This window comes from Triticum urartu, chromosome 7, assembly GCF_003073215.2.
Source record: "Triticum urartu cultivar G1812 chromosome 7, Tu2.1, whole genome shotgun sequence".
Classification (NCBI taxonomy): Eukaryota; Viridiplantae; Streptophyta; class Magnoliopsida; order Poales; family Poaceae; genus Triticum; species Triticum urartu.
Genome location: NC_053028.1, coordinates 30,047,807 through 30,119,895, shown reverse-complemented (window position 1 = coordinate 30,119,895; position 72,089 = coordinate 30,047,807). Strand labels below are relative to the sequence as shown.

At 43.9% G+C, this 72,089-nt stretch overlaps 1 protein-coding gene, 1 long non-coding RNA gene and 1 pseudogene across 31 annotated transcripts in view; 1 reads left to right on the top strand and 2 right to left on the bottom strand.

Annotated features, from left to right (window-relative positions):
• The window catches only part of LOC125518002, a 6,364-nt gene extending 5,551 nt beyond the window's left edge, over positions 1-813 (bottom strand). For 23 of the 30 annotated variants that reach the window (XR_007287900.1, XR_007287901.1, XR_007287919.1 and 20 more), the window contains exons 1-2: positions 321-812; positions 1-64 (exon numbers count right to left, since the gene is read on the bottom strand). The exon at positions 1-64 is cut by the window's left edge and continues 324 nt beyond it. This is a non-coding gene — a long non-coding RNA (uncharacterized LOC125518002). Of the gene's footprint in view, positions 65-320 lie in introns of all 30 variants that reach the window. The other 7 variants (XR_007287916.1, XR_007287906.1, XR_007287908.1 and 4 more) reach the window with 2 other exon arrangements.
• Positions 814-13,661: 12,848 nt separating this feature from the next.
• Positions 13,662-18,929, top strand: LOC125524343 (wall-associated receptor kinase 2-like). The gene is made up of 3 exons (XM_048689408.1): positions 13,662-14,102; positions 16,881-17,024; positions 17,598-18,929. The coding sequence occupies exons 1-3, from the start codon at positions 13,757-13,759 to the stop codon at positions 18,803-18,805; spliced, it is 1,698 nt and encodes a 565-aa protein (XP_048545365.1). The 5' UTR covers positions 13,662-13,756; the 3' UTR covers positions 18,806-18,929.
• Positions 18,930-21,354: 2,425 nt separating this feature from the next.
• On the bottom strand, positions 21,355-46,506 carry LOC125518234 (annotated as a pseudogene).
• Positions 46,507-72,089: the final 25,583 nt, after the last annotated feature.

Here is a 72,089-nt window from a genome sequence, read left to right as displayed (position 1 = left end):
CAACAGCGACCTTCAGGTGATGGCGCCCGAGCAGAACCGCAGCACCATCAGCTGGACCACGGCGCTACATAGTAAAAAAAGGAAATACAATACATCAAACGGTGCATAATATTTCCAGGGATACTATGTAATTCAACAGCAATCATGAAAAGAATACAAATCGAATTACATCTGAAGGACTGAATACAACATCAACATCTTCAAGGCAAGGCTTACATCTCCATATTGCATAGGACCAGATGCAGGAACATTTCAACAAACATATAGTGGGCATGAGTGTAGGAATCCATGGGATGCAGAGAGGGAAAGAGTGAGCGTACCTAAGGCGGTGAAGATCTAGCAGATGGTGGCCGCGACGGCGATTGGGAGCAGGAGGAGGGAGATCGACGCCCTTGCCCTCATCTGGTCGCGGAACCCCATCGTATACCTCCTCGCAGCCGCCACGGGCATGGGGAGAGAATGAGAGAGGAGAAGGATAAAGCGGGGGAGGCGGCGGAGAACTTGGTCAGGCCCCCAGGAGGCCCTCGAGCTGCTTCGGATTCATCTCCTCCCCTTGTCGTAGCCGTCACCGTCGGTCTCCGCCGGCACCTCGCTACAACCATCCTGGAGGTCTTGCGGAACGCGAAGACGAGAAGGTTTGGGGGAAGCGGATCTCAGGAGGCGCCTTCTCTGGTGGCCGGCGGCGGAGGAGCTGGGATGCGGCGATGGGGCAGCGACGGCGGCAACTCTAGCCCACCCGGGGAAGGGAGGGAGGAGAGGGGAAGATTTTTTGGGAGAGAAGCTTCGTGGGTAAGGAAAGGCGCCGAGGAAAGCGGCGTGTGCTTTATATTTCGTCCATGACTCGCGCAGCCGCTGCCCAATGGGGGACGTCTTTTTTCTCTCCAGTGATCTTTCTTTGTCTCCTAGCGATCCAACGTGGCATAGCCCAGATAATCCCTTTGATGCACACCTTATTGTTTTTAATTCCTGTTGACATCCAAATTTAATAAAGGTTACAGATGTTAAAAAAAACACAAGACCAAATATGTTTTTCTGTAGTGAACTCACCCAAACCATCCACGTACTGCTATTTTTTTTTCTGAGGATAACACGTACTGCTATTGAGTACAGTACTTTGCTATGCTCGTGGGCTCGTGGCCGTGGATCATGCACGCACACTCATGCAGCATGCAGCCAAAGCTGCTGGCTTGACGTTGGCGCCATGCGAGTCCCCGAATCAGGAATCCCGCGCCCTTTTCCCGTCGTGACGAAAATCCCGTTTTGCGACACACGGGAGCGGACGAGCGATGTGTAGCCAGCCAGCGCAGAAGATGATGCTCATTGCCAAAATGTGAAAAAAGAAGAAGCAATGACACATAAGTCAGTGTGGTACCTCCATGAAAGTAACAAGCATGAGTGAACATGAAGAAGAATCAGGGACATACGGGGTGGCAAAAGCCGGTCGAGCGGATATACATTGCCAATGTGACGAGTAAAACGAAAATGCGTACAGAATCTCTACCCATTCTTTTAGGGAGAAGAATCTTACCTTTATGTCATCTTCATGTCAAGTCACCTGCGAAGGAGAGCGACGTCGCCGCCGGCGTGGTGAGAAGTGAGAAAGATTAATAGACAGGGTAGGCACTAGACTTGACACTGCGAAGGAAGGCAATACTTTATGACATGAAGATGACATAAAGGCGCAATGAAGGAGAGCGACGTCGCCGCCGGCGTGGTCCGCATAGGCGACATGGAGGCGGGGGTGTTCAAGGCCTTTCTCGGCTTCATGTACACCGACTCGCTGCCGGAGATAGCAAAGAAGGAGGAAGACGCCATGTACCAGCATCTCCTTGTGGCCGCGGACGGGTATAACATGGAGAGGCTCAAGTTGATTTGCGAAGACAAGCTGTGCAAGAGAATTGATGCGAGCTCTGTGGCCAACGTGTTGGCGTTGGCTGAGCTTCACCACTGCCGTGATCTCAAGGACGCATGCTTCGAATTTCTCGGCACTCCTGCAAATCTCAGGGAGGCCATGGCCACTGACGGCTTTGAGCATCTGAGCACAAGCTGCCCTTCTGTTGTCAAGGAGCTGATTGCCTTGTGCTCCGCACCTTAGTCCAGTGAGATACTGATGGATGCGCTCATGTGTCTGAACTCTGGAGGGGATGCCTGAAGACACTTCTGGTTGTTGCCAAGTGCTGGATGCCGGATGTTGTTGTTCGATCCTTTAATTTGCTGCTTTCTGGTTGTGATCTAAGTTTCTATATATGAAGTATCTAGTGACAATGTTGTCGGTTAAACTCTAGCTAGTGTTGTCTGGCTTTCGCCCAGTAGTGTAATATCTAGCAATAATGTTTTTATTTCATCTAGTTTGTGTTGATTACCACATGTGCCACATGGTATTGACAATGTTGTTGTTTAAACTCTAGAGTTATTGGGTTTTCGCACGTAGTGTTTGTGCCGATGCGGGAAAAAGTATTTTTGCGAGCTACACTCAAATGATGTTTACAATGTTTGCACGAGGGTCTGGGAGCACACGTGTGTTGAAAGAAATGGGGTATTTCACACACATTATCTTGAGAGCCTTCTGTGGTGCTACTATGTATCACTAAAGTGATGACTATAATAGTATGGCTTTTGACTAGTTCCCATAAAAGATTTCAGACAAAAGCGATATCTAACAAATAATAACAGACAAATAGAAGTTCAGATAAAATACCGAAACTATAAATAAAACTATGATAGCGCTAGGCGCATGGTGGATCACACATCGCAAAAATAACGAATAGCTGGTAGGTTGGCAGTGTGAGTTTGTACAGGGGAAGAAAAAGATGGGTATGGGCGCACTTGAGAAATTGAGAAAGCCATGTAATGCATTTTTTTAAAGTGAAGCACAAGACACATATCAGAACTGCATACTCTGAGTTACTTACAATGTTTCACCTCAGCTTCTCCTGCTCTGCCTATTCATGGACATCTTATGCATACTACAGGAAATCACCGTGTTGGATCAAGTTCATGGAGTGAAGTTATATTCACTTTGACATTACCCCTCCTTTGACTATCACACGACCCGCCAAATCGTGGCCCACGACACGGAAGTCAACCATGCCAGCTAAACGTAAAAAAAAAAACCCAACAGTGGAAATATAGCCAAGCCCCATGTTCTTTGTTTCAAAATCTTGTGGCGATGCTTGTCTAAGGAGTTGGACCAATGCTTGACCCTCACGCCACTACGCCATACTATCTCCTCTACCTCTGCCTGGTAGTGCTCAGGGTTTGGGGGCAGCTTTCTTTTTGGGGGTTTTCAGCCACAGTTTTTCCATATTTTTTTGGGTTTCTCTGGGAAGCTGTTTTTTACTTGGTTTTCAGTGTTTTTTTGTTGAGTTATTTTCCCTTATTCTTTTTAAACTCCTTTTTAGGTTCTTTTTCCATTTTATTATTGTTTTTAATCAAGTGAATTTTTTAAAATGTCAAGATTATTTTTTTTATTAAACTTTTGAACAAGTTTTAAAATCATCAAAACATTTTTAAGTTCGTGAATACTTTTAAATTATCTGCACATATTTTATAATAGTGCACAAATCTTTTTAGTTACAGTAACATTCTCTAGAAAATGCATGAACATTTTTATATAAATGTGTGGACACTAATAAAATTGAATGAAATTCTTTTAAACTTGTGAATAATTTTTAAAATTATAATAATATTTGTAAAATATGTTAAGATATTTTAAATCACATGGAAAGTTGTATAAATATGTGAACATGGTTTTTTAAAGACACAGACATTTTTAAAGTGTTCATGAACATTTGATTCAAATGGTTGAAAACTTCTCTAAAATTACTTGAACATTCTCCTGAAATGCTTGACACTTTTGAAATCACATGGACTTTTCACTTATGATTGTTTGAAACCCGGTTGCACTAAATTTATGAAATAAGTTTTCCGAAATATACATATGTGTAGACCATTTCGAAGTAATTATAAAGGAACTACGCTAAAAGGCACGAACCATGTGAGCTTTCTACGAGCGATACGTCGTAGAGCAGCGCCCTAACTCTACCTCGATCGCCTATTTAGTGCTCACTGCGAAGGATAGTACACAAAGCGTACAAATGGTGCACTCCCGCGCTATCGCCGACGCAACTCATTAGCGTTCCTTTTTGTGTTTCTTTACTAGTTTTCTTCCCTTTTCCCTTTCTTCGATTTTGTTTCATTTTTTTTCTTCGTTTACCATTTTATCATTTTACATAAGAATATTTTTTAGAAGTTAAAGAACATTTTTTAGTTTTTATAAAATTATTACTGTAAATTTTATTAGTCAGGAGCCTCCTTGATGCTTGTGCCTGCTTTGGATTTCTTCGCAGTTGTACTACTAGCCGCCGGAGTGGCGGTTCTCTTCCGCCGGGGCTGAGGCAGCGAAGGAGGCGGAGTCTGCTGAGGAGCCTCCTCCGACGGAGTCTGCTGACGCGGTGGAGACAACTGAGGCGGGGGAGACGGCTGAGGCAACGGAGATATAGCTGGATTGCTACTGTGAGGAGTCTGCTGAGGGGCCTCCTCCGGCAAGTTTGCCGACGCGGCGTCCAATGTGGAAGCACGATGTGTTCCTTTTTCCATAGAATGGTACTTTTTCTGGTATCTCTCAGTGCAGTCTCCCCTTCACCTGTAGGGAAGTCAAGCTTCAGCTGCTCAAATCTGTTGATAAGTTTATCCAACCCGACAACAACATAGCCATATGGAATCGAAGATCAATGGTAAGTTCCATTAAGTCCAGGAGGTAAGGCAAAGCCGACCGCCACCTTCATGGATGTGTTCATGCATTTCGCATGTAGCTCGCAAAATCCCCCCTGCGTGGTATCATCCACGGGGTAGCGAGGAGCCATGATACCATATATGGGCTGAACAAACTTCGTGGAAGCCACACTGCTTTTCCACTAAGATGGTGGGCTGGCAGTATCGAATGTAGGATCTTCGTGCCACTGAGATGGGCTGGTATGTGCCTCTATTTGCTTCTGCTGCAACGCTATTTTTTCTTCTATCTTCTACATCCGGTCTGCATCCTGTTTCTTTTTTCTCCCTCGACTTCTATAATTGTCACTGTAGTCGAGAAACCCAACCTTTCACGGAACGGAGCCTGATGTGCCTCGCGTTCTTCCACTGTGTTCAGGATTTCTGAGGGGGCGTGCCAGCTCGTCGTTCTCTCTGTCGGGATTGAACTTCCCGTCCTACATGTCCTTCATTGCAGCTTGAATGGCTTGAAGGGTGTTGCAAGTCGATATTTTGTATAAACACACTTCCTTGTTTCTAGGTTCAACTTTTCCCATGCCCGTAGAACCAAGACTTTGCCCATTGGGTCCACTCCAATGTCTCTGGATCGATCCCTTTATCAATCAGGTCGTTCTTACTTTTCCCTCCCACTTAGGCCTGGCAGCTTTGTAGCCACCTGACTCCATAACATGGTGATATTCCTTCTTTGCAGCATTTTGCTTATTTATATTTGACATTTTCTTTCCTTCATCCGATGTCTTGTACTCCATAAATGCGGGTCAGTGATCTTTTATCTTCTCATATGCTCCGGTGAATGTTGGATTCTTGTTTTTCAGGACATAGTGTTGGTGCAATCTTTTCTTCCAGCTGCAGAATTGTGCGGTCATCTTCTTAAGATCCCACGCCTTGACTTTTCGCTCTATAACTTTGTTATTTGGATCCACCTCTGGCGGAAGGGTGAAATTTGTCATGAGCGTATTCTAAAGCATTTCTTTGGATCTATTGTCGACATAAGTAACCCCATCGTCCATCTTTGGCTTCTTCCATTCTCAAATGCTATTGATGTCATTCTAACGACAACTCCGCACTGACTTATAACCAGTTTGCGTTCGGCACGGGACGAATCAGTTTGCCATCTGCAGCGAAGATCTTGAACCTTTCATTCTCGCCCAACCATTTTTTTGTCTCGTCTCTTTATAGAAGATTGGCTCGATCCGAAGGGCTAAAAGAAGAAACAAGCGTTAATATATGTACATACAAATTAATCAATGCATCTAGTTAGTAGATGCTTAACTAATATACCTCGCCGGACTTTGTAATAATTAAGGTTCCAACACCGGAGCCGTCATCTTCTCCCTCCATTCCCTCACCGGAGCAGTCATCTTCTCCCTCCATTCCCTCACCGGAGTCATTCAAAACGGATGTTATTTTGACAAATAAATTATTTTTTAAAAAGGTGTAAATATTTCTAAATTTAAATGGGCATTTTGGAAAATATAGCATGAACATAATTTCTGTACGGCAACATGAAAATTTTCTTTAAAATTCTTGAACACCTTTTGAAAGACTCCTAAACTGTGTTACACTTTAAGAAATGTTCGTGAACGTTTTTTAAAATGTATGAACACTTTTTAGTTACATGAACGATTTTGGTACTTATTAATTAACCTGATTATGTAAAAAATATAAAGTGCTTGATAAATAAACTATTATTTTTTCAATATTTATAAATAAACGAATAATATTTTTTAGGGGTAACAAATTATTATTTCTACAGAAAGAGGTAATCGCTACATTAAACCTTGAAAATTGAAAGCCTATATAATCAAAACCTGCAAGTTCTGATATTGCGCGATGGAAATTTACGTAATGGGAGCAACAAATTAAGTGGACTGTCTAAGAAAAACCGAATTAAGGGATACCCCTTGGAGGGCTCCGCCAGAGGTAATCTTCTTCGATTGAGAGCACGCCAAATGGTGCTTCTAGCCGCCGCCACATGTCACACGTTGGTGCACCATCGGAATTTTAGTTTTTGTGCACATCTTTTCCGGTATTTTTTGGTTTATTTTTATTTTTTTAGTTGTTTGGTTTTTGCTTGATTTTTCCTAGGTTTTGCCTGATTTTGGGAAGCAATGCTTTTTGGCAAGAATCATATCTATGCTTCCTAAAAAAGCTAAAAAGCACAACTGTGGTTTCCGGGTTGTTTGTTTGGGTTCTTTTGTTTTCATTTTGATGGGTTTATGATTTTTTTATTTCCTTTTTTTGTATTTCCCCTTTTTGTTTTTTTTTTGTGGAAAGAAAACCGACGAAACCTATTAAAATGACATCTAGTTTTGAAGTTCTCGACGCAAGAAACTCAATGGTGAAAACGGTTCATGATTTAGACACACGATTCAAGAGATAAAACATTTTGAAAAAAGCAAATCTATGAAAAAAGAGAAAACTTGTAAATTGCGAGTGCGCCACATGTCAGCATCAGAGAAGGTGAAAGTTACCTTTGCACGGGTACCAATTTCAGTAAGTAATTTCTGCAATAATGCGTGCTTAGGCCGTGGCCCAATAGGACTCATTCACTCGCTAAGCCGGTCTGTGGGCTGCTCCCTATGACGCTTGGTTCATTCGCTCGGCTCGTAAGCTAGATCGCGTATAGTTGGTTTTTTGTGGGATACAGTCGGCCTTTCATGTAGACTGAATTGTTTCAAAGAAAAATGATGGATTCCAGATCACTAAAAGCCAGTTATTGGTTTTCCGAAAAAATCTTATATTTTTTATTATTAAAAAGCCATATATTTTAGGAAAATTTCAGAGGTCTAAAAATTCATCACCAGGAATACGGTAAGGTACTTTTAGAACACCAGTGTGCATATTAGATTAATATTACTAAATGTAAGTTAGAAAACTGCACTTTAATATGGAAACGCAAGACTTGAACAGAAAGAATTGTTCACAAATTTTAGAACACCAATGTGCATATTAGATTAATAGTGTTCACAAATTTTAAAAGTTTATGGTTTTAAAAAAAAATTACACATACTAAAAAAATTTCATGAATTTAAAAATCACAAAATATCAAAATGTTTGTGATTTAATATTTTTACAATATTGTTGATGAATTTTAAATGTTGCCACCAAGTTTAACAAATGCTGACAAAATTTTAAAATGTTCATGCATTAAAAATGGAAAATGAAAACTAAAAGGAAATAAAAAATACAAGAAAAAAAGTCAGTAGAACAAGAGGAGAAACCGCACAAAAAAATAATAACATTCCCAAAGCAAGCTACATCGTTCCCAAATTCGTCTTTGTACCTTTATTTTTGATTCACAATCGTCTTTCTAGTGCGCTCTATCCTCCCTAATAGGGCAAGCCTTGACGCGACCCCCCATGCGCGTTCTATACCATTCGGCCTCTATGCAACGCATATATTCCGGTCTGGCTGCAGGGGAGAAATAGATCCACGCATATATTCTGGTCTGGCTGCAAGCGAGCAGTAGACGGAAATGCTAGTCTCACCCGCTGCGAGTTATAATAGGTCTCGCCTAAAGCATGTCTACTGGCTGAAAAAACACTATAGCTGCGTGTGAATTTTTTTGTGCTTCTTTTGATCATTTCTTCACCCATTTGAAGTGGTTTTCTTTGTTATTTGTCTGGCTATCTTCGAGTTTTTTTTCCTTTTACTCTTTATGATTTTCATCGTTTCATTTTCCACTTTTCACCAGTTTTCTCCGGCTTTCTTTTTTTGCATTTCCTTATCCTTTTACTTTCCCTTTTTGAACACATTTCTAATTTCATATACATCATAAAAAGTTTATTGGTACAAGTTTAACATTTTGTAAATGCATGAATAGCATTTTTTAAAATATATGTTTTGTTGTCGAATCTATTTCAAGCACATTGTAATTTTTTTGTGTAAATTTAAAAGACTTTTTATATATGTGTCACATTTTTCCAAGAAGATGTTTTGAACATTCTTTTGAATAGGTGTTACACATTTTCAAACACACATTAAAACAGTTTTTTAGATGACATGAAATATTTTCAGAAATTGTCCGGACAATTATATATATGGTACACATTTTTTTCTAAATGTCACGACCATATTTTTGAAATGAGTGAATATTTTTATGGTATCAAACATATTTTTTTGAATTATAGAATTTTTTTATTACATTGTATAACATATTTTAAAATTTTCATGTAAATATTTTGAAACGCGTAAACATTTTTGAACTGTCACGTACATTCTTCTGAATGGTGCAAATATTTTCTGAAAATTGAGCAAAAATTGTTTTACACGGCATGAACACATTTTAAATGTGTGATAGCCCCGAATAGCCATCTGACCTCGCTCAGGTGAGCGCCATCCTTTCAAACAAGGCTAGTATTGCGCTTGACCCTCTGCAATATGAGCCTTGTCGCAATCTACCACCGAACCATTTTCTACCTTTGAGACAAGACCCATTTTGTAGAAGCATACCACAGCCACCGTTTGCAACATCACACATGTTTCAAACACATAGCCCTCGTTCTAGTCCATTGCAACAACACAAATGTTTTAGAAACATAGCCCTAGTTGCAAACTTGTGCAATAACATACATGTTTCAGAAAAGTTTTCGCATTGTTTGGCGCAACATAAAATTTGAGAATAACTGATCATGGAAAATCCTGTGTTGAATTGCCATATGTTTACATTCTTCTGATAAGTGGCTACTCAATTGAATGAAAAAAAATCAATAGTAGTGGCTGCTCGATTGTTTGCACACAACAAAGAAAAGCTCTAGACCTGAACCTTTTCGTAATGAATAGGCTCATCGCTATTGCATTGCATGACAATAAATTCATCCTGTGTGGTTGATGTCCTTGAGATGCAAGAGAAGACTTGGCTGCACCCCACCCTTGCAATAAGAGATTTAGAGAAGCTGACCTAAAAAAACGCAAGAGAAGCATTTTCCACATACACTAGTAGAAAACGGAGCTTTAGCGCCGGTTCGTAAGGGCCTTTAGTGCCGGTTCCATAACCGGCACTAAAGGGTGGGCACTAAAGGCCCCCCCCTTTAGTACCGGTTTGGCACGAACCGGCGCTAAAGTGCCACCACGTGGCGTAAGCTCGCACCCTGGCATGGGGGACCTTTAGTACCGGTTGGTGTTACCAACCGGTACTAAAGGTTTTTTTTTGAATTTTTTTTATAATTTTGGAATTTTTTTGATTTTTTGATTTTTAATTTTTTTGAATTATTTGATGATTTAGTCTCTAATCACCTCTCTTAACTGCTCAAGTGTGGATCACTCATTTCAAATCATCTAATTTCCCGACCGGTCACCCATCCCTCTCACTACTCCAGCCCGAGCACGCTTAACTTTCGGGTTCTATTCTACTTCGTTTCCGAGTCTGCACTTGTTGTTTTCCTGACAATAGTAAGATGTCAATCCTATTAACCCTCAGGAGTTTAGCTTGAGCATGCAGTCACACATTTCACCGTTTGAGTTTGAAACTATTATTTAAAAAACAGTAATTATTTAGTAACGCTAATATTTCTTGAATAAGTTTGACCATAGTTTGACCACAGTTTGACCATAGTTTGACCAGATTTGACCAAAATTCAAAAAATTAAAATAATTATTTAGTAACACTAATATTCTTGAATAATTATGTAGTAACATTAATACTTCTTGAATAAGTAGTTTGACCAGATTTAACCAAATTTTTTTAAACAAACTGAAATTTGACCATATCTTTTTTTCCTTTTGGAATTTGAGGATTCTAAAAAATTCCAAACAAGCCATAGGCTGTCTCCATTGGATGCGGATTTTCGTGCTGAATTTTTTGATATATTATACGTTTATTTCCGACATCGTATGCAAAAGTTATAGCCGTTTTACATTTTCCCTACACTTTTTGCAAAACATGTCCAAATCGTAGTTTTTAAATTTTCCTAACTAGTAGATGTAGTAATATAACTACCTCTTGAAGGATTTTATTTTTTGAAGTTTTTATCATTTTCTTTTGATTTTTTCAGAACTGAAATGGCGACACGCGGAGGGGGGGGGGGGGGTAGAGTTTGAAAATTGCCCTATAGTGCCGGTTTGTGTCACAAACCGGTACTATAGGTCAGACCCCTTTAGTACCGGTTCATGGCACGAACCGGTACTAAAGACCTTTAGTACCGGTTCGTGCCATGAACCGGTACTAAAGGTGATCGTGGGGCCCCGGCCTGACGCCAGCCTGCCACCACCCCTTTAGTACCGGTTCGTGCCACGAACCGATACTAAAGGTTCAACACGAACCGGCATTAATGCAAATCCGTTCGAACCGACACTAATGGTATCATTAGTACCGGGCCAAAATCAAACCGGCACTAATGTGCTTCACGTTTGACCCTTTTTCTACTAGTGATACCAGCCCTACCAATAGGGATTCAGAAGAGAAGGCTTTAGACCATGTTGGCCCCGTAGGAAATCAGGAAACACACAGAGCTCGCAAACAACACATGCAACTTTATTTGGGGGTAATGCTTCAGGCTATGAATTCGCGGTAGAGAGGCCTCGATAGCTATGGAGATGATTCCAGACTTCCTTGCAACTACAAATCAGGACCTTCTATTTCATGTCAATAAAGCATTTAGATGTCTTTGACGGTTTCTCCTCAAGAGTAGTTCACTGAACGATTGTACTTCTATGGTATTACCAACCATAATTGGTTAATTGATCTAGACTCTGGACTATTATTCTTTCCGTTGGGCATAACAACCATTATAAAAGCAATGACGGCCGCTCGGGCCGCGCCCGTTGCCACCCCTTAGCGGCAGACATAGCTCCTCTTCCTGCAGTCGCGAATCCAGCTAGCGACCCGTTCCTCATTTTCGTATCCTATCCCAATGGCTTTGGGATTGTTCGGACATAGGCCGGGGCGAATTCCCTACTTGGCTTGCTGATGCTGATAGTGGAGATACCTACGGGTGCCGTCGTCTTTTTGGAGGCGCTGCCATGGCTTTTCTCCGTGCCCATCTTCGAGTACCAAGGAAAACCATAGGCGCGGTTCCTCAGATCGGATGTGGCAGTGTCACACTGTCGTTCCCCTTCATGAATGCATCATCTTGCTTGCTCATGGCGTCCCCGGTGACTGTTTTTGAGATTTTAGATGTTGTGTGGTCTCGAATGTTTCTCTTGGCCAGGGTAGTTTAGCGTTATGGTGTAGCTTCTGCTTAGGCTGATCATCCTGTGTCCCTCTACTTTGGGCACCATGTCTACGCCATCTTGTGTTGTGCCAGGTGGTGTCCTCCTCCTTGTTCTCATTCTAACTTCTTCTATGAATGAAAAGATACACACGCTTTGCGTATTTGAAAAAGAAACAGTGAAATGACTGATCCAGAAAAATATAATAATACACTTATGTACACAAAAGATTGATAACAATATGTATAGTACAATGTACTTCTTTTTTTTTTGCGATAGAAAGAGAGTTTTATTCCATATGCATAGGGTTACAATCAAGAGGCACCAAATCCTCAATACAAGGAGGGCATCTCCCTAGCCATACATCAGTAGTGAACTCCGTACGACTATACAAAGCCAACTGATGTGCTACCCTATTTTGCTCACGCTTGATTTTTGAAGGAACAAACTCCCTAGTCTCCATATGATGCTTGATCTCCGTCACCAAGTGTCCATAAGCTGACCTGGTTAAACTCTCCCCGGTCAATGCTGCCAACGCCGATGCTGAGTCTGACTGCACAACAATTGGCATGGAACAATGCTGCACGGCCAGTGCCATGCCTTGCATGATCGCATGCAGTTCCGCTTCCAACGCGTCGTTGCAATTGAATATACACCTGTATGCTGCAAAGATAACACTCCCATCTTGACAATGTACTTCCACATGAGTGTACTTCCACATGAGTGTTTGGGCTGTTCTGAACGAGATTGAACAAAAACTATATGTATGGTACTCACATACGTGGTTAAACCATCAATGATCCATATCAATAATAAGTTCTCCAAACGACTAAATCTTTAGTCCATCGGCCGGCAAGTTTTTGTATGGAAGTAATAGCTTTCTCCACCGGCCAGCAACCTTACTATGTTAGTGCATAATTCAGTACGACCTAATCAAAACGGAACCCGACCCAATAGATGAGGTGAGATCTCTTATTGGTAAAATAGAAGATCTTTAATTGGCCACTTATCTGGGAGACGGTCCACAACATCAGCCGGCCGGGCGGCCGGCTCCTTAATGCAGTATACGTAAGTAAAGAATACTGAGCAGAAAAGTTGACGTCCAATAAGGAAGGGGTAGAGAGCAAGTTGCAAGAATCTGCTGATGCTATTGCTACGTTCGCTCTTCTACTTAACTACGGTTGCTAACATCGCCCGTGAGTGCTTGCCTGCCTGTGCCTGGTGGTCAACAATGTCGTTCATGGCGCTGGTCCTCCTTCATGTACTGCTATTGGCATTAGCTACATGGAGAACCACCGCGTCTAACCCCTTGGTGAAGCCAGGCTGCCAGGCGCGATGCGGCGACGTCAGCATCCCCTACCCTTTCGGCGTTGGCGCCGGCTGTTTTCGTCCCGGCTTCCAGATCTACTGTCACAACATGACCGCCGGGGGCGACAAGATGGCGTTTCTGCCGGATGCCACAGTCCATCTGGGCAGTTCTGCGCGGGTGCTGAACATCACCATGACGCCCTACGCGCACGTCCGGGTGTCGATGCAAGTGGCGCACCAGTGCTTCGACGCCGCCGGCAAGGAGACCAGCCACTTAATGGGCAAGATGAAAGTCAACCCGCTGGGCGTCTACCGCATCTCCAGCACCGCCAACGAGCTCTACGTCCTCGGCTGCAACACCTTCGTCTACTACTCCGGCAGAATGTTGACGTGGCGCCACAATGCGACATCGATTTTAGGCGGTTGCTTGGCCTACTGCGACAAACCCTGGAGCGCACGGAATCGCAGGTGCGCGGGCATCGGCTGCTGCCGCGTTGCCATCCCGCCGGGCCTCACCAACACGAGCATGATATTCGGTAACGGGCCGAGCGCGGGCGTCAACCTCCACCCCTGCCACTACGCCTTCATCGTGGAGAAGAATCGGTACGTCTTCCAGGCGGCCGATCTGAAAAGAACGCCGGGGCCGGCGGGCAAGGGGCGGCGCTGGCACATGCCACTGCTGCTCGACTGGGCCATCCCGCCTATCGGCGACCGCAATGATTACATGTCGTGCAACCAGGTTGCCAAATCGCCGGAATACAGCTGCGTGAGCAAGCACAGCGAGTGCGTGGATTCCCTCACCGGGCCGGGGTATACCTGCATCTGCAGCAATGGCTACAAGGGCAACCCATACCTTGACAACGGATGCACAGGCAAGAGTTAAATACATGTTGCTTCATTTTTTCTCTTCCCAAAAATGCTAGACATATAGTAAATTTCCAGAATTCTACAGACCACCTCTCACATAGGAGAGAGATGCTAGCCACACGGAGGAGTTTGTATACAAACTTAAGGGAGGGGCATGTGGCATCTTTTGATTTTTTTTATGTGTGAAGGAAACCACGTGTTTATAGTATAATGTTGAAAGTTACAACACACGTGGTCCACACTAGACAATTCCAGATAGGACAACCTTCAAGGCACATAGTAAAAAAAACACCCCATATAAAAGAAATTTACAAATAGATCATTGAGGGGGTTGATTGCATAACCAAATATTTGCTTGTCACCATCCACCAGCAACACCGTTGCCGGATGAGTAGGAGACGGATTGCGCTTCGGTGCCTTAAGGCACCTGCCTTTGTGTCTATGACATGTGGGCCTAACAGGTGGCTGGCCCACATGTCAGGGACACAAAGACAGGTGCCTTTCAGGCAGGGGCGGAGCCAGGATTTTGGTATAGGGGGGGCCAAGTCAAGTTCATAACTTCTTTTCTAGGCCGAATTGCAGTCTCGCAATAAGCTACTGTATATTGGACAAGTTGGACATAGCAAAAATTTGCATCACAAATAATAACTAATGCAAGATAATTTGCATCACGATCATGATAATTTTTAGGACACGTACAAGATAGAAATTCTTCATAGAATCATAGCATCACAAATCACAGAACCAAAACAAATAAACAACACAAATCTCGTGTATAAGTTCAACAATGATACAAGATGAGGAATTAGGGATTTAGATTAGTAGGATGTACTGATGTGTCCAACCTTGGGTTCTTAGCTACTTCCCGCTGGTTGGATCCGGATGATTTGACTGAAGGAGGCTGCGTCGTGCCGTCGTGGTATGAATAGGATCGGCAGAAGCAGGGCAGGGAGAGCAAGCAGAGGCGGCCGGGTGTGCAAGGGCAAGGAACAGCGAAGACAAATTTCGCATACTAACCAACGTAGAGGCCAATCACACGTAAGAACCCAACGCCCAGGAGGCCAGGAGACTAATCTGGCCACTAGCGGGCTTCACATGGGCCTTTTCCTTTGTTTCTAAAATTAGCGTTGAGATAGGGGGGGGGGGGGGGGGGGGGGGGGCGAGTATGTATAAACCTGAGGAATACGTGCGTTCCTGTCGCTAATTATGTTGCATCGTTCGATCGTTAGGGGGGGGGCAGGCCCCTGCTCGCTCCCCCTTGGCTCCGCCACTGCTTTCAGGCACTGAAGCTGCGTCCGTAGGAGACAAACACCATGCATTAAACAGCCATCGGAGAACCATTTACATTTCTTAGTTGACATGCATGATACTTCATATGATACTCCCACTACGACCAGCCTAACGCATAGCACTATAGAGTATTATGTTAGATGACCCTATTTATTGACATGAAGACACAAAGTACTATAGTATTTATTATAATATAGTATTATGATATGATACACAACTTTTTTTCTTCATTTAATTTGTTGACACCTTATCAAAATTACTTAGTTGACATGTGTAGTACTAGCCATGATACTCTCATTACGGGCAACCTAAGGCATCCATATGTCTCCAGCATTCTTCTTTTTTTGTTGGGCGCATTTTGTATCAGTTTTTTTAGGCATTGTACTATTCTTCTGGGGGATTCGTTTGTATCGGTTTTGCTAATGCTCCTGTCGTAACTCATGGTCTCTGCTGTACGACACTTCATTACCTACAATAGCACCACATCGCCCACGCCAAAGCTAAATGCACCGCTTCCATTGAGGCTCAATAAGAAAAAATATCTTTTACTTATTTTTAAAACTTAAAAAGACATAATCTTATTAATGTATATATAATGAAAATCAAAAAATGGAAAATATTTATTTGGTCAGAAACATATTTAAGAAAATATTTATATTTTGTAAATGAACATGTACAAAAATATTCAAGTATTAAAAAAAATCAAATTATCAAAAAGGCTATTCATGATTTTCTGTCCTGTAATTAAAAAACTTCCCCTATGAAAAAACTATTCCTACAATTTTGAAACTGTTCTAGCATTTTAAAAAATGTTCACTAAATTTCAAATTGTATATATATTTACAAAGTTTGTGTAATAATAAAAATTTGCATCAAAAAGATACATTAGAAGATAAATATTAAATAAAAAACAGAAAGTAAAAAAATAAAGGGAACCATAAAAGTCATAAATATGAGAATAAAATCTATTAACAATGGGGAGATAATTTTGAAAACTAGATATAGAAATCATCAAAATTGGCTCGGCTCACATAGATGCGTGTCCTTGGGCGTGGGTCCAGGCCTAGAACGTGAACTATTTTTCCTTTTGTTTTCTTTCCTTTGTTAGTTTTTTCATTTCTTTTTATATTTCTTATTTCACTTATTTCATTTTTATTGCAAAATATGGGTACTTTTTTATGAAATATGAGAATAATTGTGTTTGAATAACAAGATATTTTTATAAACATGGATAATTTGAAGAACATAAACAACTTTTTTTTAGAGTGAAGAACATTTTTTCTATGGGCAGAGACAAAGAATTACACCCTACTCGTCACTCGAACCCATATGTCTATATGTGCCCACTAATAAGTCAGCGTGCCATCACTTGTTTATCACACCATTAGATGATAGAAGGGCATTGATGTGATCGTGACATCATGTCGTCCATGTATGTTATCTTTTCATATTTGGGTGGTTCACTTGGCTTAATGCTTGTTTGTTGTATGTAGATATTGATGAGTGCACCCAGGCGCAATCACATCCATGCTATGGCAAATGTACCAATACGGATGGATCTTTTGATTGCAGTTGCCCGCGAGGAACCCAAGGCAATGCCACCCTACTTAATGGTTGTGTCAAGTCTATGAACTTAGGTGAATACCATTCCCAACATTTTAGTTTCATCGGATTACAGTGTATACATAAACTATCACAGTGTTAACTACTACTTCTCTTCTTCAATTAGGTGAAAAAATATTGTACTTCTCTCTGAATAACTTATACTATCCCATATTGCCATCTTAGATGCTATCAATATTTGCAAGGACAATATTTTGTGAAAATATGCTAAGCTAGAAGAGAAAATCCATAAAAAAAAGAGCCTTACTGCAAAATTAAATAAGCATGGAATGACAACATATTTATAGATTAAAAATAAGGAAATAATCCACACACAAGAGTAAGTCGTCCAGATTGGTGGAATGGATAGATAAAGGCATCTAGAATTAAATATGCCATAATCTTACATCGGTACTAATAGATCAACCTAATCCAATTTTTCAAAGCATAAATCACTGCTTTGTTTCGCGTATGATCCACCTAGGTTTTGGTAACCATCTTGTTACCAAACCTTTTGGCTCCTCCCTTAATTTGTGTCCCACAAATTCCCTCATTTATTTGAGTTCTCTCATCAAATTCTTTCCCCACTTATCTATCTTTTTTTACAGGTTTAATTATTGGTCTATCAATTTCTAGTGGCCCGACTATTCTACTTTTGTTTATTAGCTTAAAAATAATAATCAGCAAGCTTAAGCATCAAAAGGCTAAGGAGCTGAGAAAAAAGTTCTTCAAACAAAATCGTGGACAACTGTTGCAAAAGTTGGTGTCTCATAGATCAGACATTGCAGAGAAAATGATCATTCCTTTAAAGGAGCTAGAAAAGGCTACAAACAACTTTCATCAAATTCGCAAGCTTGGTGGAGGAGGGCATGGTACAGTATACAAAGGAATTTTGTCAGACTTGCATGTTGTGGCCATCAAAAAGTCAAATATTGTGGTCAAGAGAGAAATCAATGAGTTTATAAATGAAGTTGCCATTCTCTCACAGGTCAATCATAGGAATATTGTAAAGCTTTTTGGATGTTGTCTCGAGACAGAAGTCCCCTTGTTGGTTTATGAATTCATTTCCAATGGAACCTTATGTGATCATCTTCACAAGGAGCCGCTGGGATCAATAACTTGGGAAGATAGATTAAGGATCGCAACAGAAATTGGCAAAGCCCTTGCTTACCTTCACTCAGCCATTTCTGTCCCAGTAATACACAGAGATATCAAGTCTGCCAATATACTACTTGATGATGCATTTGCAACAAAGGTGTCTGACTTTGGAGCTTCAAGGTACATTCCTCATGAGCAGTCAGCGATAACAACAGTGGTTCAAGGTACTTTTGGATATTTAGATCCTACATACTATTACACAGGTCGGTTAACAGAAAAAAGTGATGTTTATAGCTTCGGAGTAATTTTGATTGAGTTGCTTACTAGGAAGATGCCAACTACATATAGATCATCTGAAGGAGATTGGCTTGTTGCACAGTTTGTTGAACTATTTGCAGAAGATAAATTGGCTGAAATATTGGATCCACAAATCATGGAGGAGGGAGGTAGCCAGCTTGGAGAAGTAGCTGCTCTAGCCATGTCGTGCATAAAACTAAGAGCAGAGGAGCGACCAACCATGAGATCATTGGAGATGACATTCGAACGCCTCCAAGTACACAAGGAGCCTGTCCTGAATGATTTTCTATCGGAAACAAACAAGATGAATTATTTGACAGCAAGATATTCATCAACAATTAAAAGGACAAGCTTGGAGAAAGTGAGCAGGCAATATACTCAGGAACAAGAGTTCGTGTTGTCCGCTAACTACCCTCGATAGTTTTGTTTACATATGAAAGAGTTGTCGCAGATTGTTGTTTGTAGTTTGCTTAACTTCTATGTCGTCTTAGTTAATTTCTGCTAGTTCCATTGACTGATTGTTTTAGTGTTGTTCTGCTGGTATAACCGCCTTCTCTGCAGTCACCATATTTTCCGTTATGCGTTTATTGTTGGTTGAACCAGGTTGCTCTATTTTTCATTATTATTCATATAGCAGATGCAAAATTCAACATTAGTACTGAGTAGAGAAAGAGTGGGCTAGATTCCATTACTGAATGTGAGTGCTATGGAAATGCCTCCGCATCGGCAGATCAATGGGCTAGTATGTTCTAAAATAGTACCAAGTATTTAGAGGTCTTGAGAGCACATACTGAATAATCATGTACTCCAGTATTTGGATCTTCTTCATTGCTTCGACCAAATACTCAAATTCGGAACCCAAGCAATCATACACACCAGTAAAACTTGGACATCACATTGAGTTCACACAACAAATTAAAAAAAAGTCCCTTTTAGCTTCCAACGACAATGCTGCAACTAGAACTTGTATTTTTCATAACACTCAAACCTTTATGGGGGGAAAACATGAGCATGTCTGAAAGTTTTAAAGCCTAGTATCTCTTCAACCCCGCTACATCTAACGGTCCTACTGAAATACCGTGGTGCTCTTCACGCGCCGACTCTGTATTCCACTGTATACTCCCGTGTCATGATGTTCCTTAGGATTGGTCGAAATGGGGTCATTCAGGGTTCTCTTGCACACATACCAACCATATTTGAGTTCAATCCAACAGTTCAGTATCCAACAAAGTTTAGTAGAACTATAGTCCACTCAAAATCACATATATGCCTTTGTAAGCCCTTTTGTGGGACATGCCAATAAATTATATTTACTAACATTTTGATAGTTAATTCTTTCATACAGTTAACCCAAAAGGGCATGTTTGGCGTAGCTTGTTTTCCAGGTACTCCCTCTGGTTAGGTTTATAAGTCGGGCACGAGTTTTTAACTCTTTAATTTGACTAGGGAAACATTTATTATATTTTAGATTCTTCACTAAAGGAACTTTCTAACTATATAATTATTTTGGCATATCACACGTGTTTTATTATTCAAATCAAAGATCTAAAAACCCATGCCCGACTTATAAACCCAACCGGAGGGGGTACCTTTTCTTGGGTTATGTGTTAGTAGCTCCAATAGTTATTTGAGCTGTCGATAAGGAAACGATAATAGTGATGTTTAGGTGAGTCGCTCTATTTACACTTTATGTCGAAAATTGTGTGTTTACACCATTTTATTATAGTATGCAAATTTGAGATCTATTGAGGAGCTAGTGAGTGCGAGCTATCGGCTGTGTACCGCAAGGGGGCTAAGTTCATGTACCGAAAAGTAACCATCGTATTCAATATGAGAGACAGACCATCATTGAGGCACAATATATTGGTCCAACAATGCTCTAGCATGGTATGGACTGACGTACCGAGGCTCTCGCCAAGTGACTATCATTGTCCGCATGAGCCCTGTTTCTGACGCCCAAAGGGTGGTCGCCCCTTCCCACACTTTTGTTTTTTGAATATATTTTTAAAAAGAGGATGTACCCCTGCCTCTGCATCTGGACGATGCATGTAACCATTTTATTAATTATTCACAAAGACCTTATAAAATAATACATCAGTACGCCTGAAGCCACTATCCAGGCAAAACCTATTGCTACTCCTATCCCCTTGATGAAAGGGTGCCGAATGTCCGAACCTAATACCAAACAGACATTGCACCAAAGCCTAACATCTAACGCCGGATGCCCCATCATAGCCACATACTGGGACTGGGTTACACACCGGTCCGACGCCCTCACAGCGGGCACCACATGCGCTCTGCAAGGCCCGACACCACCCTCTTCCATCGATCCATCTTCAGAGCAGAAACTGGCGCATCGACCGTGCCAGGCCTGTCTACCAATGACGCCACCACGACGCTGGACAACGTCGTCCTCCCGCGCCAGTCCATCCCTGCACATCTGACGACGAATCTGCACTCCACCACGCTGTCGAGATCTGTCGCCGTCAATGTGTAGGATGAAGCACTGCTCCACCAAAGCTGCGGTCCACTGATCCCTCGAGCCCATGCACACCTCCAAGAATGACACCCCCAGGGGGGAAACGACACAAGAAGGCAGCCGTCTTCCGATCTACTGATCTAGGGTTTCCCCCGGAAGTAGCAGATGTTGGCCTAGAACTTCTCCATGGCGATACCTCCAGGAAGGGAACGGCACCGAAGAGCGCTGCCATCGCCAGTCTTGGCACCTAGGCGAGAGCAGGTTTTCACCCAAATCTTTTTGAAGAACTCCATCCAGCTTTTTGTGCACGAATCATCACCTTCTGTGCCGGTGACCAGACCAAATGGACCCAGCCGCTGCCGCCTGACTGGCCACGGCACCACCACGGTGCCAGAGCAAGCGATTATGTCAGGCCGGCCGCACCAGCCTGCCGCCGCGAACCAGATCTACCGGCCCGCCTAAGCCCATTTGGGCCCGGCGAGACCCCAGGTTCAGGCCACCTCCATGGGGGCGCCTCCGCTGATGATGCCGCCACATCCGCCGCCGGGAGTGTCCGGTGATTCGGCAGCGCGGTGCGGCGGGATCCCGCCGCACCGCGCTGCCGAATCACCGGACACTGGTAGAAAAAGTGAAGGAAATATGCCCTAGAGGCAATAATAAAGTTATTATTTATTTCCTTATTTCATGATAAATGTTTATTATTCATGCTAGAATTGTATTAACCGGAAACATAATACATGTGTGAATACATAGACAAACAAAGTGTCACTAGTATGCCTCTACTTGACTAGCTCGTTAATCAAAGATGGTTATGTTTCCTAACCATGAACAATGAGTTGTTATTTGATTAACGAGGTCACATCATTAGTTGAATGATCTGATTGACATGACCCATTCCATTAGCTTAGCACCCGATCGTTTAGTATGTTGCTATTGCTTTTCTTCATGACTTATACATGTTCCTATGACTATGAGATTATGCAACTCCCGTTTGCCGGAGGAACACTTTGGGTGCTACCAAACGTCACAACGTAACTGGGTGATTATAAAGGAGCATTACAGGTGTCTCCAAAGGTAGATGTTGGGTTGGCGTATTTCGAGATTAGGATTTGTCACTCCGATTGTTGGAGAGGTATCTCTGGGCCCTCTCGGTAATACACATCACATAAGCCTTGCAAGCATTACAACTAATATGTTAGTTGTGAGATGATGTATTACGGAACGAGTAAAGAGACTTGCCGGTAACGAGATTGAACTAGGTATTGGATACCGACGATCGAATCTCGGGCAAGTAACATACCGATGACAAAGGGAACAACGTATGTTGTTATGCGGTCTGACCGATAAAGATCTTCGTAGAATATGTAGGAGCCAATATGGGCATCCAGGTCCCGCTATTGGTTATTGACCGGAGACATGTCTCGGTCATGTCTACATTGTTCTCGAACCCGTAGGGTCCGCACGCTTAAGGTTACGATGACAGTTATATTATGAGTTTATGCATTTTGATGTATCGAAAGTTTTTCGGAGTCCCGGATGTGATCACGGACATGACGAGGACTCTCGAAATGGTCGAGACGTAAAGATTGATATATTGGAAGCCTATATTTGGATATCGGAAGTGTTCCGGGTGAAATCAGGATTTTACCGGATTATCGGGAGGTTACCGGAACCCCCCGGGAGCCATATGGGCCTTATTGGGCCTTAGTGGAAAGGTGAAAGGGCTGCCCATAAGGGCTGCGCGCCTCCCCCCTTCCCCTAGTCCTATTAGGACTAGGAGAGGTGGCCGGCCACCCCTCTCCCTCTTTCCCCCTTGGAAATCCTAGTTGGAATAGGATTGGGGGGGGGGGGAGTCCTACTCCCGGTAGGAGTAGGACTCCTCCTGCGCCCTCCTCCTTGGCCGGCCAGCCTCCCCCCTTGGCTCCTTTATATACTGAGGTAGAGGCACCCCAAAGACACACAAGTTGATCCACGTGATCTATTCCTTAGCCGTGTGCGGTGCCCCCTGCCACCATATTCCTCGATAATACTGTAGCGGAGTTTAGGCGAAGCCCTGCTGCTATAGTTCATCAAGATCGTCACCACGCCGTCGTGCTGACGGAACTCTTCCCCGACACTTTGCTGGATCGGAGTCCGGGGATCGTCATCGAGCTGAACGTGTGCTCGAACTCGGAGGTGCCGTAGTTTCGGTGCTTGATCGGTTGGATCGTGAAGACGTACGACTACTTCCTCTATGTCGTGTCATCGCTTCCGCAGTCGGTCTGCGTTGGGTACGTAGACAATACTCTCCCCCTCGTTGCTATGCATCACATGATCTTGCGTGTGCGTAGGAAATTTTTTGAAATTACTACGAGACCCAACAAAAAGGGCCTGTTGTCCTGGTTCGTAAGGGCCTTTTGTCCCGGTTCCTGAACCGGGACTAAAGGGTCGGTACTAATGCCACGGCGCTTTAGTCCCGGTTCAATCCAGAACCGGGACTGATGGGCCTCCACATGGCCTGTGCGCGGAGCCCAGGCAGGAGACCCTTTGGTCCCGGTTGGTGGCACCAACCGGGACCAATAGGCATCCACGCGTCAACATTTCTGTGGCTGGGGTTTTTGTTTTTTTTGAAGGGGGGGGGGTTTGGGGGTTTTGGGTGTTTTGGGGGGTTAATTTAGGTGTTTCATATATTGTGTTAGCTAGCTATAATTAATAGAGAGAAGTGTCCTCTCTTATGTCCGTGCTTGGTCGACGCTACGTACTATACATACGTATAGAGAGGACTAGACACACTAGCTAGTAAGCAAACGAAGGAAACAGAAGATCGTCATGAACATATATGCATACAGAGAGAAGTGATATCGACCACCTCTCCTTCTCCGAGAGATTGGTCGAACAATAAGTTCTCGTATATCTATCCGACACTACCGGCTACATATATACAATAATTATCTCTTACAAATATAATCATACGGACTCATGGTCCACATAGTATTCTCCGTCTTCAGCGATCACGTGGTCAAGAAAGAATGCCACCAATTCCTCTTGAATTGCTCACATACGAGCTGGTGCTAGGAGTTCATCCCGCTTCCGAAACATCTAATTTGAAGAAGGGGGTCAATACATATATATATGAATGAATGAAACTCAACACAAATGATGGTAATAAAATAAAATTGTAAATGTTGTTATTTACGTACTTCATATTGTTCGTCAGAGTACCCGCCCCGCTCACAGGTCGTGTGGCGGCTGGACTCGCAGACGTAGTATCCACAGAAATCATTCCCTTGTTCCTGCCACAACCACTTCACAAGAAATAGAGGTCAATCAAACTGATAAGCAAGAATGCTAAATGGTATTGATGAAACTAGCGCTTGAATCACTAGGAGATGCGCGGAACATGCTACTATAGTACTTACTTTCGGGTGTCTAAATTCCAGCTCCTTCGGCAGTCCCAGAACTTTTCTGGTGAATTTTCTCCAAACCCTGCCGGACAAAGAAAACAATTACTTGATATCAGGAAATGAACAAAGTTGCTGATATGGTGGATAATGATTGATTTAACTTACTTCTTGAGGATTTCAGTCATGTCCGCATACTCCTGGGGATCTTTTCGTTTAGAGTCCAAGACAGTTACTACTCCCTGCTCAAGCCTAATCTCTAGGAGAATATAGTGGTACCTACGCACGCATGCATAACTCATCAATTACATTACTATAACCTGGACTAATATATAAGGGAAACCGAATATGCACAAGACAATAACACTCACTTGAAGTTGTAAGGAAAGAGTATTATATCTTTGTTTTCATTTTTTTGAATGATCGTAGCAAGTTGGCCTCGGTATCTTCGGGACGATGTTCAACCTCAGTTGCATCTATGAGATATGTGTTAACGAACCCAATATCACCGATTTGTCTTTTCTTCAATTCAGCGATCTTCAATCTGCATAATATAGTGAGGATAATTATAAATACATGCAATGAAAGAGATGAGCTATATAGAGAGACTTAATGACAGAAGTAGTAGTACTTACAGACAGTAGCAGGTGACCGTTCTTTTATCGAGGGCCAATTGATTGAAAAACTGATAGAACTCCTCAAATGGAATAGGCAACAGTTCAATTCCAACGAGATCATGCTTCGGTTTAACTCTCGCATACAAAGTACTCCTCCCCCAGACTCTCTGCAGATTTTCAAGTACCAATCATGTAATCTTCGCATCATCGTTGTTAAAGATTTTTCATCTTTGACGAGAGGCTTCCCGTACTCGTATCTGTGTATCTACACCTCCATGGGATCATAATATACATCGTCGGGCAGGTAATCATCAACATTGCAATAACCGGGCACCATCCTCGGATCAACGATGTCGCTAGGCACCTTGAGCGAGGGGCACGATTGCTTCGCTTATTCGCCGAGCTGGGCAATTTGTTTCCCAGCTGCTCGTCGTTCTTTCAGCCTTTGATCACTGACTGTACTTCCCGAACGCTCTGCTTCGGCCCATGTCTTTGCAATAATGCGCTCATAGTTGCCTTTCCGCGGAGACTTGGGTGGTTTTGCCAGGGCAGCTAGAGTGCGCTTCACTTTCACCGGATCTACCTTCTCCTCCGGAGGTGGATGTCTCTTTGCTTTCAACCCTTGAAACCAGTCATCCACTTCGGTTCGCGCGATCTTCGCGTACTTCTCCGGGGTCCTCTCGTATGGTAACTTCTGTGGACTCTTCAGAGAAGGACCAAATCTGTATGTCCTCCCGCCTCTGGCTGTACTGCTAGACACCGGCCGAACAGACGGAGCAACTGTCTTCTTTACTTGCTTACGAGGCGGAGGAGAAGGACTACGACGCGCCGGAGCAGCTGCCGGAGCGGTGGCGGGTCTCTTCTGCCCTTGCTGACGAGGCGGAGAAGGAGGAGGCTGGCTGCTCGGCCGCGCCGGCGCAGGCGGAGAAGGAGGCGGAGTGCCGCCATGCGCCGGAGAAGGAGCCGGTCGAGGGCCCTAATCGTCACTCGCCGGAGGAGGAGGCGGTGGAGGACGCGGAGTGCCCTGACTCACCGGAGGAGGAGGAGGAGGCGGAGGCGTCCAGTTCGGAAGGTTGATGAGCTCCTTCCGCCATAGGCATGGAGTCTTCAGAGCAGAACCCAGCCGAGTCTCCCCTTCACCGGTAGGGTGGTCAAGCTGGAGGTCCTCAAATCCCTCCGTTATTTCATCCACCATCACCCTAGCATATCCTTCTGGAATCGGCTGGCAGTGAAAAGTTGCGTCGGGTTTAGTAGGATAAACAGAGCCAACAGCCGCCTTGAACTTCAAATTCATCCATTGCATCATAAGGTGACAATTTTGAGACTCCGTGATAGCATCCATGGGATAGCTGGCAGGAGCCGTCAAGGCATGCTCCGGCTGAAGCAGCTCGGTGGAAGCCACGCTGCTTCTCCGCTGAGATGGCGGGGTAGCTTCGGGGGAAGCTTCGGCAGTACGTTTGCTGCGATTTGCTTCTCGTTCCTCTATCGCTTGTACCCTTGCTTGCAGCGCCTGCATTTGGGTCTGCTGCACTTTTTTCCTCCTCTCATGGGATTTGTAACCGCCTGCGTCCGAAAACCCAACCTTCCACGGAATGGAGCCTGGCGTGCCTCGTGTCCGTCCAGGGTGCTCAGGATTCCCGAGGGCCATTGTGAGATCGTCGTTCTCTCTGTCTGGAAGGAAAGTCCCTTGCTGCGCTGCTTCGATATAGTGCTGAAGCTTCCTGACTGGTATGCCCATTTGATCATTCGTCCAAATGCACTTCCCTGTTATAGGGTCCAAGGTTCCGCCAGCCCCGAAGAACCAAGTCCGGCAACGGTCTGGCCAGTTAATTGTCTCTGGTTCGATCCCTTTATCAACTAGATCATTCTCAGTCTTGGCCCACTTAGGCCGGGCTACGAGGTAGCCACCTGACCCCGTGCGATGGTGATGCTTCTTCTTCGCAGCATTTTGCTTGTTTGTCGCCGACATCTTCTTACTCTTTTCCGATGTCTTGTGGGCCACAAATGCAGGCCAGTGATCTCTGGTCTTCTCATATCCGCCCTTGAATTCTGGTGTCTCATTATTTTCGACAAACTTATTCAGCTCTTTCTTCCACCTCCTGAATAGTTCTGCCATCCTCTTAAGGGCAAAAGACTTGATTAATTGCTCTTTAACTGGCTTCTCTGGATTATCCTCTGGCGGTAGGGTGAAATTTGACTTCAGCTCAGTCCAAAGATCATTTTTCTGCATATCATTGACATAAGACACCTCAGGGTCTTCTGTAGCCGGCTTAAACCATTGCTGGATGCTGATCGGGATCTTGTCCCTAACCAAAACCCCGCACTGAGCAACAAATGCGCTCTTTGTCTGGAGGGGTTCAATCGGTTGGCCGTCGGGCGCGATTGCTATGATCTCAAACTTTTCATCCGAGCTCAACTTTTTCTTCGGGCCTCGTCTCTTTACCGAAGTTGTGCTCGATCCGGAGGGCTAGAAAAAAGAACAAAGACTTAATTAATATGTGTACATACCAAAACAATGAATGCATCAATTAGCTAGTTAGCAGAAGCTAACTAATATATATACCTGGCCGGACTCGGTTCGGTCACCGGAGACGTCCTCACGGTCTCCTTCTTGCACCGACATTAGGTCACCGGAGCCATCATAATCAGCTGCTTCCAGACCATCGGTCTCGTTGAGAAACAACGAGCAGATGGCATCACTTCCTCGTGCGATTATGTCCCCCAACAACTCTTCTTGTACTTCGTCTCAGGCAGTGTCCATAGTTTCTACAAATATTGACAACATGGCAATTATTATTCAAACATGACAGATGGATATATTAGTGGCAAAAATGTAGAACTAATATTAATTAGTGGCCTCGACGCTGCTTCTCTAGGGTTTGGGGTGGCCTCGACAATGCTTCAAGGATAAAAAAAGAAGAGGAAGAAGAAAAAAAAGAGGAGAAGAAAGAATAGAGGAGTAAGAACTCCTCTATTCTTTCTTCTCCTCTTTTTTTCTTCTTCTTCCTCTTTTTTTTTTATCGGGAACGAGGGTCGTCGAGGGTCACCGAACGGTAGAGGAAACCCTAAATAGCAAGTATCGTGGGTGTGAGATACATGTGGCCGTCGGTGTCGGACACTACATCCACGTCCCACAAGTGACGTGGGCGTCGAAGACCGCACCACTTGTGGGACGTGGATGTAGTGTCCGATACCGATGGTACATGTATCTCACACCGGCGATACTTTCTATTTAGGGTTTCTCCTCTACCGCTCGGCGACCCTCATTCCCGATAAAAAAATAGGAAGAAGAAGAAAAAAAAGAGGAGAACTCCTCTATTCTTTCTTCTCCTCTTTTTTTTTTCTTCTTCCTCTTCTTTTTTTATCCTCTTCTTCCTCTCATGTTCGAGAGGATCGCCGAGGGGTCGGGAGGTTGCCTAGTGTCAAAGGATTCAACAAAACCATGTCTTCATCATTAGGAGAAAGTAACATGTGCATGATGGTACGAAGCTCTCCAAAGTTATTTTGGAACGGAGTCCCAGATAAGATAATTCGCTTTTTGGTACAAAGTTCAGCAACACCTTCCAAATATCGTTATTTGGATGGCCTTTGCTGAAATTCATACAAAAAGGCAAATTATCCTATCCGGGACACCATTCCAAAATAACTTTGGAGGACTTCGTCATGCCCTGGTTACTTTCGGCTAATGATGAAGCCATGGATTTCTTCAATACTTTGACACTAGGAAACCTCTCTCGACCCCTCGGCGATCCTCGACCCCTCGAACCCTCGACGACCCTGGAACCCTCGACCCCTAGACGACCCTGGAACCCTCGACCCTCGATCCCTCGACCCTATAGAACCCTCGAAGAAAGGAATAGCTAGAGGAGAAGATCGAAGAAAAAAAAGAAGAAAAAAAGAGGAGAAGAAGAAAGGAATAGTGGAGAAGAAGAGAAAATAGAAATAGAATATTCTATTTTCTCTTCTTCTCCACTATTCCTTTCTTCTTCTCCTCTTCTTTTCCTTCTATTTTCTTCTTCTTATTTATTTCTCCTCTTCTTTTCCTCTCCTCTTCTTCTTTCTTTCCTCTTCTTATTTTCTTCTTTCCTATCCTCGACGACCCTGGAACCCCTGGAACCCTCGACCCCTAGACGACCTAATCGACCCTCGATCCCTCGACTATAGAACCCTCGAACCCTGACCTGAAACCCTCGACCCTTGACCCCTTAACGACCCTCGACCCTCTACCCTAGTTCTACCCTAGTTCCCGACCCTCGACCCCTCGGCGATCCTCGACACCCTCGTTCCCGATAAAAATTAAGAAGAAGAAGAAGAAGAAGAAGAAGAAGAAGAAGAAGAAGAAGAAAGAGGAGAAGAAGAAAGGAATAGCTAGAGGAGAAGATCGAAAAAAAAGAAGAAAAAAAAGAGGAGAAGAAGAAAGGAATAGTGGAGAAGAAGAGAAAATACAATATTCTATTTTCTCTTCTTCTCCTCTATTCCTTTCTTCTTTTCCTCTTCTTTTTCTTTTTTTCTTCTTCTTATTTATTTCTCCTCTTCTTCCTCTCCTCTTCTTCTCCTTTCTTCCTCTTTTTATTTTCCTTTTTCCTCTCATTCTTTTTCTTCTTCTATTAACAGAAAAAAATCCTAACTTTTCTAAAAATCCATCTTTTGCATACATGAACATATATATACACAGAGAACATACATACACATATACATTTTTATAAAAATGCAAAAAACAAAAAATCTAAAAAAGGGCATATACGCGCTCCTTCTTTTCCTTCTTCTTCCTTCTTTTCCTTCTTCCTCCTTCCTTTTTTCTTCTCCAACACAACACTTTTTTTCTTAAATGTTACATATGAACATATAAAGAGCATTATACATCATATACAGAGCATTATATATACATTGAACATACATACATACATACATACATCTTAACAGAAAAAAATGAAAAATAGGCCGCGGTGGTCGGCGACAGCGACGATGGTTGGCGGTGGCGCTTACGGATGGCATGCGGGGACGGCAATGAGAAGGAAAGGGGAGGAGGCAGGGGCTCACAGCGCGGGGAGGGGTCGAGGTCGCCGGCCAGAATCGGTGTGGCGGCGGACGATAGCGACAACGGGCGCGGGGAGGGGTCGGGGCCGGCCTGAGGCAAAGGCGATGGCGCGTGGGGCAGGGACGGCGTCGGGGCGATGCGGGGCAGCGGTGGCGTCGAGGCGGCGAGGTCGGGGCAGCGGTGGAGCAGGGCGGCGCGGTGAGGCGGACGGCGACAGCGCGGGGTGGCGCACGGCGACGGGGGCGGCGACGACGGCGGTGAGGCGGACGACGACGACGCGGGGTGGCGCGCGGCGACGGGGGCGGCGACGACGGCGGTGAGGCGGACAGCGACGGCGCGGGGTGGCGCGCGACGACGGGGGCGGCGACGACGGGCACGGGCGACGGGGCAGAGGGCGGCGGGGCAGCGGGAGAATGAGGAACTTAATGAAAATTTCACAAGTGTTTTCTTATATACTGAGAGCATTGGTCACGGTTCGTGGCACCAACCGTGACCAATGCCCCCCTTTAGTCCCGGTTGGTGGCACCAACCGGGACTAAAGGGGCAGTGGTCACGGTTGGTGCCATGAACCGTGACCAATGCCCCCCTTTAGTCCCGGTTGGTGCCACCAACCGGGACCAAAGGCCTTGTGCTGCCCCGCGCCCAAATGTTTAGTCCCACCTCGCTAGTTGAGAGGGAGCCGCACCTGTTTATAAGGTGCGGTGCGCCCTCCCTCTCGAGCTCCTCTCTAAAGCAGGCTTTCGGGCCTAACCGTGCAATGTGTGCCTGTGGGCCTACTGGGCCTCCCGCGGGCCTGAATCCTGGCCCATGGTAGGGTTTCTAGTCGTATTCAGGCCGTGGGTGCCGAGTAGGTGGCACTTTTTTTGTTTTCTTTGTTGCTTTATTTATTTTATTTTGTTTCTACTTACAACAAAATACTTATTGTTGCTATTTTTATTTTTTTCAGTTTTTTTGTTTTGTTTTCTGTATTATTTATTTTCTTTTGTTTTTTTGCTTTATTTTTTAATTCTTTTTGCTTTTAGGTCAGCAAAATTATAAACTTTCTGTTGCTTTATTTATTTTATTTTGTTTCTACTTACAACAAAATACTTATTGTTGCTATTTTTTCCAGTTTTTTTTTGTTTTCTGCATTATTTATTTTCTTTTGTTTTTTGCTTTATTTTTTTATTCTTTTTGCTTTTAGTTTTAGAAAAATTATAAACTTTCTGTTAGTGCCATTAGTTTTCAAATTTGAAAACATTTTTTTAGTTTTTTTGTTTTCTTTGTTGCTTTATTTATTTTATTTTGTGATTAACTTTACTATAAAAATAGTTTTTTTCCTGTTTTTTTGATTTGTTTTTTGCATTACTTATTTTCTTTTGTTTTTTGCTTTAATTTTTAATTCTGTTTGCTTTTAGGTTAGCAAAATTATAAACTTTCTGTTAGTGCCATTAGTTTTAGAAAAATTATAAACTTTCTATTAGTGCCATTAGTTTTCAAATTTGAATAGTTAAAATTTGAATTCTTTGAAAATTGTTTGAATCACAAGTTTGTGATTAACTTACTAAAAAAATGAGAATAGATGCGCTTATAGAGAAAATTCAACCTAAATTCCTAGTAAATTTCTATGAATTTCAGAGAAATTCACTATGAATTTAGGTTAAACTTTTATCTATTAGGGCATCTATTTTCACTTTGAGAGGAGTTCAACAAGGCAGAGAGGGAAGGGGTTATAAACCGGTGTGAGCCCCCTTCGGTTGGCGAGGTGGGACTAAACTCTGCCCGCAACGAGGACCAACCCTTTAGTCCCAGTTTGTGGCACAAACCGGGACTAATGGTCATGGGCCAGGGGCGAGGAGCAAAATTATAAACTTTCTGTTAGTGCCATTAGTTTTAGAAAGTTGAAAGTTGAAAGTTGGCATGGGCCAGGGACTAATGGTCATGGTATTACAAGGGCCAAACCATAAGACATGAAAGCATTTCAAATGAATTCTGAAAAAGTTGAAAGTTGGGATGGTATCATAATTTCACCCACATAGCATGTGCATGTACAAAACGGACAATGGTAGCATGTTCGTGTGTTACAAAGTTGCGGGAGAAAGTCTTCACTTTTTCTTCACTTGTGTCATTTGCTGATTGTGCCGTAACCATGGATAATCTTCATTGTTTATCAGGATGCTTGGGTCAGCCTTGACATTGAAGGGAGGAATTTCATGAAACTTTTCATAATATTCAGACATGTCTGTCTTGCCGTCCACTCCCAGGATGTCCCTTTTTCCTGAAAGAACTATGTGGCGCTTTGGCTCATCGTATGATGTATTCGCTTCCTTATCTTTTCTTTTTCTCGGTTTGGTAGACATGTCCTTCACATAGATAACCTGTGCCACATCATTGGCTAGGACGAACGGTTCATCAGTGTACCCAAGATTTTTCAGATCCACTGTTGTCATTCCGTACTGTGGGTCTACCTGTACCCCGCCGCCTAACAGATTGACCCATTTGCACTTAAACAAAGGGACCTTAAAATCAGGTCCGTAGTCAAGTTCCCATATGTCCACTATGTAACCATAATATGTGTCCTTTCCGCTCTCGGTTGCTGCATCAAAGCGGACACCGCTGTTTTGGTTGGTGCTCTTTTGATCTTGGGCGATCGTTTAAAATGTATTCCCATTTATCTCGTATCCTTTGTAAGTCAATACAGTCAAAGATGGTCCCCTGGACAACAAGTACAACTCATCACAAACAGTGTTGTCACCTCTGAGACGTGTTTCCAACCAACTGCTGAAAGTCCTGATGTGTTCACATGTAATCCAGTCGTCGCACTGCTCCGGGTGTTGGGAGCGCAGACTGTTCTTGTGTTCATCGACATACGGGGTCACCAAGGTAGAGTTCTATAGAACTGTGTAGTATGCTTGAGACCAAGAATATCCGTCCCTGCATATTATTGAGTCTCTTCCAAGAGTGCCTTTTCCAGTCAGTCTCCCCTCATACCGCGATTTAGGGAGACCTATCTTCTTAAGGCCAGGAATGAAGTCAACACAAAACCCGATAACATCCTCTGTTTGATGGCCCATGGAGATGCTTCCTTCTGGCCTAGCGCGGTTACGGACATATTTCTTTAGGACTCCCATGAACCTCTCAGAGGGGAACATATTGTGTAGAAATACGGGCCCCAGGTTGACAATCTCGTCGACTAGATGAACTAGGACGTGCGTCATGATATTGAAGAAGGATGGTGGGAACACCAGCTCGAAACTGACAAGACATTGCGCCACATCACTCCTTAGCCTTGGTATGATTTCAGGATCGATCATCTTCTGAGAGATTGCATTGAGGAATGCACATAGCTTCACAATGGCTAATCGGACGTTTTCCGGTAGAAGCCCCCTCAATGCAACCGGAAGCAGTTGCGTCGTAATCACGTGGCAGTCATGAGACTTTAGGTTCTGAAACTTTTTCTCTGGCATATTTATTATTCGCTTTATATTCGACGAGAAGCCAGTCGTGACCTTCATACTGAGCAGGCATTCAAAGAAGATTTCTTTCTCTTCTTTCGTAAGAGCGTAGCTGGCAGGACCTTTATACTGCTTCAGAGGCATGCCGTCTTTTTCGTGCAAACGTTGCAGGTCCTCCCATGCCTCAGGTGTATCTTTTGTCTTCCCATACACGCCCAAGAAGCCTAGCAGGTTCACGCAAAGGTTCTTCGTCACGTGCATCACGTTGATTGAGGAGCGGACCTCTAGGTCTTTCCAGTAGGGTAGGTCCCGAAATATAGATTTCTTCTTCCACATGGGTGCGTGTCCCTCAGCGTCATTGGGAACAGTTAGTCCACCGGGACCCTTTCCAAAGATTACGTAGTGTAAATCATTGACCATAGCAAGCACGTGATCACCGGTGCGCATGGCGGGCTTCTTCCGGTGATCTGCCTCGCCTTTGAAATGCTTGCCTTTCTTTCGACATTGATGGTTGGTTGGAAGAAATCGACGATGGCCCAGGTACACATTCTTCCTGCATTTGTCTAGGTATATACTTTCAGTGTCATCTAAACAGTGCGTGCATGCATGGTATCCTTTGTTTGTCTGTCCTGAAAGGTTACTGAGAGCGGGCCAATCGTTGATGGTCACGAACAGCAACGCCTTAAGGTTAAATTCCTCCTGTCTGTGCTCATCCCACGTACGTACACCATTTCCATTCCACAGCTGTAAAAGTTCTTCAACTAATGGCCTTAGGTACACATCAATTTCGTTGCCGGGTTGCTTAGGGCCTTGGATGAGAACTGGCATCATAATGAACTTCCGCTTCATGCACATCCAAGGAGGAAGGTTATACATACATAGAGTCACGGGCCAGGTGCTGTGATTGCTACTCTGCTCCCCGAAAGGATTAATGCCATCCGCGCTTAAAGCAAACAATACATTCCTTGGGTCCTTTGCAAACTCATCCCAGTACTTTCTTTTGATTTTTCTCCACTGCGACCCGTCAGCGGGTGCTCTCAACTTCCCATCTTTCTTTCGGTTCTCACTGTGCCATCACATCAACTTGGCATGCTCTTCGTTTCTGAACAGACGTTTCAACCGTGGTATTATAGGAGCATACCGCATCACCTTCACATGAACCCTCTTCCTGGGGGGCTCGCCGTCAACATCACCAGGGTCATCTCGTCTGATCTTATACCGCAATGCACCGCATACCGGGCATGTGTTCAGATCCTTGTATGCACCGTAGTAGAGGATGCAGTCATTAGGGCATGCATGTATCTTCTCCACCTCCAATCCTAGAGGGCATACGACCTTCTTTGCTGCGTATGTACTGTCGGGCAATTCGTTATCCTTTGGAAGCTTCTTCAATATTTTCAGTAGCTTCTCAAATCCTTTGTCAGCCACAGCATTCTCTGCCTTCCACTGCAGCAATTCCAGTACGGTACCGAGCTTTGTGTTGCCATCTTCACAATTGGGGTACAACCCATTTTTGTGATCCTCTAACATGTGATCGAACTTCAGCTTCTCCTTTTGACTTTCGCATTGCGTCCTTGCATCGACAATGACCTGGCGGAGATCATCATCATCGGGCAAATCGTCTGGTTCCTCTTGATCTTCAGTAGCTTCACCCGTTGCAGCATCATTGGGCACATCGTCTGGTTCCTCTTGATCTTCACCAGCTCCCCCCGTTGCAGCATCACCGTATTCAAGGGGCACATAGTTGTCATCGTACTCTTCTTCTTCGCCGTCTTCCATCATAAACCCTATTTCTCCGTGCCTCATCCAAACATTATAGTGTGGCATGAAACCCTTGTAAAGCAGGTGGGAGTGAAGGATTTTCCGGTTAGAGTAAGACCTCGTATTCCCACATTCAGTGCATGGACAACACATAAAACCATTCTGCTTGTTTGCCTCAGCCGCATCGAGAAACTCATGCACGCCCTTAATGTACTCGGAGGTGTGTCTGTCACCGTACATCCATTGCCGGTTCATCTGCGTGCATTATATATAATTAAGTGTCCAAATTAATAGAAGTTCATCATCATATTAAAACCAAAGTACATACATAGTTCTCATCTAACAACATATAGCTCTCTAGAGCATCTAATTAATTAAACCATACATTGAAACTATGTAAAACATTTCAATGCGAAAACAAATGCGATCATAATCGCAACCAAGGTAACAATTGATCCAACGACATAATGATACCAAGCCTCGGTATGAATGTCATATTTTCTAATCTTTCTAATCTTCAAGCGCATTGCATCCATCTTGATCTTGTGATCATCGATGACATCCGCAACATGCAACTCCTATATCATCTTCTCCTCAATTTTTTTATTTTTCCTTCAACAAATTGTTTTCTTCTTCAACTAAATTTAACCTCTCGACAATAGGGTCGGTTGGAATTTCCGATTCACATACATCCTACATAAATAAAATCTATGTCACGTTGGTCGGCATAATTTTCATAAACAGTAAATGAACCAGTAGTTATAAAGATAATATATATACCACATCCGAATCATAGACATGACAAGGGCCGACGGGGGCGGATACCAAAACCATCGCACTATATAAGATGCAATAATAAAAGTACGAAAATAATACAAGTATCTATGTAAACATACAAGTAAGAATATTTTTTCCTTTCAGAAAGAAGATAAGAACAAGAGGCTCACCACGGTGGTGCCGGCGATGAGCTCGGCGCGGGTGATCGACGGCGGTGAAGACGGGGACGGGGCATGACGGACCGCTAAACCTAGACAAATATTGAGGAAAATGGATCTTGGAGGTCGAGCTTGGAGAGGAGAAAGCTTAAGTAGTGTGGCTCGGGCATTCCATCGAACACCTTGTGTGCATAGGAGGTGAGCTAGAGCACCACCAAGCCCTCTCCCCTCGGCCAAAAAAAAACAGAGCAGTGTGCTCTGCTCTTACACGAGGGGGTATATATAGGCACCTCATTGGTCCCGGTTGGTGGCATGAACCGGGACTAAAGGGGAGCCTTTGGTCCTGGTTCAAGCCACCAACCGGGACCAATGGTGGTGGGCCAGGAGCGAGGCCCATTGGTCCCGGTTCGTCCCACCAACCGGGACCAAAAGGTCCAGACAAACTGGGACCAATGACCCACGTGGCCCGGCCGGCCCCCTGGGCTCACGAACCGGGTCCAATGCCCCCATTGGTCCCGGTTCTGGACTGAATCGGGACTAATGGGCTGACCCGGCCTGGACCGTTGCCCCCTTTTCTACTAGTGCTACCTCCCTCCTTCATGACTTGTGGATCCAGTATTTCAACCAATTTACCTTCTGCAAATAGTTCAACAAATTGTGCAACAATCCCATCTCCTTAGGATGATCTATATGTAGCTGAAATTTTGCTAGTAAGCAACTCAATGAGAATTACCCCGTAGCTATAAACGTCACTTTTGTTTAGTCGACCAATGTAATAGTATGTAGGATCTAAATATCCAAAAGTTCCTTGAACCACTGTTGTTGTAGTTGATTGATCACAAGGAATGTACCTTGAAGCTCCAAAGTCACACACCTTTGTTGTGAATGCATCATCAAGAAGTATATTGGCTGACTCGATATCTCTATATTACTAGGACTGAAATGGCTGAGTGAAGGTAAACAGGGGCTTTGCCAATTTCTGTTGCGATTCTTAATCTATTTTTCCAAGTTATTGATCCCAGCGGTTCCTTGTGAAGAAGATCACATAGGGTACCATTGGAAATGAATTCATAGACCAACAAAGGGACTTCAGTCTCGAGACAACATCCAAGAAGCTTTACACTATTCCTATGGTTGACTTGTGAGATTATGGCAACTTTATTTATAAACTCACTAATTTCTCTCTTGACCACAATATTTGACCTTTTAATGGCTACAACATGCAAGTCAGAAAAAATCCCTTTGTATATAGTACCATGCCCCCCTCCTCCAAGCTTTCTCTCAGAAAACCGCCATTTTACAAAACGTGACACTTTGCACCGAGCCGAAGAATTGACAGTGACAAAAAAACACTGATGAGAAATGCTAACAAGTTTGATGACGTCACTGATCGGTTGGGCCCGCCTATCGGGCGGAGTTGGCATAACAAAGTGACACATATAGACAAAAAATGCCAAGTCTTCTTCTTCCTCCTCTCTCTGGTCAAACAAATAATAATGCCACGACCATCGCCGTGACCTCTCACCTCCGCCTCGATCCGGTCAGAGACCGAGCCCTGGTGACCCCCACATTCGGATCCGGCGCCGATCCGTCCATTTCACCGCCCGCCAGACATCACCGACCTCTACCGCGCCCGTTCCCTACCGTGCCAGTCCTTGACGCGCCAGATCCGACGCATCCCTGGCGGAGTTGACCTCCAACACCGCTGTCGTCTGCCTCCTCTACTTGCCACAGATCTGGATGGAAGTGATGTTGAGGTGCCTGTGTGGCACCTTCAGTAGCTGCCGGAAGACCCCTGCAACGTCCAGGCATCCACCGTGAGCAGGAGCAGCTGCTTGGCGATGCCCTCCACGTGCCTCTGAAGCTCCTCTTACGCCAGTCCAGTTCATGGACGGCGTCGGCAACGGCGGTGGCGGGGTACCGCCGGCGGCGGCCTAAGCGACTTGGTTGTCTTTGAACTTCGTGAGGCGCGAGGCGTGGTCGGTGAAGTGGGCCCATCTAACCAAACGTCGTCGTACTGCTGGTGCCGCTCGTCGGCGCCCCATACTGCCCAAGCAAGATTATTCCCTCACAGGCTCAAAAATGTTACATGATAACAACTAATCATGTTTAATAGAGAGCAGATAACCCCAAGGAAGATTGTTGATGGGGTGGGGTGTTGCATTGAATTCCATCTTTATCTATTTTATCCCTCTAGATCATTGAATGTAGCTGAAAATACGAGGCACGCTAGCAATCCTCAGAGGCTTAGGCTGGTCATAGTGGGGGTAACTTAGGTAGTAACTTAACATATTCCAAGGCAATTTTGCTTATGTGGCAAATATTTAATGAGAAAAGAGATGTTTGGAGTAATATAATATGTTACTGTAACATAGCGCTTCCCGAGGTAAAATGAGTCTATAGGCTAATAAATGAAGCCATCTATGACACCACTCTTATGATACTTTACACTATGAAGGTAGTAACTTAGACTAATGTCATATGCATGACACTACTATAAGTTACTTCCCACTATGACCAGCCTTATTGATGTAGTCCTCAGCTCCCCCATGCAAGCACCTGAATAAAAAATTGATTTCAATTTGAATACTTGTATAGAAAATACTCCCTCCTTTCCGGTTTATAGGGCTTATCTCAAAATTTTAGTTTTTTCATTTTGTAAGGCTCAATTTGGTTGTTCCCCATCACATGTTCAAACTTCAAGGTGCAGTGCATGCATGCATTGTGATTAATGCATTCGTAAACATAATTTTTTGAGGAAAACAAGAGCATTAATTGGGTGCTTTTGCAAACTACAAAAAATATTCCACCACTCATTATCTACCTTGGTTGGTGAGATTTTTGAATTGAGCCTTGTAAACAGGAAAGGAGGGAGTAGTTAACTAATGCAATACTTGGTGTTTTGCATTTACTCACTCCATAATTCTTTCAAGGATAACATCAGTGCATGCAATCACTATTGGAATGTGCTACAGCCTATGAGATTCTCGATTTCATAAATACAGAGTTCATTATTACTTCATAACGAATCATAGTATTTACACGCACTTGAGTAAATATAGGACAGCAAAACCACAATTGTGCTTATGATGAAGTTTAGAAATCTCCCAAAAAGTACATGCCTTCACCTCTCTAAGAAAATCATAACTAGTCATATATGGCTTGCAGTATTCAGTGAAAATCAAGTCCACATCATGTTCCTATATCCAAAGTTCATGATGTCAAATATGCCAAATATAGTAAGCAAGGAAAATAACTTCAATAAGTGTATATGTTCTATAGTAAACGAAAGTATGAGACGGTGACACGCTGCCTGCAGCGGGGCGACAGGAGCATCACGAGCCCATATTGGGCTCGTCCGGGCCTAGGTTGCCTGGTTTGCTTCTAATGTTGCATCTGGTCCGTTACTGCCGAGGGCGGGGGAGATTGGCCCCTCTTGCGTGGCTGTTGACTCTGTCGCTCTTTTTTGACGGTGTGCGATGGATCGTCCGGGGCCGTGGTTGGTTGGCAGTCGGGGAAATCTTTGTCGGCTTGACCGACAACGACGTAGTGATGCCCATGGGCGGCGACGTGCCTTCCTAAGGGCGTCGGGTATACCCCTTACCCCATGCCCCTTCATGTACCGGGGAAAATCCTGGGACAAGTCCGGGCAGCGTCATCGTCGTCGTGTTCCTTCTAGAAGGCCCTGCCTGGTATGCAGCGTTCCGGCGTGCTAGGAGCGTGGTGGAAATTTTCCGGTTGGGGCAATGGTTGCGGGTCATCATCATTTTCATTGATCCGACATGGTTGGCATTATTTTCTCTTTTTTTTCGTTTGGGCGTGCTTGTGCTGAGACCCCATCAGTTGTATCGTGTTGTTGATATATTAATATATAGCAGGGCGACAGCCTATTTTGAGGATTCAGTTAGTTCCATGAGCTTGGAGATTAGATTACACAGTCCGAGTGAGAGTACAAAGATTAGATATATACTCGTTGGGTTTCTATTTGATTTGATTTCTTGGATTTGTTCTTTGACTTGCTTGGAGCATAGATTAATTACATAGTCCAACTATGAACGAGTCTCATCTTTGTCAAAAAGAATGAACTAGTATCATCTCAAATAGTTAAGACCGATGATATATTCATGCTGCGAACTATTTGGTTGCTTGTCTTTGGTTTTCCTTAACGTTACCATGCTCAATTCTGTAACATGCTGTCCATTGCCAATTACAAGTCCGGGCAGTGTCATCGTCGTCGTGTTCCTTCTTGAAGGTGCTGCATGGTATGCTGCGTTCCGGAGTGCTAGGAGCATGGTGAGAATTTTTCGGTTGTCGCAACGGTTGCCGTTCATCATCATTTTCACTGATTCGATGTCGTTGGCATTATTTTCTCTTTTGTTTCGTTTGGGTGTGCTTGTGCTCAGACCCCAGCAATTGTATCGTGTGGTTGATATATTAATATATATAGCAGGGCGGAAGACTATTTTGAGCATTCGGTTAGTTCCATGAGCTTGGACCTTAGATTACACAGTCCGAATGAGTGAACAGAGATTAGATATATACCCGTTGGGTTTCTATTTGATTTGCTTTCTTGGATTTCTTCTTTGACTTGCTTGGAGCGTTGATTAATTACATAGTCCAACTATGAAGGACTCTCATCTTTGTCGAAAAGTATGAACTAGTCTCATCTCATATAGTTAAGACCGATGATACATTCATGCTGCAAACTGTTTGGTTTCTTGTCTCAGGTTTTCCTTAACGTTACCATGCTCAATTCTATAACATGTTGTCCATTGCCAATTACTGCTTGCTTGGTCTATATTTGGTTCATAACCTAATTATATATATATATATATATATATATATATATATATATATATATATATATATATATATACCAAAACTGATCAAACAATTTGCCCAACTTGATGCAATTGTGATAAACTAATAACTGATCCTACAGTCCTGCATCCAGGTCCGGGGGTGGTTGGGAGATTATTGAGAACAATAAGAAGAAATCAGGGCAAACATCTAGGAGGGGACAAAGGGTACCACGGACTTCATCCTCGAATGCTCCACCCAATACAACATGCCAAACTTGAATGGCAATGGATCTTCACATCCTTCAGGAAACAATTCGACTCCTCAACTTGAATGGCAATGTTCATCTTTGGGAACACGTAAGAAGTCTTTGCATTTTGAGGCGATATCTGCTCCTCAACTCCTTGTAGATGTGATACTTGATTTCCATCTTTCTTGGGATGTACTCTATCTGAAAGAAAGAAAAACTTCACACTTGAAGTATCGTTATGATTCAACATGGAGAGGGACCGATATTTCATATATAATTGGAATGTTTCATAGTATTAAAACAATGTTCCCAACATTTTCAAAAAATGTATAGAAGTTTCAAGTATATGTTTGTGACACTTTAATAATTGTTCGTACTATCTAAAATAAAGTTGTTCTCATAATTTCAATTGAAATGTTTTATCTCATTCCAAAAAATGTTTCAGCCATTTAAATGAAATATTTACACATTAAAAAATAAAAATATGTTCATGAATTTTTTAAATTGCTTTATAAAAGTTTTGAAAAATTGTATAATTTAAGAAAAAGTTTCATACCATTAACAAATTCACTCATTCATATGTGTGTCATAGTTTGTGTGTGTGTGCGCGCGCGCTCGTGAAAGTTGGCTCTCTCGCGTGTTGTACTAGCTTTCTACATATTAAGATGGGGCTCGCATTCGGAATTGTGGCCGGACCTGGCCATGATGGAGTAAGCAGAAGAGATTGAAGAGTTAGGAGAGGGGACGGGAGGGGACCTGAGAGGGCGAGAGGACTAAGGTTTTGACTAGGTTTTGTTAGACGCGGGTGGAGTTTTTTAGGGGAGTGGTGGGAGGCGTGGGCCATAGCAGGCCGATACGACGTGGCGGCAGTGTCCAAGCCTCGCCATACCCGCCCCACATACGTCTAGTTATGGGTTTTCCGGACAGCCCAAAGGGTTGGGCTGGTTGTGGGGCAGCATTGAGGGCTTTAGTTGTAAATGCTCTTATTCCTTTTTTTACTGGTAAATGCTCTTAAGCCTTGTCTCTAACTTAAGGAGGTGGGGTCGGTTTAATAGACATAAAAAGGTATTATCACTTGGTTCGAAAAAAATCGATAGGAAAGAACATGTATATACAAAATATCAAAACCGTAATGATGACATTATGTATTGATCTAACTCGTATATATAGAATAGTGCAGGGGAGAAAGATTTGAAGTAGTGGGCAGGTGGTAAAGGCTTTTAAATCTATTATTCTTTTATAACTCTTACTATCTGTAAATTAAGGGAAACAAATGAATCCGCAAAAAAGGGAAACACATAAATTTCCTTCTTTCTAATTGTATAGTCTACAAAGTAGAGACATGAGCTGGAAATAAAGGGGATGTCTACTTTGGTCGTCAGGGATTAAAGTGATTTCCATCCAGCTCAAAAGGAAGGAAAGTGGCAGCTCCGCTCAACACTAGAAGCAAGAGCAGAGCGAATCCTCACGATGTCTGGCAGTAGACGCAGCGGCGGGCCTCCTGGCAACGGAGAGAACCCCAGCGAGAGCCCCCCTCCTTGCCGCGGTTAGGAGATGTCCATGCTTCTTTGGCGATCCGCGCGATGGCTGGGGCTAGGGGCGAATCAATTGTTGCATCTGGTGATTTGTTTTTGCTCGATCCATCCATCGGGACAACGACTGATGAGGAGTGATTTGTGAATTAGGCATGATTATTTTATTATTATTATTGTTATTAGGTTTTGGTTTGTTTGCTTTTAAGGGGATTCAGTTAGTTGAAAATTTTCAAATCTGGCCGAGATTTCGGATCTCCCTCCCCCCACGTCATCTAACCGAGCGTGGCGACTAGGGGCTCTTCTCCCTCCTTACAGCGCCCCCGTTAACCCCCTCAACCCTTGTGGTGCCAGCGGCGAATGCCCCAACCCCTCCCCCTACCGCACCCCGCACGGCGATCTGGCTCGGGTGGAGGCGGCTTACGGCGGTGCCCCTTAGCCGTTCATGGTCCGGCGGCGGTGTGTTCTCTCGGGTAGCGCAGTGTCGGGTGTTGAGGTGGCAGTGGCGTGGTTGCTTGGCCGCGGGGCGGCTGGCGGCGGTGCCCTCTCAGCCCCGATCTAGGCCCTTTTGGGCCCCATTTGGGCTGAGCAGGCTATTTGGGTTTGCCTGCATCGTCTCCAGCAAAAGGAGGTGCGAATCATGCTGGTGGTGGTAGAGACACTGACACGCTGGCTACAGCTGGGCGACAGGTGCTTAATGAGCCCATTTTGGGGACGACCGGGCCTAGGTTGCCTGGTTTGCTTCTGATGTTGCATCTGTTTAGTTACCGCCGAGGTGGAGATTGTCCCCTTGCGCGTGGCTGCTGACTCTACCGCTCCTCATTGATGGAGTGCGATGGATCGTCCGGTGTCGTGGTTGGTTGGCAGTCGGGGGAAATCTTTGTCGGCTTGACCGAGACTGACGCAATGATGCCCATGTGCACCATCGTACCTTCCTTAAGGGTGTTGGGTATACCCCCTTCGCGTACCAGGGGAAACCCTGGGACAAGTCCGGGCAGTGTCGTCGTCGTCGTGTTCCTTCTTGAAGGTTCTGCTTGGTATGCTGCGTTCCGGAGTGCTAGGAGCATGGTGAGAATTTTTCGGTTGTCGCAACGGTTGCGGTTCATCATCGTTTTCACTGATCCGATGTCGTTGGCATTATTCTCTCTTCTGTTTCGTTTGGGCGTGCTTGTGCTGAGACCCCAGCAATTGTATCGTGTGGTTGATATATTAATGTATACAGCAGGGCGGAAGACTATTTTTAGCATTCGGTTAGTTCCATGAGCTTGGAGCTTAGATTACACAGTCTGAGTGAGTGAACAGAGATTAGATATATACCCGTTGGGTTTCTATTTGATTTGATTTCTTGGATTTCCTCTTTGACTTGCTTGGAGCGTAGATTAATTACATAGTCCAACTATGAAGGACTCTCATCTTTGTTGAAAAGTATGAACTAGTCTCATCTCATATAGTTAAGACCGATGATACATTCATGCTGCCAACTGTTTGGTTGCTTGTCTCAGGTTTTCCTTAACGTTACCATGCTCAATTCTATAACATGCTGTCCATTGCCAATTACTGCTTGCTTGGTCTATATTTGGTTCATAACCTAATTGTATATATACCAAAACTGATCAAACAATTTTCCCAACTTGATGCAATTGTGATAAACTGATAACTGATCCTACAGTCCTGCATCTAGGTCCGGGGGTGGTTGGGAGACTATTGAGAATAAGAAGAAGAAATCATGACAAACATCTAGGAGGGGACAATGGGCACCACGGACTTCATCCTTGAATGCTCCACCCAATACAACATGCCAAACTTGAATGGCAATGGATCTTCACATCCTTCAGGAAACAATTCGACTCCTCAACTTGAATGGCAATGTTCATCTTTGGGAACACGTAAGAAGTCAGAGTTTGCATTTTGAGGCGATATCTGCTCCTCAACTCCTTGTAGATGTGATACTTGATTTCCATCTTTCTTGGGATGTATCTATCTGGAAAGAAAAACTTCACACTTGAAGTATCGTTATGATTCAACATGGAGAGGGACCGATATTTCATATATAATATGGAATGTTTCATAGTATTAAAACAATGTTCCCAACATTTTCAAAAAATGTATAGAAGTTTCAAGTATATGTTTGTGACACTTTAATAATTGTTCGTACAATCTAAAATAAAGTTGTTCTCATAATTTCAATTGAAATGTTTTATCTCATTCCAAAAAATGTTTCAGCCATTTAAATGAAATATTTACACATTAAAAAATATGTTCATGAATTTTTAAATTGCTTTATAAAAGTTTTGAAAAATTGTATAATTTAAGAAAAAGTTTGGTACCATTAACAAATTCACTCATTCGTATGTGTGTGTCATAGTTTGTGTGTGTGTCTGCGCGCGCTCGTGAAAGTTGGCTCTCTTGCATGTTGTACTAGCTTTCTACTGATTAAGATGGGGCTCGCTGTTGGAGTTGTGGCCGGACCTGGCCATGATGGAGTAGGCACAAGAGATTGAAGAGGAAGGAGAGGGGACGGGAGCGGGCTGGAGAGGGCGAGACGACTAAGGTTTTGACTAGGTTTTGTTCGACGTAGGTGGAGTTTTTTAGGGGGAGTGTGGGTGACCTGGGCCATAGCAGGCCGATACGACGTGGCGGCAGTGTCCAAGCCTCGCCATACCCGCCCCACATACGTCTAGATATGGGTTTTCCTGATAGCCCAAACGGTTGGGCTGGTTGTGGGGCGGCTTTGAGGGCTCTAGTTGTAAATGCTCTGATTCCTTTTTTACGGGTAAATGCTCTTACTCCTTATCTATAACTTGGGTCGGTTTAATAAACATTAAAAGGTATTATCACGTGGTTCAAAAAAATTCGATAGGAAAGAACATGCATATACAAAATATCGAAACCGTAATAATAATATTATGTATTGATCTGACCTGTATATATAGAATAGTGCAGGGGGGGATTTGAAGTAGAGGGCAAGTGGTAAAGGCTTTTAAACCTATTATTCTTTTATAACTCTTATCTGTAAATTAAGGGAAACTAATGAAAGCAATAAAGGGAAACAAATAAATTTCCTTCTTTCTAATTGTGTAGTCTACAAAGCAGAGACATGAGCTGGAAATAAAGGGGATGTCTACTTTGGTCGCCAGGGTTTAAAGTGATTTCCATCCAGCTTAAAAGGAAAGGAAAGTGGCAGCTCCGCTCGACCCTAGAAGCAAGAGCAGAGCGAATCCTCGCGATGTCTGGCAGTAGACGCTGCGGCGGGCGTCCCGACAACAGCGAGAACCACGGTGAGAGCCCCCCTCCTTGCCGCGGTTCAGAGATGTCTATGCTTCTTTGGTGATCCGCGCGATGGCTGGGGCTGGGGGCTGGGGGCGAATCAATTGTTTCTCCTGGTGATTTGTTTTTGCTCGATCCATCCATCGGGGCAAGGACGTATGAGGTGTGATTTGTGAATTAGGCATGATTTTATTATTATTATTATTATTATTAGGTTTTGGTTTTTTTGCTTTTAAGAGGATTCATGCAGTTAGTTGAAAATTTCCAAATCTGGCCGAGATTTCGGATCTCCCTCCCCCCGTGTCATCTAACCGAGCGAGGAGACTAGGGGCTTATCTCCCTCCTTACAGCGCCCTCCTTAACCCCCTCAACCCTTGTGGTGCCAGCAGCGAATGCCACCCCGCCGCACCTCGCACGGCGATCCGGCTCGGTTGGAGGCGGCTGGCGGTGGTGCCCCTTGGCCTTTTACGGATCCGGCAGTGGTGTGTAGTCTCGGGTAGGGCAGTGTCGAGTGGTGAGGTGGCGGTGGCGGGGCTGCTTGGTCGCAGGACATCGCGTCGGCTGGCGGCGGTGCCCTCCCGGCCCAGATCTAGGCCCTTTTGGGCCCCATCTTGGCCTGAGCTGGACATGTTGGGTTTGCCTGCATCGTCTCCAGCAAAAGGAGGTGCGGCTCATGCTGGTGGTGGTAGAGACGCCGACACGCTGACTGCAGCGAGGCGACGGGAGCTTCACGAGCCCTTTTTGGGCACGGCCGGGCCAAGGTTGCCTGGTTTGCTTCTGATGTTGCATCTGGTCAGTTACCGCCGAGGGCGGTGGAGATTGTCCCCTCCTGCGTGGCTGCTGACTCTACCGCTCCTCATTGATGGAGTGCGATGGATCGTCCGGGTCGTGGTTGGTTGGCAGTCAGGGGAAATCCTTGTCGGCTTGACCGGCACCAACGCAGTGATGCCTGTGGGCGCCACTATTCCTTCCTTAAGGGCGTCGGGTATACCGCTTACCCCATGCCCCTTCGCATACCAGGGGAAACCCTGGGACAAGTCCGGGAAGCGTCGTCGTCGTGTTCCTTCTTGAAGGTGTTGCTTGGTATGCTGCATACCGGAGTGCTAGGAGCGTGGTGAGAATTTTCCGGTTGTCACAACGGTTGCGGTTCATCATCGTTTTCACTGATCCGATGTGGTTGGCATTATTTTCTCTTTTGTATCATTTGGGCGTGATTGTGCTAAGATCCCGGCAATTGAATTGTGTGGTTGATACATTAATATATATAACAGGGCGAAAGCCTATTTTGAGCATTCGGTTAGTTCGATGAGCTTGGAGCTTAGATTACACCGTCCGGGCGAGTGAACAGATATTAGATATATACCCGTTGGGTTTTTATTTGATTTGATTTCTTGTATTTCTTCTTTGACTTGCTTGGAACGTAGATTAATTACATAGTCCAACTATGAACAAGTCTCATCTTTGTTGAAAAGAATGAACTAGTCTCTGTAACATCCCAAAATTTTAATTTGGAATGTTATACACTAGATCATCATTGCATATCATATTTTATTGCATTTTGGTTGATCCTAGAAATTTCACACAACTCAAGGACCCTCGGAGAGAGTTGGGGATTTCGTTATTTTCATATTTGAGTTGTCTCAAATTTTGAAAATAGGATCATTTGATTTTATTTATTCTATCTTCAATTATTTCTATTAAAAATATGAGAGAGGGAATAAAATGACTTTCCCAAAATAAAGAAATATTGAGGATTTAATAAAAAAATCAAATAAGATTTTATTTCAGATTTATTTGCTATTTTATTTGAATTTAGGAAAAATGCGCGTTTTTCAAAATTGCATTTAGGGCCCAAATAAATGTTCATCCTGTGCGGCTTGATTTTAGAAGCCGGGGAAAATTTATTTCGGGATTTTTGGAGTCTGTTTAGTATTTCTTTTGTTTTTTCTTCCGAGCGTAATTATTTAAAAAAAGGGTCCAAACCGACCTTGGGCCGTAACCGGCCAATACCCTCCTGGCCGGGCCTCTTATAAGCCGCGCCCCGCCCCCAGCGAAAGCCCAAACCGCCGCCGCGCCGCCGCCGCCGCGCCACCCCGCCGCCACCGCCGGACCCACCGCCGCCCGCCAGACCGCCGCCACCGCCAGAGTCGCCGGAGGTAGTTTTTTTAGCTCCGGATTTTCTCGAAAAACCGTTCGGTTTTCTGACGGTTTTGCTCGTTTTTAGTTTCGTTTTTTAAATAGATCGGTTTTTCCGGTTTATTTAAATAGCGAGCGTTCGTCTGTTCGTTCGTTTTAACGAACGTTCGTTGTTTTTCTTTTTCTCAGATTTAATCCGCGATTTTTCTGATCGCGATCTCTGATCCGATTTTCGTTTTAGTCTAACTTTTCGCTCGTTTATCGGAATCAGGCAATTCAAGCGCCTGGAGTTTCGTCTCGAAACCCTCTTTCCGTTAAAGCAACTCAAACAAGTTTTTGCCACTATAAAAATTTCCCTATATCCAGAATAGTAAACGAAGCCTATTTCTTTTACCGTTTGTCTTTCGTTGTTTCGTTCGATTTGATTCTTTTTGCCAACCGGAGTTCTTAAGTTGAACTTTCTGGTTAGATCTCTTATTTGAGTTTTACCTGTGCATTAGTTGAGTACTTATTGTATGCTTGTTTGTTTGCGATAGAGTACCCGGAGTGCACCGCTTGCTACTTCGAATCGCTAGGTTTCTCGGATCATCAGCAAGGCAAGTAACACTTTGATCATGCTTTCCCACTACCCAGTTTTATTGCATTAGATCAATCCTCACACTTTGCATGATTAGGATCGAATTAAATTGTGGGTTTGGGAAGTAGATGAGGTAGTACCTATTACCTGTTATTATCAAACCTTTGGGAGTTACTTCTACGTTTGCTTATTATGCCATGCTATGCTAGTAGACGTGGATTGGGTGAGTGAAATCCATGACAGATGTGAGATTGTTAATTAATGGTTTACTTAAGGTGGCAACTTAAATACACATCTGGGTGGATTGAGGCACCTGGGTAATCCAGCGATTGCCTGTTTTTCTTTATGGACCGCCACCCAGGCTCAAATGGATCATGATTATTCATGCTAGAAACTTTCGTGTGCAGCCACAAGCTATTATGGGCTCTAGCATAGTTGATTAAGTTGTGCGAACTCTTACAGTGGTAGACTAGCAGATGTAGGGGAAAGTATGTGTAACGTTCTACCCGATCGTAAGGTGCTAGCGCTTCTGAAAGACTATGTCTCGGTCATCCGTCTTCTCAAACACCATGTAGTGCGAGAAATCAAACGGAGGCGATCGAGTCTTGTGGGGAAAAGTGCGCAAACCTCTGCCGAGTGTATAAACTAATCATGATTAGCTGTGTCCCCGGTTATGGACATCTTGAGTATCTAGTACCTGGATTATCATGTGAATCTCAACATGTTACTCTAAAATTTAATTTTGTTCAGTTTTGTTTAATGATGATGCTTAATTGGGATTGAGAATGCTGTCAACCATTCTCAATGTTTAACAACTACCATGATAGTTAAATAAATTTATTCCTTTGCAGTAGGGAAAAATTGGCTTTACGCAAAACTGTAACCATAGAGCTTTCCACCAGCCAAATATGCATATAGAATAGCTGTTTCATTCCATTATTCTCTATGTGTTACTTTGCCAGCATATTCCATGTGCTGACCCGTTTCGGGCTGCAACGTTAATGTTGCAGACTTTTCAGACGACGATTAAGGAGTTTTTAGGTCGTGGTTCTATACTCAGTGATGCCGTTGGAGTTGATGGACTCACTTATCTTCCAAGCCTTCCGCTGTTATCATTAGTAGATGGCCTTAAGCCATATTTATTGTAATAAGTTCTGTTTTGAGATACTCGATGTATTAAGTGTGTGATTGCTACTCTGTTATAAATCCTTCAAGTACTGTGTGGTGTCAGCATTACTGATCCAGGGATGACACCTGAGCATAGAGATTGGACCGTTTGAGGTCTGGTCGCTACAAGATGGTATCATAGCACAGACTGACTGTAGGACACGACCACTAAGCTAAAGACGTAGATCAGTACTCACTCTCTTCTCTTTCTGAATTCTCATCTTTTCTACTCTTTTACGATGGCGGATGCAAGGAACAAGTTCACGCAACCAGATGAAGATACGCCCTTTGGACGTCACTTGAAGGAAGTCACTAGATACCTGAACATAGGAGTACCAAGCTTCACCGGAACCTACAACGCCACTTTACCTAAAGAAGAGTGATGGATGATTCAAGTTCAAGTTCCAGGAAGGACGTTCATGCTAGTCACCGAGCCCATAGAGTTTTCTTTTGATGCACCAACTTGGAGTCTAGGAAAGAGCATGGCATCTCACATCACCATGGGACGTATTGGAGAAGTCTACTGCAAAGATCTTAAGGATACTATCTACCAGATTTGTGGGCGCCGAGATGAGCACTGGGAGATGATCAGCACCAGGAAGGATAGATCAACTGCAGCTTTTATCCAGGAGCTAAACCAACACATTCGACGTCAGGAAAACCAGATGTGTGCCGACATGATAGATCTGAAGAAGGCGAGGACAAGAATCAAGGAACTGGAGGAAGAGCTCAATGCTACATGTGAAGATTATGAAGAGGAAATCGAAGTACTAGTGGACAAAAATGCCGATCTAACCATGAAGATTGGAATATTCATGGGAGGCCCTACACCAGTAGAAGAAGACGAAGAACCCAAGGAGATTCGCCCAGAAGACTACATCATCATCAACGACATTGACTCAGATCCAGATGATAGCGATGATGACTATGTTGATGAAGCTGGAGCAGATATCATGGAGTCTGCAACCGAAGAATATTTTTAGTAGACCACCTCATCAGTAGTAGTAGCCCACCATGAAAATATAGTAGCCCGAGCACTTTTGCGATAGTTAGATCGATTGTATGCCCTTGTTTGATTGATTGAATGAAGTGAATTGTTTGCTTTTGCCTCATGTTCATATGGGTGGTGTTTTCTCTTTAGACCCCTCTCTATTCTTAAATCTCATCTTTTCTAAAACCCTCAGATGCCTCCGAGACGTGACCCCGGATTTACCTTCCCACCGGAGCTCACCCAATTGATCCAGCAGCAGAACACATTGATGCAGTTGCTAGTCCAGAATCAGAATCAGGGGAACAACAACAACAACAACAACCCACCACCACCACCACCACCTGTTGATCACTTAGCCCGTTTTATTAGGCTGAATCCGCCGGTGTTTTCCAGTAGCACCGAGCTGATAGTAGAAGATGATTGGCTCCGCAAGACAGCTAGGGAGTTGACCACAGCAGGATGCACAGATGCAGAGAAGGTGAAGTTTGCCGCACATCAGCTTGAAGGACCCGCAACATCATGGTGGGAGAATTTCACAGCCACTTTCCCTGTCGACACTGTCACATGGGACCAGTTTCAGTAGGCTTTTCGAACTGCCCATGTTTCAGCAGGAGCTATGGCCATGAAGAAGCGAGAGTTTCGCAACTTGCGCCAAGGAGGACGGACAGTTGGCCAGTATGTGGAGGACTTTAGTAAATTAGCACGTTATGCCCCAGATGACGTTGCTACGGATGCAGCTAAGCAGGATAAGTTTCTGGAAGGACTGAATGGTGAGTTGAGCATGCAGTTGATGGTAGCCACCTTTAACAGCTACCAGGAGTTGGTAGATCGTGCTCTCATGATTGAAGGGAAGCAGCAGCAGATTGAGAACCGCAAGAGGAAGTATGGACAAGGGAAGCACACTTCAGGAGCTCAGCAGAAGCCACGTTTTACCCCTAGACCGGGAGATCATTTTCAGCATACCCATGGAGGAGGTAGTCGCAATCCCAATGGCACCAAAAATGGTAATGGGAATGGAGGAAGCAACGGCCAGAATCGCACCAACCCATCGACCCCAGCCAAGAGAGACCTGAGCCAAGTCCCTTGCTTTAAGTGCCAGAAGACCGGACATTATGCTAATGAATGTCTCGTATCACAGAATAGAAATGGCAATGGAAGCTCTGGGAAGAAGCCGAACCCTTTCAACAGGGGACAGGTGAACCACATTAACGTGGAGGAAGTTGAAGAGCAGCCGGATGCAGTAATCGGTAAGTTTTTGGTTAAGTCTTTTACTGCACTCGTTCTTTTTGATACTGGTGCATCGCATTCATACATATCAAGGGGATTTGTGGATAAGTATAACCTGCCCACCAAAGTTCTTAGAACACCTATGTTAGTAAGCTCACCAGGAGCGGAGTATATGGCTAGCCAAGGATGTTTTCAAGTGCCATTAAGTATAGGTAGGCATGTGTTCCCCTTAGATTTGATAATATTGGAATCACAAGGTTTGGATGTAATTCTGGGTATGGATTGGTTGTCGATGTATGGAGGAAACATCGATTGCGCCAGTAAGTTGATCTTGCTTACCACCCATAAGGTAGAAGGATCAAGTATGTATCCCGGCATGTGCCGAAGAGGACTCAAGTAAATTGTTTAACAGGAGTTGTGCAGGAGGAAGTACCAGTAGTGAAAGATTTCCCCGAAGTATTTCCAGAAGAGTTGCCAGGCATGCCACCGGATAGAGATATTGATTTTTTGATTGAGCTTTTGCCAGGCACAGGGCCAATATCAAAGAGACCATATAGGATGCCTGCAAAGGATTTGGTGGAGATTAAGAAGCAAATTAAGGAGTTACTGGATAAAGGATACATTTGCCCAAGTTCATCGCCTTGGGGATCGCCAGTACTTCTAGTGGAGACGAAGGATGGATCGTTAAGGATGGTTGTTGACTATCGAGGATTGAATGAAGTAACCATCAAGAACAAGTACCCACTACCGATGATCAATGATCTGTTTGATCGATTGCAAGGAGCTAAGGTATTTTCCGAGATCGATCTACGATCAGGATACCACCAGTTGAAGATTCGAGAACAGGATATACCCAAGACAGCTTTTACCACCAGGTATGGGCTGTATGAGTATACCGTTATGTCATTTGGTCTGACTAACGCACCTGCATATTTTATGAACATGATGAACAAAGTGTTTATGGAGTTCTTGGATAAGTTCGTCGTAGTGTTCATTGATGATATCCTGGTTTACTCGAAGAATGAAGAGGAACATAAGGAGCATTTGCGTTTGGTTCTTGGTAAACTCAGAGAACATCAACTATATGCCAAGTTCAGCAAATGTGAGTTTTGGTTGAAGGAAGTTGGATTTCTCGGACACGTTATATCCGGAGAAGGTATAGCAGTAGATCCCACTAAAGTTGATACCATGACCAAGTGGGAAGCGCCAACAACAGTTGGAGAGATCCCGAGTTTTCTTGGACTCGCAGGATACTACCGGAGGTTTATTGAGAATTTCTCAAAGATTGCGAAGCCTATGACGGAGTTTTTGAAGAAGGATACCAAGTTCAAATGGATTGAGGAATGTGAGGCTAGTTTCCAAGAGTTGAAGAAACGTTTGGTTACCTCACCAGTGTTGACTTTACCTGATCAGACCAAGGATTATGAGGTGTACTGTGACGCTTCACGTCGAGGACTTGGAGCAGTTCTTATGCAGGAAGGAAGAGTTGTTTCATATGCCTCACGACAGCTTAAGCCTCATGAGTTGAATTATGCTACGCATGATTTGGAGTTAGCAGCCGTAGTGCATGCATTGAAGACTTGGAGACATTTTCTGATTGGAAACCATTGCGAGGTGTACACGGATCATAAGAGTTTGAAGTATATTTTCACACAGAAGGAGTTGAACCTCAGACAAAGAAGATGGTTGGAGCTCATCAAGGATTATGATATGAAATTGCATTATCACCCCGGAAAGGCTAACGTAGTAGCTGATGCGTTGAGCCACAAGAGCCATGTCAACACCCTAATGACAGGAGATTTACCAAGGGAGTTAGCCGAAAATCTCTGAGAGCTATGTTTGGAGATAGTTCCGAGAGGCTATGTAGCAGCACTGGAGATTCGGTCTACTTTGATGGATAAGATCAGAGAAGTCCAGAAGACTGACAAGGAGATTGCCTCCATAAAGGAGAAAATGAGCAAGGGAAAAGCTAAGGGATTTTGTGAGGATGAGCACGATACCTTATGGTTTGAAGACCGTGTCTATGTGCCCAATGACCCGGAGATCAGGAAGTTAATTCTGTAGGAGGCCCATGATTCACCATACTCAATTCACCTAGGAAATACCAAGACGTATTTGGATTTGAAGGATACTTTCTGGTGGACCGGAATGAAGAAGGATATTGCGGAGTATGTAGCAGTTTGTGATGTATGTCAGAGAGTAAAGGCAGAGCATCAGGAGCCATCCGGATTGCTACAACCATTGCCGATACCCGAATGGTAGTGGGATAAGCTAGGCATGGATTTTATTACAGGATTGCCCAGAACACATTCAGACTATGACTCGATATGGGTTGTAGTCGATCATTTGACAAAGGTAGCTCATTTCATTCCAGTGAAGACTACCTATACCAGTGCAAAGTTGGCAAAGATATATATGACCAGGATCGTATGTCTGCATGGAGTTCCAAGGAGCATTGTATCAGATAGAGGAACCCAGTTTACCTCAAAGTTCTGGAATCAGTTGCATGAGACTTTGGGTACCAGATTGGAGTTTAGCACAGCTTTCCACCCGCAGACAGATGGACAAACTGAGAGAGTCAATCAGATTTTGGAGGATATGCTAAGAGGTTGTGCACTAGATTACGGATCTAGTTGGGACGGGAATTTGCCATATGCAGAGTTCTCTTACAACAACAACTATCAATCCAGTTTGAAGATGGCACCTTTCGAAGCCTTGTACGGAAGGAGGTGCAGGACCCATTGTCTTGGGATGAAATTGGAGACCGCTAGTTGTTTGGACTAGATCTGATTAGGGAGTCTGAATAGAAAGTGAAATTGATTCGCGATAGGCTCAAGGTAGCCCAATCCAGGCAGAAGAGTTATGTAGATTCTAAACGCAAGGAGACAGTTTACGAAGTCGGAGACCGAGTTTATCTTCGAGTATCTCCACTTCGAGGAGTTAAGCGCTTTGGAGTTAAGGGAAAGTTAGCGCCACGTTTTGTAGGCCCATACCAAGTTTTGGAATGTATGGGAGAAGTAGCCTACAAGTTGGAATTGCCTGAAGGATTGTCGGGAGTTCACGACGTGTTCCACGTATCCCAGTTGAAGAAGTGCCACGCACAGATGTCTGATATACCACTAAGAGATACGGTACCACTGGAAGCAATTCAGTTGGACAGTGATTTGACCTATGAGGAGAAACCAGTTAAGATTCTAGAGTATGCCAGTCGAGTCACCCGCAGCAAGGTTATCAAGTTTTGCAAGGTTCAGTGGAGCCACCACACGGAGGATGAAGCCACCTAGGAGCGAGAGGAAGATTTGCTGAAGGTCCACCCTCACCTATTTTCTAGCCAACCCGAATCTCGAGGGCGAGATTCATCTTAAGGGGGGTAGGTTTGTAACATCCCAAATTTTCAATTTGGAATGTTATACACTAGATCATCATTGCATATCATATTTTATTGCATTTTGGTTGATCCTAGAAATTTTACACAACTCAAGGACCCTCGGAGAGAGTTGGGGATTTCGTTATTTTCATATTTGAGTTGTCTCAAATTTTGAAAATAGGATCATTTGATTTTATTTATTCTATCTTCAATTATTTCTATTACAAAAATATGAGAGAGGGAATAAAATGACTTTCCCAAAATAAAGAAATATTGAGGATTTAATAAAAAATCAAATAATATTTTATTTTGGTTTTATTTGCTATTTTATTTGAATTTAGGAAAAATGCGCGTTTTTCAAAACTGCATTTAGGCCCCAAATAAATGTTCATCCTGTGCGGCTTGATTTTAGAAGCCGGGGAAAATTTATTTCGGGATTTTTGGAGTCCGTTTAGTATTTCTTTCGTTTTTTCTTCCGAGCGTAATTATTTTTAAAAAAGGGTCCGAACCGACCTTGGGCCGTAACCGGCCAGGACTCTCCTTGCCGGGCCTCTTATAAGCCACGCCCCGCCCCCGGCCGAAGCCCAAGCCGCTGCCCCGCCCAAACCCTAACCCTAGCCGGCCCCGCGCCACCGCCGCGCCCCGCGCCGCCCCGCCCAAACCCTAACCCTAGCCGGCCCCGCTGTAACACCCTCGATGCGACTATAGCTCCCACGTGTCAAGGCACGACTTAGAGACATAATCGCATTGAAGGCATATGTCGCAAGTGAGGTAATCTTCACACAACCCATGTAATAAATAAGGGAAAGAGAAACATAGTTGGCTTACAATCGCCACTTCACACAATTACATGAATAAACATTACATCAATCAAATCCACTCATGGTCCGACTACGGAACCAAAATAGAAGAAGAACCCCAAATGCGACACGGTCCCCGATCGACCCCAACTGGGCTCCACTACTGATCAACTAGAATGAAATCAACACAAAGGACAAGATCTTCATCGAGCTCCTCCTGAGCTTGGTTGCGTCATCTGCACGGTCTCATCGGCACCTGCAAACTGGTTTTGGAAGTATCTGTGAGCCACGGGGACTCAGCAATCTCGCACCCTCGCGATCAAGACTATTTAAGCTTATGGGTAAGGTAAAGGTATGAGGTGGAGCTGCAGCAAGCGACTAGCATATATGGTGGCTAACATACGCAAATGAGAGCGAGAAGAGAAGGCAAAGCACGGTCGTTAAAAGTATGATCAAGAAGTGATCCTATAGCAACCTACGTCAAGCATAACTCCAACACCGTGTTCACTTCCCGGACTCCGCCGGAAAGAGACCATCACGGTTACACACGCGGTTGATTCATTTTAATTAAGGTCAAGTTCAGGTTTTCTACAACCGGACGTTAACAAATTCCCATCTGCCCATAACCGCGGGCACGGCTTTCGAAAGTTCAAATCCCTGCAGGGGAGTCCCAACTTAGCCCATGACAAGCTCTCACGATCAACGAAGGAATAGACCTCCTCCCGAGACGTTCTGATCAGACTCGGTATCCCGGTACAACAAGACATTTCGACTGGGTAAAACTAAACCAGCAACACCGCCCGAATGTGCCGACAAATCCCGATAGGAGCTGCACATATCTCTTTCTCAGGGCACACTCAGATTGTCGTAGGTACGGGTAAGCCAGCCTAGAGTTACCCTTGGTGGCCACCGGCAGCTGACAGGTTGGACCAACACTCAGAGGAGCACTGGCCCGGGGGGGGGGGGGTAAAATAATGATGACCCTTGGGCGCGCGAAACCCAAGGGAAAAAGAGGCTAGGTGGCGAATGGTAAAACCAATGTTGGGCATTGCTGGAAGAGCTTTACTTAAGGCGAACTGTCAAGGGGTTCTCATAATAGCCCAACCGCGTAAGGAATGCAAAATCCGGGAACATAACACCGATGTGACGGAAACAAGGGCGGCAAGAGTGGAACAAAACACCAGGCATAAGGCCGAGCCTTCCACCCTTTACCAAGTATATAGATGCATTAATTAAATAAGGTATATTGTGATATCCCAACAAGTAAACATGTTCCAACAAGGAACAACAACTCCATGTTCCAACAAGGAACAAACTTCAATCTTCACCTGCAACTAACAACGCTATAAGAGGGGCTGAGAAAAGCGGTAACATAGCCAATCAACGGTTTGTTAGGACAAGGTGGGTTAGAGGCTTGGTTCAACAAAGTAGGAGGCATGATAAGCAAGTGGTAGGTATTGCAGCATAGGCATAGCAAAAGAGCGAGCAACTAAGCAAGCAAAGATAGAAGTGATTTCGAGGGTATGATCATCTTGCCTGAGATCCCGCAAGGAAGAAGAACGAGTCCATGAAGAAGACAAACGGAACGTAGACGAACGGATCCTCACAACACGACGTTACCGGAACCAACCCGAAGAAGCAATCACCGGAAAAGAGCAAACAACATAGTAAACAACCAACACATAATCATGGCATGATGCACAATCAAGTATGATGCATGTCCAGTTTAAAGAGGCATGGCATGGCAAAATGCACAAGCAATCCTACAAATTAAGTGGAGCTCAATATGCAACGAGTTGCATATTGACGAAACACCACGACAAGTTATTTAGTTCGATCTCGTTTATGTACCCAACAAGATTAAATGTTGATTAACATGGAAAGAGGTGAAGCACAACAAAACTACCTATCTAGGCAAGTTTAAATGAGGCCGGAAGCAACGAACAACAATTCCGGAAAATCCTCATATGCATAAATTAGGTTTGGTACTGTTCTGCCCTAAACATTATTTTAGAGTTGTTAAACATGCAAAATAAGGCCACCATGTTAAACTAGGCAAAATTCTACCCCATTTACATATATAATTTATTAAATTCAGAGTTACGGTTAATTAGTTATGAATTAAATCATTTTAGCATGGCATAGGAGCAAATTAATGCAAACAACATTTTTAACATCTCAAACATATATGAAAGTTGGATATTATTAATCTACACAAAATTCTGAGCAAGTTTCATATATAAAACATTTTAATCCGATGCACGGTTAGTGAGTTATTAAATGCATGAACTAGGAGGACTTTTCTGCAAAACTAGCAATCTCTGGATAAATAGGAAAATCCCAGGCGCTGAAAAAAACATGATATGGGCCGAATCAAGATGGCCCAACAGGAGGAAAAAAACAGAGGCGGGGCGCTGGGGTGGCAGCTCACCATGGGCTCTTGGCCCAGCTGGAGGGGAAGCAGGCCGGCGATGCTGGGCCTTGGAGAGGAAGGCGGCCCACGCGAGCGAGGCGTCGTCCTCCTCGCGCCTGGCGCACGAACAGGAGCAGGGGTGGCGGCGCCCTAGGTCAACGGCGAGGCTTCAGCGGGTCTCCGGCGGAGGAGGGAGGCGAATCCCATCGGGGATGGAAGGATCCGGGCGGTGGGGGCAGATCCTGCCGGATCCGTCGCTGGAGCAGGGCGGCAGTAGGGAGCCAACGACGAACTCCATGGCGGTGGCGGCGAGGATCACTGGGGTTCGCCGGCGAGGGTGGTCAGCGAGGCGGCCGGCGATGGGGCTCTGCGGCGGCGTAGCTCCTGAGGCGGCGGGGCATGAGCGGGAGGCCGCGGGTAGGCGGCGGCGAGATGGGCCCGCGCGGGCCCGATCTGGGTTCCGCGGGCCGCGCGGTGGAGACGGCGGCGATCGATGACGTGGCAGGAGCGGATTGGCTGCGGCGGGCGGCGCGATCTCGTCCGTCCGGGACGGACATGTCCGGCGGGCGAGAGGGGAAGAGGATTAGGGTTTCATCCGCGAATTGATCCGAAATTTCGGGGAGGGGTGCTCTTTTATAGGTAGAGGGAGCTAGGAGAGTCCAAATGAGGTGCGGTTTTCGGCCACGCGATCGTGATCGAACGCTCTAGAAGATGGAGAGGATTTAGGATGGGTTTTGGGCCAAATTGGAGGGGTGTTGGGCTGCAACACACACGAGGCCTTCTCGGTCCCTCGGTTAACCGTTGGAGTATCAAACGAAGTCCAAATGGTACGAAACTTGACAGGCGGTCTACCGGTAGTAAACCAAGGCCGCTTGGCAAGACTCGGTCCAATCCGGAAATGTTTAACCCCCACACAAGAAAGACAGGTAGAAATGACCACCGGAGGAGAACGGAGCGCCAGAATGCAAAACAGACAACGGGGAAAATGCTCGGATGCATGAGACGAACACGTATGCAAATGAAATGCACATGATGACATGATATGCAATGCATGACACGCAAGCAATGACAAGGCAACAACATCGAATAACTGAACGACACCTGGCACATCGGTCTCGGGGCGTTACACCCGCGCCGCCCCGCCACCGCCCCGCCCCGCCGCCGGGCCGCCGCGCCGCCCCGTCGGAGTCGCCGGAGGTAGTTTTTTTAGCCTCCGATTTTTCTTGAAAAACCGTTCGGTTTTCCGACGGTTTTGCTCGTTTTTTTAGTTTCGATTTTTTAAATAAATCGGTTTTTCCGGTTTATTTAAATAGCGAGCGTTCGTCCGTTCGTTCGTTTTAACGAACGTTCGTCGTTTTTCTTTTTCTCGGATTTAATCCGCGATTTTTCTGATCGCGATCTCTGATCCGATTTTCGTTTTAGTCTAACTTTTCGCTCGTTTATTGGAATCAGGCGATTCAAGCGCCTAGAGTTTCGCCTCGAAACCCTCTTTCTGTTTAACAAACTCAAACTAGTTTTTGCCACTATAAAAATTGCCCTAGATCCAGAATAGTAAACGAAGCCTGTTTCTTTTGTCATTTGTCTTTTGTTGCTTCGTTCGATTTGATTCTTTTTGCTAACCGGAGTTCTTAAGTTGAACTTTCTGGTTAGATCTCTTATTTGAGTTTTACCTGTGCATTAGTTGAGTACTTATTGTATGCTTGTTTGTTTGCGATAGAGTACCCAGAATGCGCCGCTTGCTATTTCGAATCGCTAGGTTTCCCGGATCATCAGCAAGGCAAGTAACACTTTGATCATGCTTTCCCACTACCCAGTTTTATTGCATTAGGTCAATCCTCACACTTTGCATGATTAGGATCTAATTAAATTGTGGGTTTGGGAAGTAGATGAGGAGTACCTATTACCTGTTATTATCAAACCTTTGGGAGTTACTTCTACGTTTGCTTATTATGCCATGCTATGCTAGTAGACGTGGATTGGGTGAGTGAAATCCATGACAGATGTGAGATTGTTAATTAATGGTTTACTTAAGGTGGCAACTTAAATACACATCTGGGTGGATTGAGGCACCTGGGTATTCCAGCGATTGCCTGTTTTTCTTTATGGACCGCCACCCAGGCTCAAATGGATCATGATTATTCATGCTAGAAACTTTCATGTGCAGCCACAAGCTATTATGGGCTCTAGCATAGTTGATTAAGTTGTGCGAACTCTTACAGTGGTAGACTAGCAGATGTAGGGGAAAGTATGTGTAACGGTCTACCCGATCGTAAGGTGCTAGCGCTTCTGAAAGACTATGTCTCGGTCATCCGTCTTCTCAAAACCATGTAGTGCGAGAAATCAAACGGAGGCGATCGAGTCTTGTGGGGAAAAGTGCGCAAACCTCTGCCGAGTGTATAAACTAATCATGATTAGCTGTGTCCCCGGTTATGGACATCTTGAGTATCTAGTACCTGGATTATCATGTGAATCTCAACATGTTACTCTAAAATTTAATTTTGTTCAGTTTTGTTTAATGATGATGCTTAATTGGGATTGAGAATGCTGTCAACCATTCTCAATGTTTAACAACTACCATGATAGTTAAATAAATTTATTCCTTTGCAGTAGGGAAAAATTGGCTTTACGCAAAACTGTAACCATAGAGCTTTCCACCAGCCAAATATGCATATAGAATAGCTGTTTCATTCCATTATTCTCTATGTGTTACTTTGCCAGCATATTCCATGTGCTGACCCGTTTCGGGCTGCAACGTTAATGTTGCAGACTTTTCAGACGACGATTAAGGAGTTTTTAGGTCGTGGTTCTATACTAAGTGATGCCGTTGGAGTTGATGGACTCACTTATCTTCCAAGCCTTCCGCTGTTATCATTAGTAGATGGCCTTAAGCCATATTTATTGTAATAAGTTCTCTTTTGAGACACTCGATGTATTAAGTGTGTGATTGCTACTCTGTTATAAATCCTTCAAGTACTGTGTGGTGTCAGCATTACTGATCCAGGGATGACACCTGAGCATAGAGATTGGACCGTTTGAGGTCTTGTCGCTACAGTCTCGTCTCATATAGTTAAGACAGATGATATATTCATGCTGCCAACTGTTTAGTTGCTTGTCTCAGGTTTCCTTAACGTTACCATGCTCAATTCTATAACATGCTGTCCATTGCCAATTACTGCTTGCTTGGTCTCTATTTGGTTCATAACCTAAGTATATATACCTAAACTGATCAAACAATTTTCCCAACTTGCTGCCATTGTGATAAACTGATAACTGATAACTGATCCTACTGTCCTGCATCCAGGTCCGGGGTGGTTGGGAGACTATTGAGAATAAAAAGAAGAAATCAGGGCAAACATCTGGGAGGGGACAATGGGCACCACAGACTTCATCCTCGAATGCTCCACCCAATACAGCATGCCAAGCTTGAATGTCAATGGATCTTCGCGTCCTTCAGGAAACTATTTGGCTCCTCAACTTGAATGGCAATGTTCATATTTGGGAAAACGTAAGAAGTCAGATTTTGCATTTTGAGGCGATATCTGCTCCTCAACTCCTTGTAGATGTGATGCTTGATTTGAATCTTTTTGGGATGTACCTATTTGGAAAGAAAGAAAAACTTCACAGTTGAAGTATCGTTATGATTCAACATGGAGAGGGACCCATATCTCATATATAATAGGAAATGTTTCATAGTATTAAAAAAATGTTCCCAACATTTTCAAAAAATGTATAGACGTTTCAAGTATATGTTTGTGACACTTTAATAATTGTTCGTACAATCTAAAATAAAGTTGTTCTCGTAATTTCAATTGAAATGTTTTATCTCATTCCATAAAAAATGTTTCAGCCATTTGAATGAAATATTTACACATTAAAAAATATGTTCATGAATTTTTTTAAATTTCTTTATAATTTTTATAAAAATGGTATAATTTAAGAAAAGGTTTCGTACCATTAACAAATTCACTCATTCATATGTGTCTCGTAGTTTGTGTGTGTGTGTGTGCGCGCGCGCGCGCTCATGAAAGTTGGCTCTCTCACATGTTGTACTAGCTTTCTACATATTAAGATGGGGCTCGCATTCAGAATTGTGGCCGGACCTGGCCATGATGGAGTAGGCAGAAGAGATTGAAGAGGTAGGAGAGGGGACGGGAGGGGACCGGAGAGGGCGAGAGGACTAAGGTTTTGACTAGGTTTTGTTAGACGCTGGTGGAGTTTTTTAGGGGAGTGGTGGGTGGCGTGAGCCATAGCAGGCCGATATGACGTGGTGGCAGCGTCCAAGCCTCGCCATACCCGCCCCACATACGTCTAGTTATGGGTTTTCCGGACAGCCCAAACGGTTGGGCTGGTTGTGGGGCAGCTTTGAGGGCTTTAGTTGTAAATGCTCTTATTCCTATTTTATGGTTAAATGCTCTTACGCCTTGTCTCTAACTTAAGGAGGTGGGGTCGGTTTAATAGACATAAAAAGGTATTATCACTTGGTTCAAAAAAATCGATAGGAAAGAACATGTATATACAAAATATCAAAACCTTAATAATGATATTATGTATTGATCTAACTCGTATATATAGAATAGTGTAGGGGAGAACGATTTGAAGTAGTGGGAAAGTGGTAAAGGCTTTTAAATATATTATTCTTTTATAACTCTTACTATCTGTAAATTAAGGGAAACAAGTGAATCCGCAAAAAGGGAAACAAATAAATTTCCTTCTTTCTAATTGTATAGTCTACAAAGCAGATACATGAGCTGGAAATAAAGGGGATGTCTACTTTGGTCGCCAGGGTTTAAAGTGATTTCCATCTAGCTCAAAAGGAAAGGAAAGTGGCAGCTCCGCTCAACACTAGAAGCAAGACCAGAGCGAATCCTCACGATGTCTGGCAGTAGGCGCAGCGGCGGGCCTCCCGGCAACGGAGAGAACCCCGGTGAGAGCCCCCCTCCTTGCCGCGGTTCGGAGATGTCTATGCTTCTTTGGGGATCCGCGCGATGGCTGGGGCTGGGGGCGAATCAATTGTTGCATCTGGTGATTCGATTTTCCTCGATCCATCCATCGGGACAACGACTGATGAGGAGTGATTTGCGAATTAGGCAAGATTATTTTATTATTATTATTATTATCATTAGGTTTTGGTTTGTTTGCTTTTAAGGGGATTCAGTTAGTTGAAAATTTTCAAATCTAGTCGAGATTTCGGATCTCCCCCCCCCCACGTCATCTAACCGAGCGTGGCGACTAGGGGCTCCTCTCCCTCCTTACAGCGTCCCCCTTAACCCCCTCAACCCTTGTGGTGCCAGCGGTGAATGCCCCAACTCTCCCCTGCCGCACCCCACACGGCGAGCCGACTTGGGAGGAGGCGGCTGGCGGTGGTGCCCCTTGGCCGTTCATGGATCTAGTGACGGTGTGTCCTCTTGGCTAGCGCAGTGTCGGGTGTTGAGGTGGCGGTGGCGCGGCGGCTGGCGGCGGCGGCGTCCCGGCCCAGATCTAGGCCCTTTTGGGCCCCATCTGGGGCTGAGCAGGCTATTTGGGTTTGCCTGCATCGTCTCCAGCAAAAGGAGGTGCGGATCATGCTGGTGGTGGTAGAGACACCGACATGCTGACTACAACGGGGCGACGAGAGCTTAATGAGCCCATTTTGGGGACAACCGGGCCTAGGTTGCCTGGTTTGCTTCTGATGTTGCATCTGTTTAGTTACCGCCGAGGTGGATATTGTCCCCTCCCACGTGGCTGCTGACTCTACCGCTCCTCATTGATGGAGTGCGATGGATCTTCCAGGGTCGTGGTTGGTTGGAAGTCGGGGGAAATCCTTGTCGGCTTGACCGACACTGACGCAGTGATGCCCATGGGCGCCATCGTTCCTTCCTTAAGGGCGTTGGGTATACCCCCTTCGCGTACCAGGGGTAACCCTGCGACAAGTCCGGGCAGTGTCGTCATCATGTTCCTTCTTGAAGGTCCTGCTTGGTATGCTGCGTTCCGGAGTGCTAGGAGCATGGTGAGAATTTTTCGGTTGTCGCAACGGTTGCGGTTCATCATCGTTTTCACTGATCCGATGTCGTTGGCATTATTTTCTGTTTTGTTTCGTTTGGGCATGCTTGTGCTGAGACCCCAACAATTGTATCGTGTGGTCGATATATTAATATATATAGCAGGGCGGAAGACTATTTTGAGCATTCGGTTAGTTCCATGAGCTTGGAGCTTAGATTACACAGTCCGAGTGAGTGAACAAAGAGTAGATATATACCCGTTGGGTTTCTATTTGATTTGATTTCTTGGATTTCTTCTTTGACTTGCTTGGAGCGTAGATTAATTACATTGTCCAACTATGAACGACTCTCATCTTTGTCGAAAAGTATGAACTAGTGTCATCTCATATAGTTAAGACCGATGATACATTCATGCTGCCAACTGTTTGATTGCTTGTCTCAGGTTTTCCTTAACGTTACCATGCTCAATTCTATAACATGTTGTCCATTGCCAATTACTGCTTGCTTGGTCTATATTTGGTTCATAACCTAATTATATATACCTAAACTGATCAAACAATTTGCCCAACTTGATGCAATTGTGATAAACTGATAACTGATCCTACTGTCCTGCATCCAGGTCCGTGGGTGGTTGGGAGACTATTGAGAATAAGAAGGAGAAATCAGGGCAAACATCTAGGAGGGGACAATGGGCACCACAAACTTCATCCTCGAATGCTCCACCCAATACAACATGCCAAACTTGAATGGCAATGGATCTTCACATCCTTCAGGAAATAATTCGACTCCTCAACTTGAATGGCAATGTTCATCTTTGGGAACACGTAAGAAGTCAGAGTTTGCATTTTGACGCAATATCTGCTCGTCAACTCCTTGTAGATGTGATACTTGATTTCCATCTTTCTTGGGATGTATCTATCTGGAAATAAAAACTTCACACTTGAAGTATCGTTATGATTCAACTTGGAGAGGGACCGGTATTTCATATGTAATAGGAAATGTTTCATAGTATTAATAAAATGTTCCCAACATTTTCCAAAAATGTATACACGTTTCAAGCATATGTTTGTGACACTTTAATATTGTTCGTACAATCTAAAATAAAGTTGTTCTCATAATTTCAATTGAAATGTTTTATCTGATTCCAAAAAAATGTTTGTGCCATTTAAATGAAATATTTACACATTAAAAAATATGTTCATGAATTTTTTAAATTGCTTTATAATTTTTTTAAAAAATTGTATAAAAAATTAAAAAATTAAAAAATATGTTCATGAATTGTGTGTGTGTCTGCGCGCGTGAAAGTTGGCTCTCTCGCATGTTGTACTAGCTTTCTACTGATTAAGATGGGGCTCGCTGTTGGAGTTGTGGCCGAACCTGGCCATGATGGAGTAGGCACAAGAGATTGTAGAGGAAGGAGAGGGGACGGGAGCGGGCCGGAGAGGGCGAGACGACTAAGTTTTTGACTAGGTTTTGTTCGACGTGGGTGGAGTTTTTTAGGGGGAGTGTGGGTGGCTTGGGCCATAGCAGGCCGATACGACGTGGCGGCAGTGTCCAAGCCTCGCCATACCCGCTCGACATACATCTAGATATGGGTTTTCTGGATAGCCCAAACGGTTGGGCTGGTTGTGGGGCGGCTTTGAGGGCTCTAGTTGTAAATGCCCTGATTCCTTTTTTTACGGGTAAATGCTCTTACTCCTTATCTATAACTTGGGTCGGTTTAATAAACATTAAAAGGTATTATCACATGGTTAAAAAAAATCGATAGGAAAGAACATGCATATACAAAATATCGAAACCGTAATAATAATATTATGTATTGATCTGACCCGTATATATAGAATAGTGAGGGGGGGGGGAGATTTGAAGTAGAGGGCAAGTGGTAAAGGCTTTTAAACCTATTATTCTGTTATAACTCTTATTTGTAAATTAAGGGAAACTAATGAATCCACAATAAAGGGAAACAAATAATTTCCTTCTTTCCAATTGTATAGTCTACAAAGCAGAGACATGAGCTGGAAATAAAGGGGATGTCTACTTTGGTCGCCAGGGTTTAAAGTGATTTCCATCCAGCTTAAAAGGAAAGGAAAGTGGCATCTCCACTCGACACTAGAAGCAAGAGCAGAGCGAATCCTCGCGATGTCTGGCAGTAGACGCTGCGGCGGGCGTCGCGGCAACAGCGAGAACCACAGTGAGAGCCCCCCTCCGTGCCGCGGTTCAGAGATTGCTATGCTTCTTTGGGGATCCGCGCGATGGCTGGGACTGGGGGTTGGGGGCGAATCAATTGTTTCTCCTGGTGATTTATTTTTTCTCGATCCATCCATCGGGGCAAGGACGTATGAGGTGTGATTTGTGAATTAGGCATGGTTATTTTATTATTATTATTATTATTATTATTAGGTTTTGGTTTTTTTGCTTTTAAGAGGATTCATGCAGTTAGTTGAAAATTTCCAAATCTGGCCGAGATTTCGGATCTCCCTCCCCCCGTGTCATCTAACCGAGCGAGGAGACTAGGGGCTTATCTCCCTCCTTACAGCGCCCTCCTTAACCCCCTCAACCCTTGTGGTGCCAGCAGCGAATGCCCCCCCCCGCCGCACCCCGCACGGCGATCTGGCTCGGTTGGAGGCGGCTGGCGGTGTTGCCCCTTGGCCTTTCACGGATCCGGCAGTGGTGTGTAGTCTCGGGTAGCGCCTTGTCGGTTGGTGAGGTGGTGGTGGCGAGGCTGCTTGCACTACAAGAAATATGTCAACTAGTAACCTTCTGTCAGTGACCCTGAAAGAATTGGTCATAGATCTATGACCATTTGAGACCAATTGGTCAAAAGCTGTTCGAGGGGCTCCAAACTCTATGCGACCATTTTGGTCAGAAAGGTCGTAATTTCCTTACACGAAATGGTCATAAAGCAAACAACACTGATTCAATGCATTATTTCTAGCTAATCACGACCAATATAGATGGTCATAGCCTTGTAAATTGTGGTGCACACCAGTTTTACCTATGTGTCATGTCCATGTGTCATTTTTGCCTATATGTCATGCACATGGCACTGGTTTGAATCTACCACTTACAAATGGGCCCCACCAAACTAACATGGAGGACCCACCAATAAACTGACTCCAGGTCCCACCATTGAACTGACTCGTTGGCCCCACTGACCCGACATGCGGGTCCCACCACCGACCTGACGGGTAGGACGACCTGACCACACAGCACCCGCCAACTGACATGCGGGTCCCACCACTTACCTGACAAGCAGGACCCACCAACTGGCATGAGGCATCACCACTGTCAATGGAGAAAAGTAAAAAAGAAACATGGGCAACGGGGGATACGAACCCGCGCCGCAACAGAAAAACCCGCAGAGCCATACCACCACGCCACCATCTCGGAAGTGATATGCTGCCGCAATCCATTATTTTATAGATAAGATCGTTTCCTGGGCTTGGGCCTAAGCCGTGATAGGCCTCCCCTTCTCTCCTTCTTTTTTACATTAACAAAGCGGTCCGCCGAGTGGGCTCACGGCCCATAGCCTATTAGCAGGCGTTTTTAGGTATGAAATGTATGCTTATTATTAAAAAAATATGTTTCATTTCTTCTTCTTTCAAATAATTTGGGATTTCAAAAAAGTTTCAAACATAAAAATGAATTTGTTAGAAAAATGTACGTGAAATCATAAAATGTACGCGGACTAAAAGAAGTTCATGATTTTGAAGAAATGTTCGCGTATTGAAATCATGCTTGTGAATTTGACCCAAAATTTTTGAATTCAAAAAATGTTCGTAATTTTTTCATAAAAAAGTTCACAAAAATGATTGTAAATTTCAAAAAAAAAATCATTAATTCAGAATCATCATTTCCAAGTTTGTAATTTTTTTATTAACTATGTGACAAATGTGATGCAACGCTAAGTTTTTTTAATTTTCATGATTTTTTCAACTTCTCATGTATAAGAAATTTTTTATACAAAAATATATAATGTATACTAAATGGTTTATCATGTATTTTAAAAAATTTAATCGAAGCATTGGAAAAAATATGTTAAACATTTTGTGATTAAATGTTGACGAAGTATTCAAAAAATCTTAAACTTGCACTCCAAAATGTTAAATATGTATTGAAAATGGTGTCGTTCCACTTTGCAACAAATATTTTCGAAGTTTTTCAAAAAAAAAGTATTTAAAAATATTAAACTTTGTTTGAAATTGAGGAATTAGTGAAAATTTTGTCAATTTCACGAGAGGTGTATGGAAACCTTTTTACATGAAACCATTTGGTGATTTGTACATGAAATGTGGTCTAATGTTTTGTAACAAATATTTGGAATGTGAAGGAAGTACCATTTTTATATATCCAAATGACATGAAATTAATACAGTTCCTTCATATGCCAAAATTATCACCCTCCTTCAAATTGTAGCTCAGTCAAATCATCTACGTAAGCCCAGGTTCAATTTCTATTTTATGGCCAGATTGGCACATTGCAAAGAAAGTGTTATCTAGAACCCTCCTATTTTATGGCCAGATGACGCAGCTGCAGGTCAAATTTGACCCGCTTCCTGCTGAATCGGCGGGAATTTGTCTTTTTCACCAGAGGTGGATAAAAGCTTTGGATACACAACCATTTTGTCAATTGTGCATTAAATATGGCCTAGTATTTTATAAAAATGAATTGGTACAAATTTGCAACAAATATATGGTAGGTCCTTCACAAAAAAAACTCATTTCGGGCACTCAAAAAATGGAAAATGAATTTTTCGTCCAAAGGAAATGAAAAGTTCCTTAGGCAACATTGTTTGTCATTCCAAGATGCACCGTTGTGCACGATATAAGGTCATTTGAACAAACCATGCCATGAATGTGGCCATAAGATTGATCATTTGGCTTGAAAGCCATGAATCTTCACACATGATAGCTCATTTCTGAGAACACTTTTTAAAAATAATTGACATATTACAAGTTTATTATTTTTCCTGGAAACTTGGCCACATATAATGACATAATGCGAAGGTTTTCCAATTTTTTGAATTTTTTTTGAATTTTCTATGCCCGTTTCAAAACATGGTCTAAACGGCGGGCTTGACCGTTCCTAGCTAGTGGTTGAATCTTGGATTTTTTTTGATGTTTCTCTGATTAAATAGATACTTATGTACCTAGAAATGATTTTTTGGAAAAAATAAAGAGATAACTACGAGGCAGCTATAGTTCAAATTTGACCCGCTTCCAGCTGAATCGGCGGGAATTTGTCTTTTTCATAAGAGGTGGATCAAAACTTTTTACACCCAACCATTTGGTCAATTGTGGTTTAAATATATCCTAATATTTTAGAAAATTGATTTGGTACAGTTTTACAAAAATTTATGGTAGGTCCTTCACAAAAAAAACTCATTTCGGGCACTCGAAAAATGGAAAATGAATTTTTCGTACAAAGAAGATGAAAAGTTCCTTAGGCAACATTGCTTGTCATTCCAAGATACACCGTTGTGCACGATATGAGGTCAATTGAACAAACTATGCCATGAATGTGGCCATAAGATTGATCATTTGGCTTGAAAGCCATGAATCTTCACACATGATAGCTCATTTCTGAGAACACTTTTTAAAAATAATTGCCGTATTACAAGTTTATTATTTTTCCTGGAAACTTGGCCACATATAATGACACAATGCGAAGGTTTTCCAATTTTTTTGATTTTTTTTAAATTTTTTATGCCCGTTTCAAAACGCGGTCTAAACGGCGGGCTTGACCGTTCCTAGCTAGTGGTTGAATCTTGGAAATTTTTTGATGTTTCTCTGATTTAATAGATACTTATGTACCTAGAAATGATTTTTGGAAAAAATAAAGAGATAACTACGAGGCAGCTATAGTTCAAATTTGACCCGCTTCCAACTGAATCGGCGGGAATTTGTCTTTTTCATGAGAGGTGGATCAAAACTTTTTACACCCAACCATTTGGTAAATTGTGGTTTAAATATGTCCTAGTATTTTAGAAAATTGATTTGGTACAATTTTACAACAAATATGTGGTAGGTCCTTCACAAAAAAAACTCATTTCGGGCACTCGAAAAATGGAAAATGATTTTTTCGTACAAAGAAGATGAAAAGTTCCTTAGGAAACATTGTTTGTCATTCCAAGATGCACCGTTGTGCATGATATGAGGTCATTTGAACAAACTATGCCATGAATGTGGCCATAAGATTGATCATTTGACTTGAAAGCCATGAATCTTCACACATGGTAGCTTATTTCTGAGAACACTTTTTTAAAATAATTGCCGTATTACAAGTTTATAATTTTTCCTAGAAACTTGGCCACATATAATGACAGAATGCGAAGGTTTTCTAATTTTTTGATTTTTTTTGAATTTTTTATGCCCGTTTCAAAACGCGGTCTAAACGGAGGGCTTGACCGTTCCTAGCTAGTGGTTGAATCTTGGAAATTTTTTGTTGTTTCTCTGATTAAATAGATACTTATGTACCTAGAAATGATTTTTGGAAAAAAATAAAGAGATAACTACGAGGCAGCTATAGTTCAAATTTGACCCGCTTCCAGCTGAATCGACGGGAATTTGTCTTTTTCATGAGAGGTGGATCAAAACTTTTTACACCCAACCATTTGATCAATTGTGGTTTAAATATGTCCTGGTATTTTAGAAAATTGATTTGGTACAATTTTGCAACAATTTTTTGGTAGGCCCTTCACAAAAAAACTCATTTTGGGCACTCGAATAATGATTAAAAATAGCTACAAAGATAAAAAATTGCATGCAAACTGGCTATCATCCATAAAATATGGTCTAAATTGATAGAAAATTTTAGTTGTGCCATTTTGCAAAATACTTTTGATAGCTACTTCACAAAACCCTCCTAGTTTTAGTACTTAGAAACTATTCTAAATCATAGTTTTTCTGAACCAATCAGAGCTCTTCACACGGATCACCCCCCTTAGCCGATCTCCATATCCGACGGATCCAACGTCTCTCATGTCCCCTCTCAACCCAACCCAACCCAAACCCTAGCAGCCCCCTTCTCCCACATCGTCGCCGCCACCCACCCCGATCCCATCCCTCCCCTCGTCTCCCTCCCAAGCCCAACCCACTTCCTCTGCCCTCTTCCTCGATCTCGTGGCCGCCGCCGCCGCCCCTCATCTCCACCGGCGCTGGGCTTCCCCGCCGGCGACCTCGCTGCCCTTCTCCCGCACCGTTGCCGCCCCCACCCTCGCGCGCCAACGAACGGACCAATCCCAAATCCTCGAACCCTACCCGCCGCCCCGTCCCTCTGACCCGGATCCCCCTCCATGCGGCCGGACGACGGCGCCGGCGCCGGCGATCGCGACGAGCGCCTCTTCGCGGGCGTGCGCTTCGCGCTCGTCGGCTTCGACCCCGCCTCCGAGTCCCAGGTGCGCCCGCCCGCCTGCCTCGACGCGGTTCCCGCTGCCATGCCCCCTTTTCATTTTGGATTTTGTCGCGCAGCGCCTCATCTCACCGGCCTGGCGACCATAGGCAGTCCACGGCCAGGATGGCGGCGTGCCCCGCCGCGACCACGTATGCGCATGGCAC

What these genes read in the sequence shown, in the direction of transcription:
- LOC125524343 (XM_048689408.1), top strand. Translation starts at nt 13,757, where the DNA reads ATGATATTCGGTAACGGGCCGAGCGCGGGCGTCAACCTCCACCCCTGC. An exon ending in CCTTGACAACGGATGCACAG is followed by an intron (nt 14,103 to 16,880) that starts GCAAGAGTTAAA and finishes TGTTGTATGTAG; the next exon opens with ATATTGATGAGTGCACCCAG. An exon ending in TGTCAAGTCTATGAACTTAG is followed by an intron (nt 17,025 to 17,597) that starts GTGAATACCATT and finishes CTTTTTTTACAG; the next exon opens with GTTTAATTATTGGTCTATCA.